The following is a 72,089-nucleotide window of genomic DNA, read 5'->3' on the forward strand; positions in this document are numbered from 1 at the left end:
TATGTAGCACCAGTCTACCCCAGGAATTACTGGGAAATCGCGGGATTGAGCTTGGAGGCACTAGTCTTGTGTGCCGGGAGATTCCAGTTACCTCTCCCAACACTTCGGTGAAGCAGCGAGCCTAAGCCTTTTGGAAGCAAAAGGTAGCTGCAGGCAGGAGGTAGGGTTACAGGCCATAAGCTCAACTCTCAGAAGTGGGTATGCATGGGAGGCAGATATCTGCTACCCACTCGGACATGCGAGTGGGAACCTAGCTACACTCTGATGAAGAAGGACTTTGGAAATCGCTGTATTCAACTCAGATACACGTGGGTTCAGGCACAACGATTCCACATGCTTTTCTCACAACCTTTCCCTGCCACTAACATGAGGACGTTAGCAGCTCCTTCTACAGTCAAGCAGGATGCGGGAGGGTTGTGCCCTGTCCTTAGCTCTCACAGGGAAGCATGCCTTGAAGCCAGCTGTCAAGTAGCTGCATTCTTATGGCAGGGTGAAGGTAGCAGTATTCTGAGACAGGAGGTTCCCAGATTACCACTCTACTGAACCTGGAGATACCCTCCAGGTCTGCATTGTTAACTTGCGTCTCAGAAGCCTCTGGCAAAAGTCTCTGGTGAAGACGTGGGAAACTCACTCTGCAGGCAGTGTGGAACTGTGAGGGACTGAGGGTGAGCTCAACTCTCAGCAGTAAGATGATTTTGGACAAGGCGTTCAGCTATCTTCTCACATAAGGAACTTAGTATGTAGCACCAGTCTACCCAAGGAATTACTGGGAAATCGCTGGATTGAGCTTGGAGGCACTAGTCTTGTGTGCCGGGAGATTCCAGTTACCTCTCCCAACACTTGCGTCAAGCAGCGAGCCTAGGCCTTTTGGAAGCGAAAGGTAGCGTTAGGCAGGATGTAGGGTTACAGGCCATAAGCTCAACTCTCAGAAGTGTGTATGCATGGAAGTCAGATTGCTCCCCATTCTGACTTGGGAGTAGGAACCTAGCTACACTCTGATTGAAGAAGGCCATTGCAAATCGCTGTATTCAACTCAGTTACACAGGAGTTCAGGCCCAATGCTTACACATGCTTTTCCCTCAACCTCTCTCAGCCACTCACTTTAGGATGTGAGCAACCACGCCTACAGTCAGGCAGGATGCGGGAGGGTTCTGCCCTGTCCTCAGCACTCCCAGTAAAGCATGCCTAGAAGCCAGCTCTCAACTAGCTGCATTCTTATGGCAGTGTGAAGGTAGCAGTATTCTGAGTCAGGAGGTTCCAAGATTACCACACTACTGCACCTGGAGATACCCTCCAGGTCTGCATTGTTAACTTGCGTCTCAGAAGCCTCTGGCAAACGTCTCTGGTGAAGACGTGCGAAACTCACTCTGCAGGCAGTGTGGAACTGTGAGGGACTGAGGGTGAGCTCAACTCTCAGAAGTAAGATGTTTTTGGACAAGGCGCTCAACTACCTACTCACGTATGGAACTTAGTATGTAGCACCAGTCTACCCCAGGAATTACTAGGAAATCGCTGGATTGAGCTTGGAGGCACTCGTCTTGTGTGCCGGGAGATTCCAGTTACCTCTCCCAACACTTGCGTCAAGCAGCGAGCCTAGGCCTTTTGGAAGCGAAAGGTAGCGGCAGGCACGATGTAGGGTTACAGGCCATGAGCTCAACTCTCAGAAGTGTGTATGCATGGGAGGCAGATGTCTGCTACCCACTCGGACATGGGAGTTGGAACCTAGCTACACTCCTATTGAAGAAGGATGTTGGAAATCGCTGTATTCAACTCAGATACACGGGAGTTCAGGCCCAATGCTTACACATGCTTTTCCCTCAACCTCTCTCAGCCACTCACTTTAGGATGTGAGCAACCACGCCTACAGTCAGGCAGGATGCGGGAGGGTTCTGCCCTGTCCTCAGCACTCCCAGTAAGGCATGCCTAGAAGCCAGCTCTCAACTAGCTGCATTCTTATGACAGTGTGAAGGTAGCAGTATTCTGAGTAAGGAGGTTCCCAGATTACCACTCTACTGCACCTGGAGATACCGTCCACGTCTGCATTGTTAACTTGCGTCTCAGAGGACTCTGGCAAATGTCTCTGGTGAAGACGTGGGAAACTCACTCTGCACGCAGTGTGGAACTGTGAGGGACTGAGGGTGAGCTCAACTCTCAGCAGTAAGATGATTTTGGACAAGGCGTTCAGCTACCTTCTCACATATGGAACTTAGTATGTAGCACCAGTCTACCCCAGGAATTACTAGGAAATCGCTGGATTGAGCTTGGAGGCACTAGTCTTGTGTGCCGGCAGATTCCAGTTACCTCTCCCAACACTTCGGTGAAGCAGCGAGCCTAGGCCTTTTGGAAGCGAAAGGTAGCTGCAGGCAGGAGGTAGGGTTACAGGCCATAAGCTCAACTCTCAGAAGTGGGTATGCATGGGAGGCAGATGTCTGCTACCCACTCGTACATGCGAGTGGGAACCTAGCTACACTCTGATGAAGAAGGACTTTGGAAATCGCTGTATTCAACTCAGATACACGTGGGTTCAGGCACAACGATTCCACATGCTTTTCTCACAACCTTTCCTAGCCACTAACATGAGGACGTTAGCAGCTCCTTCTACAGTCAAGCAGGATGCGGGAGGGTTGTGCCTTGTCCTTAGCTCTCACAGGGAAGCATGCCTTGAAGCCAGCTGTCAACTAGCTGCATTCTTATGGCAGGGTGAAGGTAGCAGTATTCTGAGACAGGAGGTTCCCAGATTACCACTCTACTGCACCTGGAGATACCCTCCAGGTCTGCATTGTTAACTTGCGTCTCATAGCCTCTGGCAAACGTCTCTGGTGAAGACGTGCGAAACTCACTCTGCAGGCAGTGTGAAACTGTGAGGGACTGAGGGTGAACTCAACTCTCAGAAGTAAGATGATTTTGGACAAGGCGTTCAGCTACCTTCTCACATATGGAACTTAATATGTAGCACCAGTCTACCCCAGGAATTACTGGGAAATCGCTGGATTGAGCTTGGAGGCACTAGTCTTGTGTGCCGGGAGATTCCAGTTACCTCTCCCAACACTTCGGTGAAGCATCGAGCCTAGGCCTTTTGGAAGCCAAAGGTAGCTGCAGGCAGGAGGTAGGGTTACAGGCCATAAGCTCAACTCTCAGAAGTGGGTATGCATGGGAGGCAGATGTCTGCTACCCACTCGTACATGCGAGTGGGAACCTAGCTACACTCTGATGAAGAAGGACTTTGGAAATCGCTGTATTCAACTCAGATACACGTGGGTTCAGGCACGTTTCCACATGCTTTTCTCACAACCTTTCCTTGCCACTAACATGAGGACGTTAGCAGCTACTTCTACAGTCAAGCAGGATGCGGGAGGGTTGTGCCTTGTCCTTAGCTCTCACAGGGAAGCATGCCTTGAAGCCAGCTGTCAAGTAGCTGCATTCTTATGGCAGGGTGAAGGTAGCAGTATTCTGAGACAGGAGGTTCCCAGATTACCACTCTACTGAACCTGGAGATACCCTCCAGGTCTGCATTGTTAACTTGCGTCTCAGAAGCCTCTGGCAAAAGTCTCTGGTGAAGACGTGGGAAACTCACTCTGCAGGCAGTGTGGAACTGTGAGGGACTGAGGGTGAGCTCAACTCTCAGCAGTAAGATGATTTTGGACAAGGCGTTCAGCTATCTTCTCACATAAGGAACTTAGTATGTAGCACCAGTCTACCCAAGGAATTACTGGGAAATCGCTGGATTGAGCTTGGAGGCACTAGTCTTGTGTGCCGGGAGATTCCAGTTACCTCTCCCAACACTTGCGTCAAGCAGCGAGCCTAGGCCTTTTGGAAGCGAAAGGTAGCGTTAGGCAGGATGTAGGGTTACAGGCCATAAGCTCAACTCTCAGAAGTGTGTATGCATGGAAGTCAGATTGCTCCCCATTCTGACTTGGGAGTAGGAACCTAGCTACACTCTGATTGAAGAAGGCCATTGCAAATCGCTGTATTCAACTCAGTTACACAGGAGTTCAGGCCCAATGCTTACACATGCTTTTCCCTCAACCTCTCTCAGCCACTCACTTTAGGATGTGAGCAACCACGCCTACAGTCAGGCAGGATGCGGGAGGGTTCTGCCCTGTCCTCAGCACTCCCAGTAAAGCATGCCTAGAAGCCAGCTCTCAACTAGCTGCATTCTTATGGCAGTGTGAAGGTAGCAGTATTCTGAGTCAGGAGGTTCCAAGATTACCACACTACTGCACCTGGAGATACCCTCCAGGTCTGCATTGTTAACTTGCGTCTCAGAAGCCTCTGGCAAACGTCTCTGGTGAAGACGTGCGAAACTCACTCTGCAGGCAGTGTGGAACTGTGAGGGACTGAGGGTGAGCTCAACTCTCAGAAGTAAGATGTTTTTGGACAAGGCGCTCAACTACCTACTCACGTATGGAACTTAGTATGTAGCACCAGTCTACCCCAGGAATTACTAGGAAATCGCTTGATTGAGCTTGGAGGCACTCGTCTTGTGTGCCGGGAGATTCCAGTTACCTCTCCCAACACTTGCGTCAAGCAGCGAGCCTAGGCCTTTTGGAAGCGAAAGGTAGCGGCAGGCACGATGTAGGGTTACAGGCCATGAGCTCAACTCTCAGAAGTGTGTATGCATGGGAGGCAGATGTCTGCTACCCACTCGGACATGGGAGTTGGAACCTAGCTACACTCCTATTGAAGAAGGATGTTGGAAATCGCTGTATTCAACTCAGATACACGGGAGTTCAGGCCCAATGCTTACACATGCTTTTCCCTCAACCTCTCTCAGCCACTCACTTTAGGATGTGAGCAACCACGCCTACAGTCAGGCAGGATGCGGGAGGGTTCTGCCCTGTCCTCAGCACTCCCAGTAAGGCATGCCTAGAAGCCAGCTCTCAACTAGCTGCATTCTTATGACAGTGTGAAGGTAGCAGTATTCTGAGTAAGGAGGTTCCCAGATTACCACTCTACTGCACCTGGAGATACCGTCCACGTCAGCATTGTTAACTTGCGACTCAGAGGACTCTGGCAAATGTCTCTGGTGAAGACGTGGGAAACTCACTCTGCACGCAGTGTGGAACTGTGAGGGACTGAGGGTGAGCTCAACTCTCAGCAGTAAGATGATTTTGGACAAGGCGTTCAGCTACCTTCTCACATATGGAACTTAGTATGTAGCACCAGTCTACCCCAGGAATTACTAGGAAATCGCTGGATTGAGCTTGGAGGCACTAGTCTTGTGTGCCGGCAGATTCCAGTTACCTCTCCCAACACTTCGGTGAAGCAGCGAGCCTAGGCCTTTTGGAAGCGAAAGGTAGCTGCAGGCAGGAGGTAGGGTTACAGGCCATAAGCTCAACTCTCAGAAGTGGGTATGCATGGGAGGCAGATGTCTGCTACCCACTCGTACATGCGAGTGGGAACCTAGCTACACTCTGATGAAGAAGGACTTTGGAAATCGCTGTATTCAACTCAGATACACGTGGGTTCAGGCACAACGATTCCACATGCTTTTCTCACAACCTTTCCTAGCCACTAACATGAGGACGTTAGCAGCTCCTTCTACAGTCAAGCAGGATGCGGGAGGGTTGTGCCTTGTCCTTAGCTCTCACAGGGAAGCATGCCTTGAAGCCAGCTGTCAACTACTGCATTCTTAGGGCAGGGTGAAGGTAGCAGTATTCTGAGACAGGAGGTTCCCAGATTACCACTCTACTGCACCTGGAGATACCCTCCAGGTCTGCATTGTTAACTTGCGTCTCATAGCCTCTGGCAAACGTCTCTGGTGAAGACGTGCGAAACTCACTCTGCAGGCAGTGTGAAACTGTGAGGGACTGAGGGTGAGCTCAACTCTCAGAAGTAAGATGATTTTGGACAAGGCGTTCAGCTACCTTCTCACATATGGAACTTAATATGTAGCACCAGTCTACCCCAGGAATTACTGGGAAATCGCTGGATTGAGCTTGGAGGCACTAGTCTTGTGTGCCGGGAGATTCCATTTACCTCTCCCAACACTTCGGTGAAGCATCGAGCCTAGGCCTTTTGGAAGCCAAAGGTAGCTGCAGGCAGGAGGTAGGGTTACAGGCCATAAGCTCAACTCTCAGAAGTGGGTATGCATGGGAGGCAGATGTCTGCTACCCACTCGTACATGCGAGTGGGAACCTAGCTACACTCTGATGAAGAAGGACTTTGGAAATCGCTGTATTCAACTCAGATACACGTGGGTTCAGGCACGTTTCCACATGCTTTTCTCACAACCTTTCCTTGCCACTAACATGAGGACGTTAGCAGCTACTTCTACAGTCAAGCAGGATGCGGGAGGGTTGTGCCTTGTCCTTAGCTCTCACAGGGAAGCATGCCTTGAAGCCAGCTGTCAACTAGCTGCATTCTTATGGCAGGGTGAAGGTAGCAGTATTCTGAGACAGGAGGTTCCCAGATTACCACTCTACTGAACCTGGAGATACCCTCCAGGTCTGCATTGTTAACTTGCGTCTCAGAAGCCTCTGGCAAAAGTCTCTGGTGAAGACGTGGGAAACTCACTCTGCAGGCAGTGTGGAACTGTGAGGGACTGAGGGTGAGCTCAACTCTCAGCAGTAAGATGATTTTGGACAAGGCGTTCAGCTATCTTCTCACATAAGGAACTTAGTATGTAGCACCAGTCTACCCAAGGAATTACTGGGAAATCGCTGGATTGAGCTTGGAGGCACTAGTCTTGTGTGCCGGGAGATTCCAGTTACCTCTCCCAACACTTGCGTCAAGCAGCGAGCCTAGGCCTTTTGGAAGCGAAAGGTAGCGTTAGGCAGGATGTAGGGTTACAGGCCATAAGCTCAACTCTCAGAAGTGTGTATGCATGGAAGTCAGATTGCTCCCCATTCTGACTTGGGAGTAGGAACCTAGCTACACTCTGATTGAAGAAGGCCATTGCAAATCGCTGTATTCAACTCAGTTACACAGGAGTTCAGGCCCAATGCTTACACATGCTTTTCCCTCAACCTCTCTCAGCCACTCACTTTAGGATGTGAGCAACCACGCCTACAGTCAGGCAGGATGCGGGAGGGTTCTGCCCTGTCCTCAGCACTCCCAGTAAAGCATGCCTAGAAGCCAGCTCTCAACTAGCTGCATTCTTATGGCAGTGTGAAGGTAGCAGTATTCTGAGTCAGGAGGTTCCAAGATTACCACACTACTGCACCTGGAGATACCCTCCAGGTCTGCATTGTTAACTTGCGTCTCAGAAGCCTCTGGCAAACGTCTCTGGTGAAGACGTGCGAAACTCACTCTGCAGGCAGTGTGGAACTGTGAGGGACTGAGGGTGAGCTCAACTCTCAGAAGTAAGATGTTTTTGGACAAGGCGCTCAACTACCTACTCACGTATGGAACTTAGTATGTAGCACCAGTCTACCCCAGGAATTACTAGGAAATCGCTGGATTGAGCTTGGAGGCACTCGTCTTGTGTGCCGGGAGATTCCAGTTACCTCTCCCAACACTTGCGTCAAGCAGCGAGCCTAGGCCTTTTGGAAGCGAAAGGTAGCGGCAGGCACGATGTAGGGTTACAGGCCATGAGCTCAACTCTCAGAAGTGTGTATGCATGGGAGGCAGATGTCTGCTACCCACTCGGACATGGGAGTTGGAACCTAGCTACACTCCTATTGAAGAAGGATGTTGGAAATCGCTGTATTCAACTCAGATACACGGGAGTTCAGGCCCAATGCTTACACATGCTTTTCCCTCAACCTCTCTCAGCCACTCACTTTAGGATGTGAGCAACCACGCCTACAGTCAGGCAGGATGCGGGAGGGTTCTGCCCTGTCCTCAGCACTCCCAATAAGGCATGCCTAGAAGCCAGCTCTCAACTAGCTGCATTCTTATGACAGTGTGAAGGTAGCAGTATTCTGAGTAAGGAGGTTCCCAGATTACCACTCTACTGCACCTGGAGATACCGTCCACGTCAGCATTGTTAACTTGCGTCTCAGAGGACTCTGGCAAATGTCTCTGGTGAAGACGTGGGAAACTCACTCTGCAGGCAGTGTGGAACTGTGAGGGACTGAGGGTGAGCTCAACTCTCAGCAGTAAGATGATTTTGGACAAGGCGTTCAGCTACCTTCTCACATATGGAACTTAGTATGTAGCACCAGTCTACCCCAGGAATTACTAGGAAATCGCTGGATTGAGCTTGGAGGCACTAGTCTTGTGTGCCGGCAGATTCCAGTTACCTCTCCCAACACTTCGGTGAAGCAGCGAGCCTAGGCCTTTTGGAAGCGAAAGGTAGCTGCAGGCAGGAGGTAGGGTTACAGGCCATAAGCTCAACTCTCAGAAGTGGGTATGCATGGGAGGCAGATGTCTGCTACCCACTCGTACATGCGAGTGGGAACCTAGCTACACTCTGATGAAGAAGGACTTTGGAAATCGCTGTATTCAACTCAGATACACGTGGGTTCAGGCACAACGATTCCACATGCTTTTCTCACAACCTTTCCTAGCCACTAACATGAGGACGTTAGCAGCTCCTTCTACAGTCAAGCAGGATGCGGGAGGGTTGTGCCTTGTCCTTAGCTCTCACAGGGAAGCATGCCTTGAAGCCAGCTGTCAACTAGCTGCATTCTTATGGTAGGGTGAAGGTAGCAGTATTCTGAGACAGGAGGTTCCCAGATTACCACTCTACTGCACCTGGAGATACCCTCCAGGTCTGCATTGTTAACTTGCGTCTCATAGCCTCTGGCAAACGTCTCTGGTGAAGACGTGCGAAACTCACTCTGCAGGCAGTGTGAAACTGTGAGGGACTGAGGGTGAGCTCAACTCTCAGAAGTAAGATGATTTTGGACAAGGCGTTCAGCTACCTTCTCACATATGGAACTTAATATGTAGCACCAGTCTACCCCAGGAATTACTGGGAAATCGCTGGATTGAGCTTGGAGGCACTAGTCTTGTGTGCCGGGAGATTCCAGTTACCTCTCCCAACACTTCGGTGAAGCATCGAGCCTAGGCCTTTTGGAAGCCAAAGGTAGCTGCAGGCAGGAGGTAGGGTTACAGGCCATAAGCTCAACTCTCAGAAGTGGGTATGCATGGGAGGCAGATGTCTGCTACCCACTCGTACATGCGAGTGGGAACCTAGCTACACTCTGATGAAGAAGGACTTTGGAAATCGCTGTATTCAACTCAGATACACGTGGGTTCAGGCACAACGATTCCACATGCTTTTCTCACAACCTTTCCTAGCCACTAACATGAGGACGTTAGCAGCTCCTTCTACAGTCAAGCAGGATGCGGGAGGGTTGTGCCTTGTCCTTAGCTCTCACAGGGAAGCATGCCTTGAAGCCAGCTGTCAACTAGCTGCATTCTTATGGCAGGGTGAAGGTAGCAGTATTCTGAGACAGGAGGTTCCCAGATTACCACTCTACTGCACCTGGAGATACCCTCCAGGTCTGCATTGTTAACTTGCGTCTCATAGCCTCTGGCAAAAGTCTCTGGTGAAGACGTGGGAAACTCACTCTGCAGGCAGTGTGGAACTGTGAGGGACTGAGGGTGAGCTCAACTCTCAGCAGTAAGATGATTTTGGACAAGGCGTTCAGCTATCTTCTCACATAAGGAACTTAGTATGTAGCACCAGTCTACCCAAGGAATTACTGGGAAATCGCTGGATTGAGCTTGGAGGCACTAGTCTTGTGTGCCGGGAGATTCCAGTTACCTCTCCCAACACTTGCGTCAAGCAGCGAGCCTAGGCCTTTTGGAAGCGAAAGGTAGCGTTAGGCAGGATGTAGGGTTACAGGCCATAAGCTCAACTCTCAGAAGTGTGTATGCATGGAAGTCAGATTGCTCCCCGTTCTGACATGGGAGTAGGAACCTAGCTACACTCTGATTGAAGAAGGCCATTGGAAATCACTGTATTCAACTCAGTTACACAGGAGTTCAGGCCCAATGCTTACACATTCTTTTCCCGCAACCTCTCTCAGCCAGTCACTTTAGGATGTGAGCAACCACGCCTACAGTCAGGCAGGATGCGGGAGGGTTCTGCCCTGTTCTCAGCACTCCCAGTAAAGCATGCCTAGAAGCCAGCTCTCTACTAGCTGCATTCTTATGGCAGTGTGAGGGTAGCAGTATTCTGAGTCAGGAGGTTCCAAGATTGCCACTCTACTGCACCTGGAGATACCCTCCAGGTCTGCATTGTTAACTTGCGTCTCAGAAGCCTGTGGCAAACGTCTCTGGTGAAGACCTGCGAAACTCACTCTGCAGGCAGTGTGGAACTGTGAGGGACTGAGGGTGAGCTCAACTCTCAGAAGTAAGATGTTTTTGGACAAGGCGTTCAACTACCTACTCACGTATGGAACTTAGTATGTAGCACCAGTCTACCCCAGGAATTACTAGGAAATCGCTTGATTGAGCTTGGAGGCACTCGTCTTGTGTGCCGGGAGATTCCAGTTACCTCTCCCAACACTTGCGTCAAGCAGCGAGCCTAGGCCTTTCGGAAGCGAAAGGTAGCGGCAGGCACGATGTAGGGTTACAGGCCATGAGCTCAACCCTCAGAAGTGTGTATGCATGGGAGGCAGATGTCTGCTACCCACTCGGACATGGGAGTTGGAACCTAGCTACACTCCTATTGAAGAAGGATGTTGGAAATCGCTGTATTCAACTCAGATACACGGGAGTTCAGGCCCAATGCTTACACATGCTTTTCCCTCAACCTCTCTCAGCCACTCACTTTAGGATGTGAGCAACCACGCCTACAGTCAGGCAGGATGCGGGAGGGTTCTGCCCTGTCCTCAGCACTCCCAGTAAGGCATGCCTAGAAGCCAGCTCTCAACTAGCTGCATTCTTATGACAGTGTGAAGGTAGCAGTATTCTGAGTAAGGAGGTTCCCAGATTACCACTCTACTGCACCTGGAGATACCGTCCACGTCTGCATTGTTAACTTGCGTCTCAGAGGACTCTGGCAAATGTCTCTGGTGAAGACGTGGGAAACTCACTCTGCAGGCAGTGTGGAACTGTGAGGGACTGAGGGTGAGCTCAACTCTCAGCAGTAAGATGATTTTGGACAAGGCGTTCAGCTACCTTCTCACATATGGAACTTAGTATGTAGCACCAGTCTACCCCAGGAATTACTAGGAAATCGCTGGATTGAGCTTGGAGGCACTAGTCTTGTGTGCCGGCAGATAACAGTTACCTCTCCCAACACTTCGGTGAAGCAGCGAGCCTAGGCCTTTTGGAAGCGAAAGGTAGCTGCAGGCAGGAGGTAGGGTTACAGGCCATAAGCTCAACTCTCAGAAGTGGGTATGCATGGGAGGCAGATGTCTGCTACCCACTCGGACATGCGAGTGGGAACCTAGCTACACTCTGATGAAGAAGGACTTTGGAAATCGCTGTATTCAACTCAGATACACGTGGGTTCAGGCACAACGATTCCACATGCTTTTCTCACAACCTTTCCCTGCCACTAACATGAGGACGTTAGCAGCTCCTTCTACAGTCAAGCAGGATGCGGGAGGGTTGTGCCCTGTCCTTAGCTCTCACAGGGAAGCATGCCTTGAATCCAGCTGTCAACTAGCTGCATTCTTATGGCAGGGTGAAGGTAGCAGTATTCTGAGACACAAGGTTCCCAGATTACCACTCTACTGCACCTGGAGATACCGTCCAGGTCTGCATTGTTAACTTGCGTCTCATAGCCTCTGGCAAACGTCTCTGGTGAAGACGTGCGAAACTCACTCTGCAGGCAGTGTGGAACTGTGAGGGACTGAGGGTGAGCTCAACTCTCAGAAGTAAGATGATTTTGGACAAGGCGTTCAGCTACCTTCTCACATATGGAACTTAGTATGTAGCACCAGTCTACCCCAGGAATTACTGGGAAATCGCTGGATTGAGCTTGGAGGCACTAGTCTTGTGTGCCGGGAGATTCCAGTTACCTCTCCCAACACTTCGGTGAAGCATCGAGCCTAGGCCTTTTGGAAGCGAAAGGTAGCGTTAGGCAGGATGTAGGGTTACAGGCCATAAGCTCAACTCTCAGAAGTGTGTATGCATGGAAGTCAGATTGCTCCCCGTTCTGACATGGGAGTAGGAACCTAGCTACACTCTGATTGAAGAAGGCCATTGGAAATCGCTGTATTCAACTCAGTTACACAGGAGTTCAGGCCCAATGCTTACACATTCTTTTCCCGCAACCTCTCTCAGCCAGTCACTTTAGGATGTGAGCAACCACGCCTACAGTCAGGCAGGATGCGGGAGGGTTCTGCCCTGTTCTCAGCACTCCCAGTAAAGCATGCCTAGAAGCCAGCTATCTACTAGCTGCATTCTTATGGCAGTGTGAGGGTAGCAGTATTCTGAGTCAGGAGGTTCCAAGATTACCACTCTACTGCACCTGGAGATACCCTCCAGGTCTGCATTGTTAACTTGCGTCTCAGAAGCCTCTGGCAAACCTCTCTGGTGAAGACCTGCGAAACTCACTCTGCAGGCAGTGTGGAACTGTGAGGGACTGAGGGTGAGCTCAACTCTCAGAAGTAAGATGTTTTTGGACAAGGCGTTCAACTACCTACTCACGTATGGAACTTAGTATGTAGCACCAGTCTACCCCAGGAATTACTGGGAAATCGCTGGATTGAGCTTGGAGGCACTAGTCTTGTGTGCCGGGAGATTCCAGTTACCTCTCCCAACACTTGCGTCAAGCAGCGAGCCTAGGCCTTTTGGAAGCGAAAGGTAGCGGCAGGCACGATGTAGGGTTACAGGCCATGAGCTCAACTCTCAGAAGTGTGTATGCATGGGAGGCAGATGTCTGCTTCCCACTCAGACATAGGAGTTGGAACCTAGCTACACTCCTATTGAAGAAGGATGTTGGAAATCGCTGTATTCAACTCAGATACACGGGAGTTCAGGCCCAATGCTTACACATGCTTTTCCCACAACCTATCCCAGCCACTAACATAAGGAGGTTAGCAGGTACGTCTACAGTCAGGCAGGATGCGGGAGGGTTCTGCCCTGTCCTCAACTCTCACAGGGAAGCATGCCTAGAAGCCAGCTCTCAACTAGCTGCATTCTTATGACAGTGTGAAGGTAGCAGTATTCTGAGTAAGGAGGTTCCCAGATTGCCACTCTCCGGCACCTGGAGATACCGTCCAGGTCTGCATTGTTAACTTGCGTCTCAGAGGCCTCTGGCAAAAGTCTCTGGTGAAGACGTGGGAAACTCACTCTGCAGGCAGTGTGGAACTGTGAGGACTGAGGGTGAGCTCAACTCTCAGCAGTAAGATGATTTTGGACAAGGCGTTCAGCTACCTTCTCACATATGGAACTTAGTATGTAGCACCAGTCTACCCCAGGAATTACTGGGAAATCGCTGGATTGAGCTTGGAGGCACTAGTCTTGTGTGCCGGGAGATTCCAGTTACCTCTCCCAACACTTCGGTGAAGCAGCGAGCCTAGGCCTTTTGGAAGCGAAAGGTAGCTGCAGGCAGGAGGTAGGGTTACAGGCCAAAAGCTCAACAATCAGAAGTGAGTATGCATGGGAGGCAGATGTCTGCTACCCACTCGGACATGCGAGTGGGAACCTAGCTACACTCTGATGAAGAAGGACTTTGGAAATCGCTGTATTCAACTCAGATACACGTGGGTTCAGGCACAACGATTCCACATGCTTTTCTCACAACCTTTCCCTGCCACTAACATGAGGACGTTAGCAGCTCCTTCTACAGTCAAGCAGGATGCGGGAGGGTTGTGCCCTGTCCTTAGCTCTCACAGGGAAGCATGCCTTGAAGCCAGCTGTCAACTAGCTGCATTCTTATGGCAGGGTGAAGGTAGCAGTATTCTGAGACAGGAGGTTCCCAGATTACCACTGTACTGCACCTGGATATACACTCCAGGTCTGCATTGTTAACTTGCGTCTCATAGCCTCTGGCAAACGTCTCTGGTGAAGACGTGCGAAACTCACTATGCAGGCAGTGTGGAACTGTGAGGGACTGAGGGTGAGCTCAACTCTCAGAAGTAAGATGATTTTGGACAAGGCGTTCAGCTACCTTCTCACATATGGAACTTAGTATGTAGCACCAGTCTACCCAGGAATTACTGGGAAATCGCTGGATTGAGCTTGGAGGCACTCGTCTTGTGTGCCGGGAGATTCCAGTTACCTCTCCCAACACTTCGGTGAAGCATCGAGCCTAGGCCTTTTGGAAGCGAAAGGTAGCTGCAGGCAGGTGGTAGGGTTACAGGCCATAAGCTCAACTCTCAGAAGTGGGTATGCATGGGAGGCAGATGTCTGCTACCCACTCGTACATGCGAGTGGGAACCTAGCTACACTCTGATGAAGAAGGACTTTGGAAATCGCTGTATTCAACTCAGATACACGTGGGTTCAGGCACAACGATTCCACATGCTTTTCTCACAACCTTTCCTTGCCACTAACATGAGGACGTTAGCAGCTCCTTCTACAGTCAAGCAGGATGCGGGAGGGTTCTGCCTTGTCCTTAGCTCTCACAGGGAAGCATGCCTTGAAGCCAGCTGTCAAGTAGCTGCATTCTTATGGCAGGGTGAAGGTAGCAGTATTCTGAGACAGGAGGTTCCCAGATTACCACTCTACTGCACCTGGAGATACCCTCCAGGTCTGCATTGTTAACTTGCGTCTCAGAAGCCTCTGGCAAAAGTCTCTGGTGAAGACGTGGGAAACTCACTCTGCAGGCAGTGTGGAACTGTGAGGGACTGAGGGTGAGCTCAACTCTCAGCAGTAAGATGACTTTGGACAAGGCGTTCAGCTATCTTCTCACATAAGGAACTTAGTATGTAGCACCAGTCTACCCAAGGAATTACTGGGAAATCGCTGGATTGAGCTTGGAGGCACTAGTCTTGTGTGCCGGGAGATTCCAGTTACCTCTCCCAACACTTGCGTCAAGCAGCGAGCCTAGGCCTTTTGGAAGCGAAAGGTAGCTGCAGGCAGGATGTAGGGTTACAGGCCATAAGCTCAACTCTCAGAAGTGTGTATGCATGGAAGTCAGATTGCTCCCCATTCTGACATGGGAGTAGGAAACTAGCTACACTCTGATTGAAGAAGGCCATTGGAAATCGCTGTATTCAACTCAGTTACACAGGAGTTCAGGCCCAATGCTTACACATGCTTTTCCCTCAACCTCTCTCAGCCACTCACTTTAGGATGTGAGCAACCACGCCTACAGTCAGGCAGGATGCGGGAGGGTTCTGCCCTGTCCTCAGCACTCCCAGTAAAGCATGCCTAGAAGCCAGCTCTCAACTAGCTGCATTCTTATGGCAGTGTGAAGGTAGCAGTATTCTGAGTCAGGAGGTTCCAAGATTACCACTCTACTGCACCTGGAGATACCCTCCAGGTCTGCATTGTTAACTTGCGTCTCAGAAGCCTGTGGCAAACGTCTCTGGTGAAGACCTGCGAAACTCACTCTGCAGGCAGTGTGGAACTGTGAGGGACTGAGGGTGAGCTCAACTCTCAGAAGTAAGATGTTTTTGGACAAGGCGCTCAACTACCTACTCACGTATGGAACTTAGTATGTAGCACCAGTCTACCCCAGGAATTACTAGGAAATCGCTGGATTGAGCTTGGAGGCACTCGTCTTGTGTGCCGGGAGATTCCAGTTACCTCTCCCAACACTTGCGTCAAGCAGCGAGCCTAGGCCTTTTGGAAGCGAAAGGTAGCGGCAGGCACGATGTAGGGTTACAGGCCATGAGCTCAACTCTCAGAAGTGTGTATGCATGGGAGGCAGATGTCTGCTACCCACTCGGACATGGGAGTTGGAACCTAGCTACACTCCTATTGAAGAAGGATGTTGGAAATCGCTGTATTCAACTCAGATACACGGGAGTTCAGGCCCAATGCTTACACATGCTTTTCCCTCAACCTCTCTCAGCCACTCACTTTAGGATGTGAGCAACCACGCCTACAGTCAGGCAGGATGCGGGAGGGTTCTGCCCTGTCCTCAGCACTCCCAGTAAGGCATGCCTAGAAGCCAGCTCTCAACTAGCTGCATTCTTATGACAGTGTGAAGGTAGCAGTATTCTGAGTAAGGAGGTTCCCAGATTACCACTCTACTGCACCTGGAGATACCGTCCACGTCTGCATTGTTAACTTGCGTCTCAGAGGACTCTGGCAAATGTCTCTGGTGAAGACGTGGGAAACTCACTCTGCACGCAGTGTGGAACTGTGAGGGACTGAGGGTGAGCTCAACTCTCAGCAGTAAGATGATTTTGGACAAGGCGTTCAGCTACCTTCTCACATATGGAACTTAGTATGTAGCACCAGTCTACCCCAGGAATTACTAGGAAATCGCTGGATTGAGCTTGGAGGCACTAGTCTTGTGTGCCGGCAGATTCCAGTTACCTCTCCCAACACTTCGGTGAAGCAGCGAGCCTAGGCCTTTTGGAAGCGAAAGGTAGCTGCAGGCAGGAGGTAGGGTTACAGGCCATCAGCTCAACTCTCAGAAGTGGGTATGCATGGGAGGCAGATGTCTGCTACCCACTCGTACATGCGAGTGGGAACCTAGCTACACTCTGATGAAGAAGGACTTTGGAAATCGCTGTATTCAACTCAGATACACGTGGGTTCAGGCACAACGATTCCACATGCTTTTCTCACAACCTTTCCTAGCCACTAACATGAGGACGTTAGCAGCTCCTTCTACAGTCAAGCAGGATGCGGGAGGGTTGTGCCTTGTCCTTAGCTCTCACAGGGAAGCATGCCTTGAAGCCAGCTGTCAACTAGCTGCATTCTTATGGCAGGGTGAAGGTAGCAGTATTCTGAGACAGGAGGTTCCCAGATTACCACTCTACTGCACCTGGAGATACCCTCCAGGTCTGCATTGTTAACTTGCGTCTCAGAAGCCTCTGGCAAAAGTCTCTGGTGAAGACGTGGGAAACTCACTCTGCAGGCAGTGTGGAACTGTGAGGGACTGAGGGTGAGCTCAACTCTCAGCAGTAAGATGATTTTGGACAAGGCGTTCAGCTATCTTCTCACATAAGGAACTTAGTATGTAGCACCAGTCTACCCAAGGAATTACTGGGAAATCGCTGGATTGAGCTTGGAGGCACTAGTCTTGTGTGCCGGGAGATTCCAGTTACCTCTCCCAACACTTGCGTCAAGCAGCGAGCCTAGGCCTTTTGGAAGCGAAAGGTAGCGTTAGGCAGGATGTAGGGTTACAGGCCATAAGCTCAACTCTCAGAAGTGTGTATGCATGGAAGTCAGATTGCTCCCCGTTCTGACATGGGAGTAGGAACCTAGCTACACTCTGATTGAAGAAGGCCATTGGAAATCGCTGTATTCAACTCAGTTACACAGGAGTTCAGGCCCAATGCTTACACATTCTTTTCCCGCAACCTCTCTCAGCCAGTCACTTTAGGATGTGAGCAACCACGCCTACAGTCAGGCAGGATGCGGGAGGGTTCTGCCCTGTTCTCAGCACTCCCAGTAAAGCATGCCTAGAAGCCAGCTCTCTACTAGCTGCATTCTTATGGCAGTGTGAGGGTAGCAGTATTCTGAGTCAGGAGGTTCCAAGATTGCCACTCTACTGCACCTGGAGATACCCTCCAGGTCTGCATTGTTAACTTGCGTCTCAGAAGCCTGTGGCAAACGTCTCTGGTGAAGACCTGCGAAACTCACTCTGCAGGCAGTGTGGAACTGTGAGGGACTGAGGGTGAGCTCAACTCTCAGAAGTAAGATGTTTTTGGACAAGGCGTTCAACTACCTACTCACGTATGGAACTTAGTATGTAGCACCAGTCTACCCCAGGAATTACTAGGAAATCGCTTGATTGAGCTTGGAGGCACTCGTCTTGTGTGCCGGGAGATTCCAGTTACCTCTCCCAACACTTGCGTCAAGCAGCGAGCCTAGGCCTTTCGGAAGCGAAAGGTAGCGGCAGGCACGATGTAGGGTTACAGGCCATGAGCTCAACCCTCAGAAGTGTGTATGCATGGGAGGCAGATGTCTGCTACCCACTCGGACATGGGAGTTGGAACCTAGCTACACTCCTATTGAAGAAGGATGTTGGAAATCGCTGTATTCAACTCAGATACACGGGAGTTCAGGCCCAATGCTTACACATGCTTTTCCCTCAACCTCTCTCAGCCACTCACTTTAGGATGTGAGCAACCACGCCTACAGTCAGGCAGGATGCGGGAGGGTTCTGCCCTGTCCTCAGCACTCCCAGTAAGGCATGCCTAGAAGCCAGCTCTCAACTAGCTGCATTCTTATGACAGTGTGAAGGTAGCAGTATTCTGAGTAAGGAGGTTCCCAGATTACCACTCTACTGCACCTGGAGATACCGTCCACGTCTGCATTGTTAACTTGCGTCTCAGAGGACTCTGGCAAAAGTCTCTGGTGAAGACGTGGGAAACTCACTCTGCACGCAGTGTGGAACTGTGAGGGACTGAGGGTGAGCTCAACTCTCAGCAGTAAGATGATTTTGGACAAGGCGTTCAGCTACCTTCTCACATATGGAACTTAGTATGTAGCACCAGTCTACCCCAGGAATTACTAGGAAATCGCTGGATTGAGCTTGGAGGCACTAGTCTTGTGTGCCGGCAGATAACAGTTACCTCTCCCAACACTTCGGTGAAGCAGCGAGCCTAGGCCTTTTGGAAGCGAAAGGTAGCTGCAGGCAGGAGGTAGGGTTACAGGCCATAAGCTCAACTCTCAGAAGTGGGTATGCATGGGAGGCAGATGTCTGCTACCCACTCGGACATGCGAGTGGGAACCTAGCTACACTCTGATGAAGAAGGACTTTGGAAATCGCTGTATTCAACTCAGATACACGTGGGTTCAGGCACAACGATTCCACATGCTTTTCTCACAACCTTTCCCTGCCACTAACATGAGGACGTTAGCAGCTCCTTCTACAGTCAAGCAGGATGCGGGAGGGTTGTGCCCTGTCCTTAGCTCTCACAGGGAAGCATGCCTTGAATCCAGCTGTCAACTAGCTGCATTCTTATGGCAGGGTGAAGGTAGCAGTATTCTGAGACACAAGGTTCCCAGATTACCACTCTACTGCACCTGGAGATACCGTCCAGGTCTGCATTGTTAACTTGCGTCTCATAGCCTCTGGCAAACGTCTCTGGTGAAGACGTGCGAAACTCACTCTGCAGGCAGTGTGGAACTGTGAGGGACTGAGGGTGAGCTCAACTCTCAGAAGTAAGATGATTTTGGACAAGGCGTTCAGCTGCCTTCTCACATATGGAACTTAGTATGTAGCACCAGTCTACCCCAGGAATTACTGGGAAATCGCTGGATTGAGCTTGGAGGCACTAGTCTTGTGTGCCGGGAGATTCCAGTTACCTCTCCCAACACTTCGGTGAAGCATCGAGCCTAGGCCTTTTGGAAGCGAAAGGTAGCGTTAGGCAGGATGTAGGGTTACAGGCCATAAGCTCAACTCTCAGAAGTGTGTATGCATGGAAGTCAGATTGCTCCCCGTTCTGACATGGGAGTAGGAACCTAGCTACACTCTGATTGAAGAAGGCCATTGGAAATCGCTGTATTCAACTCAGTTACACAGGAGTTCAGGCCCAATGCTTACACATTCTTTTCCCGCAACCTCTCTCAGCCAGTCACTTTAGGATGTGAGCAACCACGCCTACAGTCAGGCAGGATGCGGGAGGGTTCTGCCCTGTTCTCAGCACTCCCAGTAAAGCATGCCTAGAAGCCAGCTATCTACTAGCTGCATTCTTATGGCAGTGTGAGGGTAGCAGTATTCTGAGTCAGGAGGTTCCAAGATTACCACTCTACTGCACCTGGAGATACCCTCCAGGTCTGCATTGTTAACTTGCGTCTCAGAAGCCTCTGGCAAACCTCTCTGGTGAAGACCTGCGAAACTCACTCTGCAGGCAGTGTGGAACTGTGAGGGACTGAGGGTGAGCTCAACTCTCAGAAGTAAGATGTTTTTGGACAAGGCGTTCAACTACCTACTCACGTATGGAACTTAGTATGTAGCACCAGTCTACCCCAGGAATTACTGGGAAATCGCTGGATTGAGCTTGGAGGCACTAGTCTTGTGTGCCGGGAGATTCCAGTTACCTCTCCCAACACTTGCGTCAAGCAGCGAGCCTAGGCCTTTTGGAAGCGAAAGGTAGCGGCAGGCACGATGTAGGGTTACAGGCCATGAGCTCAACTCTCAGAAGTGTGTATGCATGGGAGGCAGATGTCTGCTTCCCACTCAGACATAGGAGTTGGAACCTAGCTACACTCCTATTGAAGAAGGATGTTGGAAATCGCTGTATTCAACTCAGATACACGGGAGTTCAGGCCCAATGCTTACACATGCTTTTCCCACAACCTATCCCAGCCACTAACATAAGGAGGTTAGCAGGTACGTCTACAGTCAGGCAGGATGCGGGAGGGTTCTGCCCTGTCCTCAACTCTCACAGGGAAGCATGCCTAGAAGCCAGCTCTCAACTAGCTGCATTCTTATGACAGTGTGAAGGTAGCAGTATTCTGAGTAAGGAGGTTCCCAGATTGCCACTCTCCGGCACCTGGAGATACCGTCCAGGTCTGCATTGTTAACTTGCGTCTCAGAGGCCTCTGGCAAAAGTCTCTGGTGAAGACGTGGGAAACTCACTCTGCAGGCAGTGTGGAACTGTGAGGACTGAGGGTGAGCTCAACTCTCAGCAGTAAGATGATTTTGGACAAGGCGTTCAGCTACCTTCTCACATATGGAACTTAGTATGTAGCACCAGTCTACCCCAGGAATTACTGGGAAATCGCTGGATTGAGCTTGGAGGCACTAGTCTTGTGTGCCGGGAGATTCCAGTTACCTCTCCCAACACTTCGGTGAAGCATCGAGCCTAGGCCTTTTGGAAGCGAAAGGTAGCTGCAGGCAGGAGGTAGGGTTACAGGCCAAAAGCTCAACAATCAGAAGTGAGTATGCATGGGAGGCAGATGTCTGCTACCCACTCGGACATGCGAGTGGGAACCTAGCTACACTCTGATGAAGAAGGACTTTGGAAATCGCTGTATTCAACTCAGATACACGTGGGTTCAGGCACAACGATTCCACATGCTTTTCTCACAACCTTTCCCTGCCACTAACATGAGGACGTTAGCAGCTCCTTCTACAGTCAAGCAGGATGCGGGAGGGTTGTGCCCTGTCCTTAGCTCTCACAGGGAAGCATGCCTTGAAGCCAGCTGTCAACTAGCTGCATTCTTATGGCAGGGTGAAGGTAGCAGTATTCTGAGACAGGAGGTTCCCAGATTACCACTGTACTGCACCTGGAGATACACTCCAGGTCTGCATTGTTAACTTGCGTCTCATAGCCTCTGGCAAACGTCTCTGGTGAAGACGTGCGAAACTCACTATGCAGGCAGTGTGGAACTGTGAGGGACTGAGGGTGAGCTCAACTCTCAGAAGTAAGATGATTTTGGACAAGGCGTTCAGCTACCTTCTCACATATGGAACTTAGTATGTAGCACCAGTCTACCCAGGAATTACTGGGAAATCGCTGGATTGAGCTTGGAGGCACTCGTCTTGTGTGCCGGGAGATTCCAGTTACCTCTCCCAACACTTCGGTGAAGCATCGAGCCTAGGCCTTTTGGAAGCGAAAGGTAGCTGCAGGCAGGTGGTAGGGTTACAGGCCATAAGCTCAACTCTCAGAAGTGGGTATGCATGGGAGGCAGATGTCTGCTACCCACTCGTACATGCGAGTGGGAACCTAGCTACACTCTGATGAAGAAGGACTTTGGAAATCGCTGTATTCAACTCAGATACACGTGGGTTCAGGCACAACGATTCCACATGCTTTTCTCACAACCTTTCCTTGCCACTAACATGAGGACGTTAGCAGCTCCTTCTACAGTCAAGCAGGATGCGGGAGGGTTCTGCCTTGTCCTTAGCTCTCACAGGGAAGCATGCCTTGAAGCCAGCTGTCAAGTAGCTGCATTCTTATGGCAGGGTGAAGGTAGCAGTATTCTGAGACAGGAGGTTCCCAGATTACCACTCTACTGCACCTGGAGATACCCTCCAGGTCTGCATTGTTAACTTGCGTCTCAGAAGCCTCTGGCAAAAGTCTCTGGTGAAGACGTGGGAAACTCACTCTGCAGGCAGTGTGGAACTGTGAGGGACTGAGGGTGAGCTCAACTCTCAGCAGTAAGATGACTTTGGACAAGGCGTTCAGCTATCTTCTCACATAAGGAACTTAGTATGTAGCACCAGTCTACCCAAGGAATTACTGGGAAATCGCTGGATTGAGCTTGGAGGCACTAGTCTTGTGTGCCGGGAGATTCCAGTTACCTCTCCCAACACTTGCGTCAAGCAGCGAGCCTAGGCCTTTTGGAAGCGAAAGGTAGCTGCAGGCAGGATGTAGGGTTACAGGCCATAAGCTCAACTCTCAGAAGTGTGTATGCATGGAAGTCAGATTGCTCCCCATTCTGACATGGGAGTAGGAAACTAGCTACACTCTGATTGAAGAAGGCCATTGGAAATCGCTGTATTCAACTCAGTTACACAGGAGTTCAGGCCCAATGCTTACACATGCTTTTCCCTCAACCTCTCTCAGCCACTCACTTTAGGATGTGAGCAACCACGCCTACAGTCAGGCAGGATGCGGGAGGGTTCTGCCCTGTCCTCAGCACTCCCAGTAAAGCATGCCTAGAAGCCAGCTCTCAACTAGCTGCATTCTTATGGCAGTGTGAAGGTAGCAGTATTCTGAGTCAGGAGGTTCCAAGATTACCACTCTACTGCACCTGGAGATACCCTCCAGGTCTGCATTGTTAACTTGCGTCTCAGAAGCCTGTGGCAAACGTCTCTGGTGAAGACCTGCGAAACTCACTCTGCAGGCAGTGTGGAACTGTGAGGGACTTAGGGTGAGCTCAACTCTCAGAAGTAAGATGCTTTTGGACGAGGTGTTCAGCTACCTTCTGACGTATGGAACTTAGTATGTAGCACCAGCCTACCACAGGAATTACTGGGAAATCGCTGGATTGAGCTTGGAGGCACTCGTCTTGTGTGCCGGGAGATTCCAGTTACCTCTCCCAACACTTGCGTCAAGCAGCGAGCCTAGGCCTTTTGGAAGCGAAAGGTAGTGGCAGGCACGATGTAGGGTTACAGGCCATGAGCTCAACTCTCAGAAGTGTGTATGCATGGGAGGCAGATGTCTGCTACCCACTCGGACATGGGAGTTGGAACCTAGCTACACTCCTATTGAAGAAGGATGTTGGAAATCGCTGTATTCAACTCAGATACACGGGAGTTCAGGCCCAATGCTTACACATGCTTTTCCCACAACCTATCCCAGCCACTAACATAAGGAGGTTAGCAGGTACGTCTACAGTCAGGCAGGATGCGGGAGGGTTCTGCCCTGTCCTCAGCTCTCACAGGGAAGCATGCCTAGAAGCCAGCTCTCAACTAGCTGCATTCTTATGACAGTGTGAAGGTAGCAGTATTCTGAGTAAGGAGGTTCCCAGATTACCACTCTACTGCACCTGGAGATACCGTCCAGGTCTGCATTGTTAACTTGCGTCTCAGAGGACTCTGGCAAATGTCTCTGGTGAAGACGTGGGAAACTCACTCTGCAGGCAGTGTGGAACTGTGAGGGACTGAGGGTGAGCTCAACTCTCAGCAGTAAGATGATTTTGGACAAGGCGTTCAGCTACCTTCTCACATATGGAACTTAGTATGTAGCACCAGTCTACCCCAGGAATTACTAGGAAATCGCTGGATTGAGCTTGGAGGCACTAGTCTTGTGTGCCGGCAGATTCCAGTTACCTCTCCCAACACTTCGGTGAAGCAGCGAGCCTAGGCCTTTTGGAAGCGAAAGGTAGCTGCAGGCAGGAGGTAGGGTTACAGGCCATAAGCTCAACTCTCAGAAGTGGGTATGCATGGGAGGCAGATGTCTGCTACCCACTCGGACATGCGAGTGGGAACCTAGCTACACTCTGATGAAGAAGGACTTTGGAAATCGCTGTATTCAACTCAGATACACGTGGGTTCAGGCACAACGATTCCACATGCTTTTCTCACAACCTTTTCCTGCCATTAACATGAGGACGTTAGCAGCTCCTTCTACAGTCAAGCAGGATGCGGGAGGGTTGTGCCCTGTCCTTAGCTCTCACAGGGAAGCATGCCTTGAAGCCAGCTGTCAACTAGCTGCATTCTTATGGCAGGGTGAAGGTAGCAGTATTCTGAGACAGGAGGTTCCCAGATTACCACTCTACTGCACCTGGAGATACACTCCAGGTCTGCATTGTTAACTTGCGTCTCATAGCCTCTGGCAAACGTCTCTGGTGAAGACGTGCGAAACTCACTCTGCAGGCAGTGTGGAACTGTGAGGGACTGAGGGTGAGCTCAACTCTCAGAAGTAAGATGATTTTGGACAAGGCGTTCAGCTACCTTCTCACATATGGAACTTAGTATGTAGCACCAGTCTACCCCAGGAATTACTGGGAAATCGCTGGATTGAGCTTGGAGGCACTCGTCTTGTGTGCCGGGAGATTCCAGTTACCTCTCCCAACACTTCGGTGAAGCTACGAGCCTAGGCCTTTTGGAAGCGAAAGGTAGCTGCAGGCAGGTGGTAGGGTTACAGGCCATCAGCTCAACTCTCAGAAGTGGGTATGCATGGGAGGCAGATGTCTGCTACCCACTCGTACATGCGAGTGGGAACCTAGCTACACTCTGATGAAGAAGGACTTTGGAAATCGCTGTATTCAACTCAGATACACGTGGGTTCAGGCACAACGATTCCACATGCTTTTCTCACAACCTTTCCTTGCCACTAACATGAGGACGTTAGCAGCTCCTTCTACAGTCAAGCAGGATGCGGGAGGGTTGTGCCCTGTCCTTAGCTCTCACAGGGAAGCATGCCTTGAATCCAGCTGTCAACTAGCTGCATTCTTATGGCAGGGTGAAGGTAGCAGTATTCTGAGACAGGAGGTTCCCAGATTACCACTCTACTGCACCTGGAGATACCCTCCAGGTCTGCATTGTTAACTTGCGTCTCAGAAGCCTCTGGCAAAAGTCTCTGTTGAAGACGTGGGAAACTCACTCTGCAGGCAGTGTGGAACTGTGAGGGACTGAGGGTGAGCTCAACTCTCAGCAGTAAGATGATTTTGGACAAGGCGTTCAGCTATCTTCTCACATAAGGAACTTAGTATGTAGCACCAGTCTACCCAAGGAATTACTGGGAAATCGCTGGATTGAGCTTGGAGGCACTAGTCTTGTGTGCCGGGAGATTCCAGTTACCTCTCCCAACACTTGCGTCAAGCAGCGAGCCTAGGCCTTTTGGAAGCGAAAGGTAGCTGCAGGCAGGATGTAGGGTTACAGGCCATAAGCTCAACTCTCAGAAGTGTGTATGCATGGAAGTCAGATTGCTCCCCATTCTGACATGGGAGTAGGAACCCAGCTACACTCTGATTGAAGAAGGCCATTGGAAATCGCTGTATTCAACTCAGTTACACAGGAGTTCAGGCCCAATGCTTACACATGCTTTTCCCTCAACCTCTCTCAGCCACTCACTTTAGGATGTGAGCAACCACGCCTACAGTCAGGCAGGATGCGGGAGGGTTCTGCCCTGTCCTCAGCACTCCCAGTAAAGCATGCCTAGAAGCCAGCTCTCAACTAGCTGCATTCTTATGGCAGTGTGAAGGTAGCAGTATTCTGAGTCAGGAGGTTCCAAGATTACCACTCTACTGCACCTGGAGATACCCTCCAGGTCTGCATTGTTAACTTGCGTCTCAGAAGCCTGTGGCAAACGTCTCTGGTGAAGACCTGCGAAACTCACTCTGCAGGCAGTGTGGAACTGTGAGGGACTTAGGGTGAGCTCAACTCTCAGAAGTAAGATGCTTTTGGACGAGGTGTTCAGCTACCTTCTGACGTATGGAACTTAGTATGTAGCACCAGCCTACCACAGGAATTACTGGGAAATCGCTGGATTGAGCTTGGAGGCACTCGTCTTGTGTGCCGGGAGATTCCAGTTACCTCTCCCAACACTTGCGTCAAGCAGCGAGCCTAGGCCTTTTGGAAGCGAAAGGTAGCGGCAGGCACGATGTAGGGTTACAGGCCATGAGCTCAACTCTCAGAAGTGTGTATGCATGGGAGGCAGATGTCTGCTACCCACTCGGACATGGGAGTTGGAACCTAGCTACACTCCTATTGAAGAAGGATGTTGGAAATCGCTGTATTCATCTCAGATACACGGGAGTTCAGGCCCAATGCTTACACATGCTTTTCCCACAACCTATCCCAGCCACTAACATAAGGAGGTTAGCAGGTACGTCTACAGTCAGGCAGGATGCGGGAGGGTTCTGCCCTGTCCTCAGCTCTCACAGGGAAGCATGCCTAGAAGCCAGCTCTCAACTAGCTGCATTCTTATGACAGTGTGAAGGTAGCAGTATTCTGAGTAAGGAGGTTCCCAGATTACCACTCTACTGCACCTGGAGATACCGTCCAGGTCTGCATTGTTAACTTGCGTCTCAGAGGACTCTGGCAAATGTCTCTGGTGAAGACGTGGGAAACTCACTCTGCAGGCAGTGTGGAACTGTGAGGGACTGAGGGTGAGCTCAACTCTCAGCAGTAAGATGATTTTGGACAAGGCGTTCAGCTACCTTCTCACATATGGAACTTAGTATGTAGCACCAGTCTACCCCAGGAATTACTAGGAAATCGCTGGATTGAGCTTGGAGGCACTAGTCTTGTGTGCCGGCAGATTCCAGTTACATCTCCCAACACTTCGGTGAAGCAGCGAGCCTAGGCCTTTTGGAAGCGAAAGGTAGCTGCAGGCAGGAGGTAGGGTTACAGGCCATAAGCTCAACTCTCAGAAGTGGGTATGCATGGGAGGCAGATGTCTGCTACCCACTCGGACATGCGAGTGGGAACCTAGCTACACTCTGATGAAGAAGGCCATTGGAAATCGCTGTATTCAACTCAGTTACACAGGAGTTCAGGCCCAATGCTTACATATTCTTTTCCCGCAACCTCTCTCAGCCAGTCACTTTAGGATGTGAGCAACCACGCCTACAGTCAGGCAGGATGCGGGAGGGTTCTGCCCTGTTCTCAGCACTCCCAGTAAAGCATGCCTAGAAGCCAGCTCTCTACTAGCTGCATTCTTATGGCAGTGTGAGGGTAGCAGTATTCTGAGTCAGGAGGTTCCAAGATTACCACTCTACTGCACCTGGAGATACCCTCCACGTCTGCATTGTTAACTTGCGTCTCAGAAGCCTGTGGCAAACGTCTCTGGTGAAGACCTGCGAAACTCACTCTGCAGGCAGTGTGGAACTGTGAGGGACTGAGGGTGAGCTCAACTCTCAGAAGTAAGATGTTTTTGGACAAGGCGTTCAACTACCTACTCACGTATGGAACTTAGTATGTAGCACCAGTCTACTCCAGGAATTACTAGGAAATCGCTTGATTGAGCTTGGAGGCACTCGTCTTGTGTGCCGGGAGATTCCAGTTACCTCTCCCAACACTTGCGTCAAGCAGCGAGCCTAGGCCTTTTGGAAGCGAAAGGTAGCGGCAGGCACGATGTAGGGTTACAGGCCATGAGCTCAACTCTCAGAAGTGTGTATGCATGGGAGGCAGATGTCTGCTTCCCACTCGGACATGGGAGTTGGAACCTAGCTACACTCCTATTGAAGAAGGATGTTGGAAATCGCTGTATTCAACTCAGATACACGGGAGTTCAGGCCCAATGCTTACACATTCTTTTCCCACGACCTATCCCAGCCACTAACATAAGGAGGTTAGCAGGTACGTCTACAGTCAGGCAGGATGCGGGAGGGTTCTGCCCTGTCCTCAACTCTCACAGGGAAGCATGCCTAGAAGCCAGCTCTCAACTAGCTGCATTCTTATGACAGTGTGAAGGTAGCAGTATTCTGAGTAAGGAGGTTCCCAGATTGCCACTCTCCGGCACCTGGAGATACCGTCCAGGTCTGCATTGTTAACTTGCGTCTCAGAGGCCTCTGGCAAAAGTCTCTGGTGAAGACGTGGGAAACTCACTCTGCAGGCAGTGTGGAACTGTGAGGACTGAGGGTGAGCTCAACTCTCAGCAGTAAGATGATTTTGGACAAGGCGTTCAGCTACCTTCTCACATATGGAACTTAGTATGTAGCACCAGTCTACCCCAGGAATTACTGGGAAATCGCTGGATTGAGCTTGGAGGCACTAGTCTTGTGTGCCGGGAGATTCCAGTTACCTCTCCCAACACTTCGGTGAAGCAGCGAGCCTAGGCCTTTTGGAAGTGAAAGGTAGCTGCAGGCAGGAGGTAGGGTTACAGGCCAAAAGCTCAACAATCAGAAGTGAGTATGCATCGGAGGCAGATGTCTGCTACCCACTCGTACATGCGAGTGGGAACCTAGCTACACTCTGATGAAGAAGGACTTTGGAAATCGCTGTATTCAACTCAGATACACGTGGGTTCAGGCACAACGATTCCACATGCTTTTCTCACAACCTTTCCCTGCCACTAACATGAGGACGTTAGCAGCTCCTTCTACAGTCAAGCAGGATGCGGGAGGGTTGTGTCCTGTCCTTAGCTCTCACAGGGAAGCATGCCTTGAAGCCAGCTGTCAACTAGCTGCATTCTTATGGCAGGGTGAGGGTAGCAGTATTCTGAGACACAAGGTTCCCAGATTACCACTCTACTGCACCTGGAGATACCCTCCAGGTCTGCATTGTTAACTTGCGTCTCAGAGGCCACTGGCAAACGTCTCTGGTGAAGACGTGCGAAACTCACTCTGCAGGCAGTGTGGAACTGTGAGGGACTGAGGGTGAGCTCAACTCTCAGAAGTAAGATGATTTTGGACAAGGCGTTCAACTACCTACTCACGTACGGAACTTAGTGTGTAGCACCAGTCTACCCCAGGAATTACTAGGAAATCGCTGGATTGAGCTTGGAGGCACTAGTCTTGTGTGCCGGCAGATTCCAGTTACCTCTCCCAACACTTCGGTGAAGCAGCGAGCCTAGGCCTTTTGGAAGCGAAAGGTAGCTGCAGGCAGGAGGTAGGGTTACAGGCCCTAAGCTCAACTCTCAGAAGTAGGTATGCATGGGAGGCAGATGTCTGCTACCCACTCGGACATGCGAGTGGGAACCTAGCTACACTCTGATGAAGAAGGACTTTGGAAATCGCTGTATTCAACTCAGATACACGTGGGTTCAGGCACAACGATTCCACATGCTTTTCTCACAACCTTTCCCTGCCACTAACATGAGGACGTTAGCAGCTCCTTCTACAGTCAAGCAGGATGCGGGAGGGTTGTGTCCTGTCCTTAGCTCTCACAGGGAAGCATGCCTTGAAGCCAGCTGTCAACTAGCTGCATTCTTATGGCAGGGTGAAGGTAGCAGTATTCTGAGACAGGAGGTTCCCAGATTACCACTCTACTGCACCTGGAGATACCCTCCAGGTCTGCATTGTTAACTTGCGTCTCATAGCCTCTGGCAAACGTCTCTGGTGAAGACGTGCGAAACTCACTCTGCAGGCAGTGTGGAACTGTGAGGGACTGAGGGTGAGCTCAACTCTCAGAAGTAAGATGATTTTGGACAAGGCGTTCAGCTACCTTCTCACATATGGAACTTAGTATGTAGCACCAGTCTACCCCAGGAATTACTGGGAAATCGCTGGATTGAGCTTGGAGGCACTAGTCTTGTGTGCCGGGAGATTCCAGTTACCTCTCCCAACACTTCGGTGAAGCAGCGAGCCTAGGCCTTTTGGAAGCGAAAGGTAGCTGCAGGCAGGAGGTAGGGTTACAGGCCATCAGCTCAACTCTCAGAAGTGGGTATGCATGGGAGGCAGATGTCTGCTACCCACTCGTACATGCGAGTGGGAACCTAGCTACACTCTGATGAAGAAGGACTTTGGAAATCGCTGTATTCAACTCAGATACACGTGGGTTCAGGCACAACGATTCCACATGCTTTTCTCACAACCTTTCCTTGCCACTAACATGAGGACGTTAGCAGCTCCTTCTACAGTCAAGCAGGATGCGGGAGGGTTGTGCCTTGTCCTTAGCTCTCACAGGGAAGCATGCCTTGAAGCCAGCTGTCAAGTAGCTGCATTCTTATGGCAGGGTGAAGGTAGCAGTATTCTGAGACAGGAGGTTCCCAGATTACCACTCTACTGCACCTGGAGATACCCTCCAGGTCTGCATTGTTAACTTGCGTCTCAGAAGCCTCTGGCAAAAGTCGCTGGTGAAGACGTGGGAAACTCACTCTGCAGGCAGTGTGGAACTGTGAGGGACTGAGGGTGAGCTCAACTCTCAGCAGTAAGATGATTTTGGACAAGGCGTTCAGCTATCTTCTCACATAAGGAACTTAGTATGTAGCACCAGTCTCCCCAAGGAATTACTGGGAAATCGCTGGATTGAGCTTGGATGCACTATTCTTGTGTGCCGGGAGATTCCAGTTACCTCTCCCAACACTTGCGTCAAGCAGCGAGCCTAGGCCTTTTGGAAGCGAAAGGTAGCGGCAGGCACGATGTAGGGTTACAGGCCATAAGCTCAACTCTCAGAAGTGTGTATGCATGGAAGTCAGATTGCTCCCCATTCTGACATGGGAGTAGGAACCTAGCTACAATCTGATTGAAGAAGGCCATTGGAAATCCCTGTATTCAACTCAGTTACACAGGAGTTCAGGCCCAATGCTTACACATGCTTTTCCCTCAACCTCTCTCAGCCACTCACTTTAGGATGTGAGCAACCACGCCTACAGTCAGGCAGGATGCGGGAGGATTCTGCCCTGTCCTCAGCACTCCCAGTAAAGCATGCCTAGAAGCCAGCTCTCAACTAGCTGCATTCTTATGGCAGTGTGAAGGTAGCAGTATTCTGAGTCAGGAGGTTCCAAGATTACCACTCTACTGCACCTGGAGATACCCTCCAGGTCTGCATTGTTAACTTGCGTCTCAGAAGCCTGTGGCAAACGTCTCTGGTGAAGACCTGCGAAACTCACTCTGCAGGCAGTGTGGAACTGTGAGGGACTTAGGGTGAGCTCAACTCTCAGAAGTAAGATGCTTTTGGACGAGGTGTTCAGCTACCTTCTGACGTATGGAACTTAGTATGTAGCACCAGCCTACCACAGGAATTACTGGGAAATCGCTGGATTGAGCTTGGAGGCACTCGTCTTGTGTGCCGGGAGATTCCAGTTACCTGTCCCAACACTTGCGTCAAGCAGCGAGCCTAGGCCTTTTGGAAGCGAAAGGTAGCGGCAGGCACGATGTAGGGTTACAGGCCATGAGCTCAACTCTCAGAAGTGTGTATGCATGGGAGGCAGATGTCTGCTACCCACTCGGACATGGGAGTTGGAACCTAGCTACACTCCTATTGAAGAAGGATGTTGGAAATCGCTGTATTCAACTCAGATACACGGGAGTTCAGGCCCAATGCTTACACATGATTTTCCCACAACCTATCCCAGCCACTAACATAAGGAGGTTAGCAGGTACGTCTACAGTCAGGCAGGATGCGGGAGGGTTCTGCCCTGTCCTCAACTCTCACAGGGAAGCATGCCTTGAAGCCAGCTGTCAACTAGCTGCATTCTTATGGCAGGGTGAAGGTAGCAGTATTCTGAGACAGGAGGTTCCCAGATTACCACTCTACTGCACCTGGAGATACCCTCCAGGTCTGCATTGTTAACTTGCGTCTCATAGCCTCTGGCAAACGTCTCTGGTGAAGACGTGCGAAACTCACTCTGCAGGCAGTGTGGAACTGTGAGGGACTGAGGGTGAGCTCAACTCTCAGAAGTAAGATGATTTTGGACAAGGCGTTCAGCTACCTTCTCACATATGGAACTTAGTATGTAGCACCAGTATACCCCAGGAATTACTGGGAAATCGCTGGATTGAGCTTGGAGGCACTAGTCTTGTGTGCCGGGAGATTCCAGTTACCTCTCCCAACACTTCGGTGAAGCATCGAGCCTAGGCCTTTTGGAAGCGAAAGGTAGCTGCAGGCAGGAGGTAGGGTTACAGGCCATCAGCTCAACTCTCAGAAGTGGGTATGCATGGGAGGCAGATGTCTGCTACCCACTCGTACATGCGAGTGGGAACCTAGCTACACTCTGATGAAGAAGGACTTTGGAAATCGCTGTATTCAACTCAGATACACGTGGGTTCAGGCACAACGATTCCACATGCTTTTCTCACAACCTTTCCTTGCCACTAACATGAGGACGTTAGCAGCTCCTTCTACAGTCAAGCAGGATGCTGGAGGGTTGTGCCCTGTCCTTAGCTCTCACAGGGAAGCATGCCTTGAAGCCAGCTGTCAAGTAGCTGCATTCTTATGGCAGGGTGAAGGTAGCAGTATTCTGAGACAGGAGGTTCCCAGATTACCACTCTACTGCACCTGGAGATACCCTCCAGGTCTGCATTGTTAACTTGCGTCTCAGAAGCCTCTGGCAAAAGTCTCTGGTGAAGACGTGGGAAACTCACTCTGCAGGCAGTGTGGAACTGTGAGGGACTGAGGGTGAGCTCAACTCTCAGCAGTAAGATGATTTTGGACAAGGCGTTCAGCTATCTTCTCACATAAGGAACTTACTATGTAGCACCAGTCTACCCAAGTAATTACTGGGAAATCGCTGGATTGAGCTTGGAGGCACTAGTCTTGTGTGCCGGGAGATTCCAGTTACCTCTCCCAACACTTGCGTCAAGCAGCGAGCCTAGGCCTTTTGGAAGCGAAAGGTAGCGTTAGGCAGGATGTAGGGTTACAGGCCATAAGCTCAACTCTCAGAAGTGTGTATGCATGGAAGTCAGATTGCTCCCCATTCTGACTTGGGAGTAGGAACCTAGCTACACTCTGATTGAAGAAGGCCATTGGAAATCGCTGTATTCAACTCAGTTACACAGGAGTTCAGGCCCAATGCTTACACATGCTTTTCCCTCAACCTCTCTCAGCCACTCACTTTAGGATGTGAGCAACCACGCCTACAGTCAGGCAGGATGCGGGAGGGTTCTGCCCTGTCCTCAGCACTCCCAGTAAAGCATGCCTAGAAGCCAGCTCTCAACTAGCTGCATTCTTATGGCAGTGTGAAGGTAGCAGTATTCTGAGTCAGGAGGTTCCAAGATTACCACTCTACTGCACCTGGAGATACCCTCCAGGTCTGCATTGTTAACTTGCGTCTCAGAAGCCTGTGGCAAACGTCTCTGGTGAAGACCTGCGAAACTCACTCTGCAGGCAGTGTGGAACTGTGAGGGACTTAGGGTGAGCTCAACTCTCAGAAGTAAGATGCTTTTGGACGAGGTGTTCAGCTACCTTCTGACGTATGGAACTTAGTATGTAGCACCAGCCTACCACAGGAATTACTGGGAAATCGCTGGATTGAGCTTGGAGGCACTCGTCTTGTGTGCCGGGAGATTCCAGTTACCTGTCCCAACACTTGCGTCAAGCAGCGAGCCTAGGCCTTTTGGAAGCGAAAGGTAGCGGCAGGCACGATGTAGGGTTACAGGCCATGAGCTCAACTCTCAGAAGTGTGTATGCATGGGAGGCAGATGTCTGCTACCCACTCGGACATGGGAGTTGGAACCTAGCTACACTCCTATTGAAGAAGGATGTTGGAAATCGCTGTATTCAACTCAGATACACGGGAGTTCAGGCCCAATGCTTACACATGCTTTTCCCACAACCTATCCCAGCCACTAACATAAGGAGGTTAGCAGGTACGTCTACAGTCAGGCAGGATGCGGGAGGGTTCTGCCCTGTCCTCAACTCTCACAGGGAAGCATGCCTAGAAGCCAGCTCTCAACTAGCTGCATTCTTATGACAGTGTGAAGGTAGCAGTATTCTGAGTAAGGAGGTTCCCAGATTGCCACTCTCCGGCACCTGGAGATACCGTCCAGGTCTGCATTGTTAACTTGCGTCTCAGAGGCCTCTGGCAAAAGTCTCTGGTGAAGACGTGGGAAACTCACTCTGCAGGCAGTGTGGAACTGTGAGGGACTGAGGGTGAGCTCAACTCTCAGCAGTAAGATGATTTTGGACAAGGCGTTCAGCTACCTTCTCACATATGGAACTTAGTATGTAGCACCAGTCTACCCCAGGAATTACTGGGAAATCGCTGGATTGAGCTTGGAGGCACTAGTCTTGTGTGCCGGGAGATTCCAGTTACCTCTCCCAACACTTCGGTGAAGCAGCGAGCCTAGGCCTTTTGGAAGCGAAAGGTAGCTGCAGGAAGGAGGTAGGGTTACAGGCCATAAGCTCAACTCTCAGAAGTGGGTATGCATGGGAGGCAGATGTCTGCTACCCACTCGGACATGCGAGTGGGAACCTAGCTACACTATGATGAAGAAGGACTTTGGAAATCGCTGTATTCAACTCAGATACACGTGGGTTCAGGCACAACGTTTCCACATGCTTTTCTCACAACTTTTCCCTGCCACTAACATGAGGACGTTAGCAGCTCCTTCTACAGTCAAGCAGGATGCGGGAGGGTTGTGCCCTGTCCTTAGCTCTCACAGGGAAGCATGCCTTGAAGCCAGCTGTCAAGTAGCTGCATTCTTATGGCAGGGTGAAGGTAGCAGTATTCTGAGACAGGAGGTTCCCAGATTACCACTCTACTGCACCTGGAGATACCCTGCAGGTCTGCATTGTTAACTTGCGTCTCATAGCCTCTGGCAAACGTCTCTGGTGAAGACGTGCGAAACTCACTCTGCAGGCAGTGTGGAACTGTGAGGGACTGAGGGTGAGCTCAACTCTCAGAAGTAAGATGATTTTGGACAAGGCGTTCAGCTACCTTCTCACATATGGAACTTAGTATGTAGCACCAGTCTACCCCAGGAATTACTGGGAAATCGCTGGATTGAGCTTGGAGGCACTAGTCTTGTGTGCCGGGAGATTCCAGTTACCTCTCCCAACACTTCGGTGAAGCATCGAGCCTAGGCCTTTTGGAAGCCAAAGGTAGCTGCAGGCAGGAGGTAGGGTTACAGGCCATCAGCTCAACTCTCAGAAGTGGGTATGCATGGGAGGCAGATGTCTGCTACCCACTCGTACATGCGAGTGGGAAACTAGCTACACTCTGATGAAGAAGGACTTTGGAAATCGCTGTTTTCAACTCAGATACACGTGGGTTCAGGCACAACGATTCCTCATGCTTTTCTCACAACCTTTCCTTGCCACTAACATGAGGACGTTAGCAGCTCCTTCTACAGTCAAGCAGGATGCGGGAGGGTTGTGCCTTGTCCTTAGCTCTCACAGGGAAGCATGCCTTGAAGCCAGCTGTCAAGTAGCTGCATTCTTATGGCAGGGTGAAGGTAGCAGTATTCTGAGACAGGAGGTTCCCAGATTACCACTCTACTGCACCTGGAGATACCCTCCAGGTCTGCATTGTTAACTTGCGTCTCAGAAGCCTCTGGCAAAAGTCTCTGGTGAAGACGTGGGAAACTCACTCTGCAGGCAGTGTGGAACTGTGAGGGACTGAGGGTGAGCTCAACTCTCAGCAGTAAGATGATTTTGGACAAGGCGTTCAGCTATCTTCTCACATAAGGAACTTAGTATGTAGCACCAGTCTACCCAAGGAATTACTGGGAAATCGCTGGATTGAGCTTGGAGGCACTAGTCTTGTGTGCCGGGAGATTCCAGTTACCTCTCCCAACACTTGCGTCAATAAGCGAGCCTAGGCCTTTTGGAAGCGAAAGGTAGCTGCAGGCAGGATGTAGGGTTACAGGCCATAAGCTCAACTCTCAGAAGTGTGTATGCATGGAAGTCAGATTGCTCCCCATTCTGACTTGGGAGTAGGAACCTAGCTACACTCTGATTGAAGAAGGCCATTGGAAATCGCTGTATTCAACTCAGTTACACAGGAGTTCAGGCCCAATGCTTACACATGCTTTTCCCTCAACCTCTCTCAGCCACTCACTTTAGGATGTGAGCAACCACGCCTACAGTCAGGCAGGATGCGGGAGGGTTCTGCCCTGTCCTCAGCAATCCCAGTAAAGCATGCCTAGAAGCCAGCTCTCAACTAGCTGCATTCTTATGGCAGTGTGAAGGTAGCAGTATTCTGAGTCAGGAGGTTCCAAGATTACCACACTACTGCACCTGGAGATACCCTCCAGGTCTGCATTGTTAACTTGCGTCTCAGAAGCCTCTGGCAAACGTCTCTGGTGAAGACGTGCGAAACTCACTCTGCAGGCAGTGTGGAACTGTGAGGGACTGAGGGTGAGCTCAACTCTCAGAAGTAAGATGTTTTTGGACAAGGCGCTCAACTACCTACTCACGTATGGAACTTAGTATGTAGCACCAGTCTACCCCAGGAATTACTAGGAAATCGCTTGATTGAGCTTGGAGGCACTCGTCTTGTGTGCCGGGAGATTCCAGTTACCTCTCCCAACACTTGCGTCAAGCAGCGAGCCTAGGCCTTTTGGAAGCGAAAGGTAGCGGCAGGCACGATGTAGGGTTACAGGCCATGAGCTCAACTCTCAGAAGTGTGTATGCATGGGAGGCAGATGTCTGCTACCCACTCGGACATGCGAGTGGGAACCTAGCTACACTCTGATGAAGAAGGACTTTGGAAATCGCTGTATTCAACTCAGATACACGTGGGTTCAGGCACAACGATTCCACATGCTTTTCTCACAACCTTTCCCTGCCACTAACATGAGGACGTTAGCAGCTCCTTCTACAGTCAAGCAGGATGCGGGAGGGTTGTGCCCTGTCCTTAGCTCTCACAGGGAAGCATGCCTTGAAGCCAGCTGTCAACTAGCTGCATTCTTATGGCAGGGTGAAGGTAGCAGTATTCTGAGACAGGAGGTTCCCAGATTACCACTCTACTGCACCTGGAGATACCCTCCAGGTCTGCATTGTTAACTTGCGTCTCATAGCCTCTGGCAAACGTCTCTGGTGAAGACGTGCGAAACTCACTCTGCAGGCAGTGTGGAACTGTGAGGGACTGAGGGTGAGCTCAACTCTCAGAAGTAAGATGATTTTGGACAAGGCGTTCAGCTACCTTCTCACATATGGAACTTAGTATGTAGCACCAGTCTACCCCAGGAATTACTGGGAAATCGCTGGATTGAGCTTGGAGGCACTAGTCTTGTGTGCCGGGAGATTCCAGTTACCTCTCCCAACACTTCGGTGAAGCATCGAGCCTAGGCCTTTTGGAAGCCAAAGGTAGCTGCAGGCAGGAGGTAGGGTTACAGGCCATCAGCTCAACTCTCAGAAGTGGGTATGCATGGGAGGCAGATGTCTGCTACCCACTCGTACATGCGAGTGGGAACCTAGCTACACTCTGATGAAGAAGGACTTTGGAAATCGCTGTATTCAACTCAGATACACGTGGGTTCAGGCACAACGATTCCACATGCTTTTCTCACAACCTTTCCTTGCCACTAACATGAGGACGTTAGCAGCTCCTTCTACAGTCAAGCAGGATGCTGGAGGGTTGTGCCTTGTCCTTAGCTCTCACAGGGAAGCATGCCTTGAAGCCAGCTGTCAAGTAGCTGCATTCTTATGGCAGGGTGAAGGTAGCAGTATTCTGAGACAGGAGGTTCCCAGATTACCACTCTACTGCACCTGGAGATACCCTCCAGGTCTGCATTGTTAACTTGCGTCTCAGAAGCCTCTGGCAAAAGTCTCTGGTGAAGACGTGGGAAACTCACTCTGCAGGCAGTGTGGAACTGTGAGGGACTGAGGGTGAGCTCAACTCTCAGCAGTAAGATGATTTTGGACAAGGCGTTCAGCTATCTTCTCACATAAGGAACTTAGTATGTAGCACCAGTCTACCCAAGGAATTACTGGGAAATCGCTGGATTGAGCTTGGAGGCACTAGTCTTGTGTGCCGGGAGATTCCAGTTACCTCTCCCAACACTTGCGTCAAGCAGCGAGCCTAGGCCTTTTGGAAGCGAAAGGTAGCGTTAGGCAGGATGTAGGGTTACAGGCCATAAGCTCAACTCTCAGAAGTGTGTATGCATGGAAGTCAGATTGCTCCCCATTCTGACTTGGGAGTAGGAACCTAGCTACACTCTGATTGAAGAAGGCCATTGGAAATCGCTGTATTCAACTCAGTTACACAGGAGTTCAGGCCCAATGCTTACACATGCTTTTCCCTCAACCTCTCTCAGCCACTCACTTTAGGATGTGAGCAACCACGCCTACAGTCAGGCAGGATGCGGGAGGGTTCTGCCCTGTCCTCAGCACTCCCAGTAAAGCATGCCTAGAAGCCAGCTCTCAACTAGCTGCATTCTTATGGCAGTGTGAAGGTAGCAGTATTCTGAGTCAGGAGGTTCCAAGATTACCACTCTACTGCACCTGGAGATACCCTCCAGGTCTGCATTGTTAACTTGCGTCTCAGAAGCCTGTGGCAAACGTCTCTGGTGAAGACCTGCGAAACTCACTCTGCAGGCAGTGTGGAACTGTGAGGGACTTAGGGTGAGCTCAACTCTCAGAAGTAAGATGCTTTTGGACGAGGTGTTCAGCTACCTTCTGACGTATGGAACTTAGTATGTAGCACCAGCCTACCACAGGAATTACTGGGAAATCGCTGGATTGAGCTTGGAGGCACTCGTCTTGTGTGCCGGGAGATTCCAGTTACCTCTCCCAACACTTGCGTCAAGCAGCGAGCCTAGGCCTTTTGGAAGCGAAAGGTAGCGGCAGGCACGATGTAGGGTTACAGGCCATGAGCTCAACTCTCAGAAGTGTGTATGCATGGGAGGCAGATGTCTGCTACCCACTCGGACATGGGAGTTGGAACCTAGCTACACTCCTATTGAAGAAGGATGTTGGAAATCGCTGTATTCAACTCAGATACATGGGAGTTCAGGCCCAATGCTTACACATGCTTTTCCCACAACCTATCCCAGCCACTAACATAAGGAGGTTAGCAGGTACGTCTACAGTCAGGCAGGATGCGGGAGGGTTCTGCCCTGTCCTCAACTCTCACAGGGAAGCATGCCTAGAAGCCAGCTCTCAACTAGCTGCATTCTTATGACAGTGTGAAGGTAGCAGTATTCTGAGTAAGGAGGTTCCCAGATTGCCACTCTCCGGCACCTGGAGATACCGTCCAGGTCTGCATTGTTAACTTGCGTCTCAGAGGCCTCTGGCAAAAGTCTCTGGTGAAGACGTGGGAAACTCACTCTGCAGGCAGTGTGGAACTGTGAGGGACTGAGGGTGAGCTCAACTCTCAGCAGTAAGATGATTTTGGACAAGGCGTTCAGCTACCTTCTCACATATGGAACTTAGTATGTAGCACCAGTCTACCCCAGGAATTACTGGGAAATCGCTGGATTGAGCTTGGAGGCACTAGTCTTGTGTGCCGGGAGATTCCAGTTACCTCTCCCAACACTTCGGTGAAGCAGCGAGCCTAAGCCTTTTGGAAGCGAAAGGTAGCTGCAGGCAGGAGGTAGGGTTACAGGCCATAAGCTCAACTCTCAGAAGTGGGTATGCATGGGAGGCAGATGTCTGCTACCCACTCGGACATGCGAGTGGGAACCTAGCTACACTCTGATGAAGAAGGACTTTGGAAATCGCTGTATTCAACTCAGATACACGTGGGTTCAGGCACAACGATTCCACATGCTTTTCTCACAACCTTTCCCTGCCACTAACATGAGGACGTTAGCAGCTCCTTCTACAGTCAAGCAGGATGCGGGAGGGTTGTGCCCTGTCCTTAGCTCTCACAGGGAAGCATGCCTTGAAGCCAGCTGTCAACTAGCTGCATTCTTATGGCAGGGTGAAGGTAGCAGTATTCTGAGACAGGAGGTTCCCAGATTACCACTCTACTGCACCTGGAGATACCCTCCAGGTCTGCATTGTTAACTTGCATCTCATAGCCTCTGGCAAACGTCTCTGGTGAAGACGTGCGAAACTCACTCTGCAGGCAGTGTGGAACTGTGAGGGACTGAGGGTGAGCTCAACTCTCAGAAGTAAGATGATTTTGGACAAGGCGTTCAGCTACCTTCTCACATATGGAACTTAGTATGTAGCACCAGTCTACCCCAGGAATTACTGGGAAATCGCTGGATTGAGCTTGGAGGCACTAGTCTTGTGTGCCGGGAGATTCCAGTTACCTCTCCCAACACTTCGGTGAAGCATCGAGCCTAGGCCTTTTGGAAGCGAAAGGTAGCTGCAGGCAGGAGGTAGGGTTACAGGCCATAAGCTCAACTCTCAGAAGTGGGTATGCATGGGAGGCAGATGTCTGCTACCCACTCGGACATGCGAGTGGGAACCTAGCTACACTCTGATGAAGAAGGACTTTGGAAATCGCTGTATTCAACTCAGATACACGTGGGTTCAGGCACAACGATTCCACATGCTTTTCTCACAACCTTTCCTTGCCACTAACATGAGGACTTTAGCAGCTCCTTCTACAGTCAAGCAGGATGCGGGAGGGTTGTGCCTTGTCCTTAGCTCTCACAGGGAAGCATGCCTTGAAGCCAGCTGTCAAGTAGCTGCATTCTTATGGCAGGGTGAAGGTAGCAGTATTCTGAGACAGGAGGTTCCCAGATTACCACTCTACTGCACCTGGAGATACCCTCCAGGTCTGCATTGTTAACTTGCGTCTCAGAAGCCTCTGGCAAAAGTCTCTGGTGAAGACGTGGGAAACTCACTCTGCAGGCAGTGTGGAACTGTGAGGGACTGAGGGTGAGCTCAACTCTCAGCAGTAAGATGATTTTGGACAAGGCGTTCAGCTATCTTCTCACATAAGGAACTTAGTATGTAGCACCAGTCTACCCCAGGAATTACTGGGAAATCGCTGGATTGAGCTTGGAGGCACTAGTCTTGTGTGCCGGGAGATTCCAGTTACCTCTCCCAACACTTGCGTCAAGCAGCGAGCCTAGGCCTTTTGGAAGCGAAAGGTAGCGTTAGGCAGGATGTAGGGTTACAGGCCATAAGCTCAACTCTCAGAAGTGTGTATGCATGGAAGTCAGATTGCTCCCCATTCTGACATGGGAGTAGGAACCTAGCTACACTCTGATTGAAGAAGGCCATTGGAAATCGCTGTATTCAACTCAGTTACACAGGAGTTCAGGCCCAATGCTTACACATGCTTTTCCCTCAACCTCTCTCAGCCACTCACTTTAGGATGTGAGCAACCACGCCTACAGTCAGGCAGGATGCGGGAGGGTTCTGCCCTGTCCTCAGCACTCCCAGTAAAGCATGCCTAGAAGCCAGCTCTCAACTAGCTGCATTCTTATGGCAGTGTGAAGGTAGCAGTATTCTGAGTCAGGAGGTTCCAAGATTACCACTCTACTGCACCTGGAGATACCCTCCAGGTCTGCATTGTTAACTTGCGTCTCAGAAGCCTCTGGCAAACGTCTCTGGTGAAGACGTGCGAAACTCACTCTGCAGGCAGTGTGGAACTGTGAGGGACTGAGGGTGAGATCAACTCTCAGAAGTAAGATGTTTTTGGACAAGGCGCTCAACTACCTACTCACGTATGGAACTTAGTATGTAGCACCAGTCTACCCCAGGAATTACTAGGAAATCGCTTGATTGAGCTTGGAGGCACTCGTCTTGTGTGCCGGGAGATTCCAGTTACCTCTCCCAACACTTGCGTCAAGCAGCGAGCCTAGGCCTTTTGGAAGCGAAAGGTAGCGGCAGGCAGGATGTAGGGTTACAGGCCATGAGCTCAACTCTCAGAAGTGTGTATGCATGGGAGGCAGATGTCTGCTACCCACTCGGACATCGGAGTTGGAACCTAGCTACACTCCTATTGAAGAAGGATGTTGGAAATCGCTGTATTCAACTCAGATACACCGGAGTTCAGGCCCAATGCTTACACATGCTTTTCCACAACCTATCCCAGCCACTAACATAAGGAGGTTAGCAGGTACGTCTACAGTCAGGCAGGATGCGGGAGGGTTCTGCCCTGTCCTCAACTCTCACAGGGAAGCATGCCTAGAAGCCAGCTCTCAACTAGCTGCATTCTTATGACAGTGTGAAGGTAGCAGTATTCTGAGTAAGGAGGTTCCCAGATTGCCACTCTCCGGCACCTGGAGATACCGTCCAGGTCTGCATTGTTAACTTGCGTCTCAGAGGCCTCTGGCAAAAGTCTCTGGTGAAGACGTGGGAAACTCACTCTGCAGGCAGTGTGGAACTGTTAGGACTGAGGGTGAGCTCAACTCTCAGCAGTAAGATGATTTTGGACAAGGCGTTCAGCTACCTTCTCACATATGGAACTTAGTATGTAGCACCAGTCTACCCCAGGAATTACTGGGAAATCGCTGGATTGAGCTTGGAGGCACTAGTCTTGTGTGCCGGGAGATTCCAGTTACCTCTCCCAACACTTCGGTGAAGCAGCGAGCCTAGGCCTTTTGGAAGCGAAAGGTAGCTGCAGGCAGGAGGTAGGGTTACAGGCCAAAAGCTCAACAATCAGAAGTGAGTATGCATGGGAGGCAGATGTCTGCTACCCACTCGGACATGCGAGTGGGAACCTAGCTACACTCTGATGAAGAAGGACTTTGGAAATCGCTGTATTCAACTCAGATACACGTGGGTTCAGGCACAACGATTCCACATGCTTTTCTCACAACCTTTCCCTGCCACTAACATGAGGACGTTAGCAGCTCCTTCTACAGTCAAGCAGGATGCGGGAGGGTTGTGCCCTGTCCTTAGCTCTCACAGGGAAGCATGCCTTGAAGCCAGCTGTCAACTAGCTGCATTCTTATGGCAGGGTGAAGGTAGCAGTATTCTGAGACAGGAGGTTCCCAGATTACCACTCTACTGCACCTGGAGATACCCTCCAGGTCTGCATTGTTAACTTGCGTCTCATAGCCTCTGGCAAACGTCTCTGGTGAAGACGTGGGAAACTCACTCTGCAGGCAGTGTGGAACTGTGAGGGACTGAGGGTGAGCTCAACTCTCAGCAGTAAGATGATTTTGGACAAGGCGTTCAGCTACCTTCTCACATATGGAACTTAGTATGTAGCACCAGTCTACCCCAGGAATTACTGGGAAATCGCTGGATTGAGCTTGGAGGCACTAGTCTTGTGTGCCGGGAGATTCCAGTTACCTCTCCCAACACTTCGGTGAAGCATCGAGCCTAGGCCTTTTGGAAGCGAAAGGTAGCTGCAGGCAGGAGGTAGGGTTACAGGCCATCAGCTCAACTCTCAGAAGTGGGTATGCATGGGAGGCAGATGTCTGCTACCCACTCGTACATGCGAGTGGGAACCTAGCTACACTCTGATGAAGAAGGACTTTGGAAATCGCTGTATTCAACTCAGATACACGTGGGTTCAGGCACAACGATTCCACATGCTTTTCTCACAACCTTTCCTTGCCACTAACATGAGGACGTTAGCAGCTCCTTCTGCAGTCAAGCAGGATGCGGGAGGGTTGTGCCTTGTCCTTAGCTCTCACAGGGAAGCATGCCTTGAAGCCAGCTGTCAAGTAGCTGCATTCTTATGGCAGGGTGAAGGTAGCAGTATTCTGAGACAGGAGGTTCCCAGATTACCACTCTACTGCACCTGGAGATACCCTCCAGGTCTGCATTGTTAACTTGCGTCTCAGAAGCCTCTGGCAAAAGTCTCTGGTGAAGACGTGGGAAACTCACTCTGCAGGCAGTGTGGAACTGTGAGGGACTGAGGGTGAGCTCAACTCTCAGCAGTAAGATGATTTTGGACAAGGCGTTCAGCTATCTTCTCACATAAGGAACTTAGTATGTAGCACCAGTCTACCCCAGGAATTACTGGGAAATCGCTGGATTGAGCTTGGAGGCACTAGTCTTGTGTGCCGGGAGATTCCAGTTACCTCTCCCAACACTTGCGTCAAGCAGCGAGCCTAGGCCTTTTGGAAGCGAAAGGTAGCGTTAGGCAGGATGTAGGGTTACAGCCCTAAGCTCAACTCTCAGAAGTGTGTATGCATGGAAGTCAGATTGCTCCCCATTCTGACATGGGAGTAGGAACCTAGCTACACTCTGATTGAAGAAGGCCATTGGAAATCGCTGTATTCAACTCAGTTACACAGGAGTTCAGGCCCAATGCTTACACATGCTTTTCCCTCAACCTCTCTCAGCCACTCACTTTAGGATGTGAGCAACCACGCCTACAGTCAGGCAGGATGCGGGAGGGTTCTGCCCTGTCCTCAGCACTCCCAGTAAAGCATGCCTAGAAGCCAGCTCTCAACTAGCTGCATTCTTATGGCAGTGTGAAGGTAGCAGTATTCTGAGTCAGGAGGTTCCAAGATTACCACTCTACTGCACCTGGAGATACCCTCCAGGTCTGCATTGTTAACTTGCGTCTCAGAAGCCTCTGGCAAACGTCTCTGGTGAAGACGTGCGAAACTCACTCTGCAGGCAGTGTGGAACTGTGAGGGACTGAGGGTGAGCTCAACTCTCAGAAGTAAGATGTTTTTGGACAAGGCGCTCAACTACCTACTCACGTATGGAACTTAGTATGTAGCACCAGTCTACCCCAGGAATTACTAGGAAATCGCTTGATTGAGCTTGGAGGCACTCGTCTTGTGTGCCGGGAGATTCCAGTTACCTCTCCCAACACTTGCGTCAAGCAGCGAGCCTAGGCCTTTTGGAAGCGAAAGGTAGCGGCAGGCAGGATGTAGGGTTACAGGCCATGAGCTCAACTCTCAGAAGTGTGTATGCATGGGAGCAGATGTCTGCTACCCACTCGGACATGGGAGTTGGAACCTAGCTACACTCCTATTGAAGAAGGATGTTGGAAATCGCTGTATTCAACTCAGATACACGGGAGTTCAGGCCCAATGCTTACACATGCTTTTCCACAACCTATCCCAGCCACTAACATAAGGAGGTTAGCAGGTACGTCTACAGTCAGGCAGGATGCGGGAGGGTTCTGCCCTGTCCTCAACTCTCACAGGGAAGCATGCCTAGAAGCCAGCTCTCAACTAGCTGCATTCTTATGACAGTGTGAAGGTAGCAGTATTCTGGGTAAGGAGGTTCCCAGATTGCCACTCTCCGGCACCTGGAGATACCGTCCAGGTCTGCATTGTTAACTTGCGTCTCAGAGGCCTCTGGCAAAAGTCTCTGGTGAAGACGTGGGAAACTCACTCTGCAGGCAGTGTGGAACTGTGAGGACTGAGGGTGAGCTCAACTCTCAGCAGTAAGATGATTTTGGACAAGGCGTTCAGCTACCTTCTCACATATGGAACTTAGTATGTAGCACCAGTCTACCCCAGGAATTACTGGGAAATCGCTGGATTGAGCTTGGAGGCACTAGTCTTGTGTGCCGGGAGATTCCAGTTACCTATCCCAACACTTCGGTGAAGCAGCGAGCCTAGGCCTTTTGGAAGCGAAAGGTAGCTGCAGGCAGGAGGTAGGGTTACAGGCCATAAGCTCAACTCTCAGAAGTGGGTATGCATGGGAGGCAGATGTCTGCTACCCACTCGGACATGCGAGTGGGAACCTAGCTACACTCTGATGAAGAAGGACTTTGGAAATCGCTGTATTCAACTCAGATACACGTGGGTTCAGGCACAACGATTCCACATGCTTTTCTCACAACCTTTCCCTGCCACTAACATGAGGACGTTAGCAGCTCCTTCTACAGTCAAGCAGGATGCGGGAGGGTTGTGCCCTGTCCTTAGCTCTCACAGGGAAGCATGCCTTGAAGCCAGCTGTCAACTAGCTGCATTCTTATGGCAGGGTGAAGGTAGCAGTATTCTGAGACAGGAGGTTCCCAGATTACCACTCTACTGCACCTGGAGATACCCTCCAGGTCTGCATTGTTAACTTGCGTCTCAGAAGCCTCTGGCAAAAGTCTCTGGTGAAGACGTGGGAAACTCACTCTGCAGGCAGTGTGGAACTGTGAGGGACTGAGGGTGAGCTCAACTCTCAGCAGTAAGATGATTTTGGACAAGGCGTTCAGCTATCTTCTCACATAAGGAACTTAGTATGTAGCACCAGTCTACCCAAGGAATTACTGGGAAATCGCTGGATTGAGCTTGGAGGCACTAGTCTTGTGTGCCGGGAGATTCCAGTTACCTCTCCCAACACTTGCGTCAAGCAGCGAGCCTAGGCCTTTTGGAAGCGAAAGGTAGCGTTAGGCAGGATGTAGGGTTACAGGCCATAAGCTCAACTCTCAGAAGTGTGTATGCATGGAAGTCAGATTGCTCCCCATTCTGACATGGGAGTAGGAACCTAGCTACACTCTGATTGAAGAAGGCCATTGGAAATCGCTGTATTCAACTCAGTTACACAGGAGTTCAGGCCCAATGCTTACACATGCTTTTCCCTCAACCTCTCTCAGCCACTCACTTTAGGATGTGAGCAACCACGCCTACAGTCAGGCAGGATGCGGGAGGGTTCTGCCCTGTCCTCAGCACTCCCAGTAAAGCATGCCTAGAAGCCAGCTCTCAACTAGCTGCATTCTTATGGCAGTGTGAAGGTAGCAGTATTCTGAGTCAGGAGGTTCCAAGATTACCACTCTACTGCACCTGGAGATACCCTCCAGGTCTGCATTGTTAACTTGCGTCTCAGAAGCCTGTGGCAAACGTCTCTGGTGAAGACCTGCGAAACTCACTCTGCAGGCAGTGTGGAACTGTGAGGGACTTAGGGTGAGCTCAACTCTCAGAAGTAAGATGCTTTTGGACGAGGTGTTCAGCTACCTTCTGACGTATGGAACTTAGTATGTAGCACCAGCCTACCACAGGAATTACTGGGAAATCGCTGGATTGAGCTTGGAGGCACTCGTCTTGTGTGCCGGGAGATTCCAGTTACCTCTCCCAACACTTGCGTCAAGCAGCGAGCCTAGGCCTTTTGGAAGCGAAAGGTAGCGGCAGGCACGATGTAGGGTTACAGGCCATGAGCTCAACTCTCAGAAGTGTGTATGCATGGGAGGCAGATGTCTGCTACCCACTCGGACATGCGAGTGGGAACCTAGCTACACTCCTATTGAAGAAGGATGTTGGAAATCGCTGTATTCAACTCAGATACACGGGAGTTCAGGCCCAATGCTTACACATGCTTTTCCCACAACCTATCCCAGCCACTAACATAAGGAGGTTAGCAGGTACGTCTACAGTCAGGCAGGATGCGGGAGGGTTCTGCCCTGTCCTCAACTCTCACAGGGAAGCATGCCTAGAAGCCAGCTCTCAACTAGCTGCATTCTTATGACAGTGTGAAGGTAGCAGTATTCTGAGTAAGGAGGTTCCCAGATTGCCAATCTCCGGCACCTGGAGATACCGTCCAGGTCTGCATTGTTAACTTGCGTCTCAGAGGCCTCTGGCAAAAGTCTCTGGTGAAGACGTGGGAAACTCACTCTGCAGGCAGTGTGGAACTGTGAGGGACTGAGGGTGAGCTCAACTCTCAGCAGTAAGATGATTTTGGACAAGGCGTTCAGCTACCTTCTCACATATGGAACTTAGTATGTAGCACCAGTCTACCCCAGGAATTACTGGGAAATCGCTGGATTGAGCTTGGAGGCACTAGTCTTGTGTGCCGGGAGATTCCAGTTACCTCTCCCAACACTTCGGTGAAGCAGCGAGCCTAGGCCTTTTGGAAGCGAAAGGTAGCTGCAGGAAGGAGGTAGGGTTACAGGCCATAAGCTCAACTCTCAGAAGTGGGTATGCATGGGAGGCAGATGTCTGCTACCCACTCGGACATGCGAGTGGGAACCTAGCTACACTATGATGAAGAAGGACTTTGGAAATCGCTGTATTCAACTCAGATACACGTGGGTTCAGGCACAACGTTTCCACATGCTTTTCTCACAACTTTTCCCTGCCACTAACATGAGGACGTTAGCAGCTCCTTCTACAGTCAAGCAGGATGCGGGAGGGTTGTGCCCTGTCCTTAGCTCTCACAGGGAAGCATGCCTTGAAGCCAGCTGTCAAGTAGCTGCATTCTTATGGCAGGGTGAAGGTAGCAGTATTCTGAGACAGGAGGTTCCCAGATTACCACTCTACTGCACCTGGAGATACCCTGCAGGTCTGCATTGTTAACTTGCGTCTCATAGCCTCTGGCAAACGTCTCTGGTGAAGACGTGCGAAACTCACTCTGCAGGCAGTGTGGAACTGTGAGGGACTGAGGGTGAGCTCAACTCTCAGAAGTAAGATGATTTTGGACAAGGCGTTCAGCTACCTTCTCACATATGGAACTTAGTATGTAGCACCAGTCTACCCCAGGAATTACTGGGAAATCGCTGGATTGAGCTTGGAGGCACTAGTCTTGTGTGCCGGGAGATTCCAGTTACCTCTCCCAACACTTCGGTGAAGCATCGAGCCTAGGCCTTTTGGAAGCCAAAGGTAGCTGCAGGCAGGAGGTAGGGTTACAGGCCATCAGCTCAACTCTCAGAAGTGGGTATGCATGGGAGGCAGATGTCTGCTACCCACTCGTACATGCGAGTGGGAACCTAGCTACACTCTGATGAAGAAGGACTTTGGAAATCGCTGTATTCAACTCAGATACACGTGGGTTCAGGCACAACGATTCCACATGCTTTTCTCACAACCTTTCCTTGCCACTAACATGAGGACGTTAGCAGCTCCTTCTGCAGTCAAGCAGGATGCGGGAGGGTTGTGCCTTGTCCTTACCTCTCACAGGGAAGTATGCCTTGAATCCAGCTGTCAAGTAGCTGCATTCTTATGGCAGGGTGAAGGTAGCAGTATTCTGAGACAGGAGGTTCCCAGATTACCACTCTACTGCACCTGGAGATACCCTCCAGGTCTGCATTGTTAACTTGCGTCTCAGAAGCCTCTGGCAAAAGTCTCTGGTGAAGACGTGGGAAACTCACTCTGCAGGCAGTGTGGAACTGTGAGGGACTGAGGGTGAGCTCAACTCTCAGCAGTAAGATGATTTTGGACAAGGCGTTCAGCTATCTTCTCACATAAGGAACTTAGTATGTAGCACCAGTCTACCCAAGGAATTACTGGGAAATCGCTGGATTGAGCTTGGAGGCACTAGTCTTGTGTGCCGGGAGATTCCAGTTACCTCTCCCAACACTTGCGTCAAGCAGCGAGCCTAGGCCTTTTGGAAGCGAAAGGTAGCGTTAGGCAGGATGTAGGGTTACAGGCCATAAGCTCAACTCTCAGAAGTGTGTATGCATGGAAGTCAGATTGCTCCCCATTCTGACATGGGAGTAGGAACCTAGCTACACTCTGATTGAAGAAGGCCATTGGAAATCGCTGTATTCAACTCAGTTACACAGGAGTTCAGGCCCAATGCTTACACATGCTTTTCCCTCAACCTCTCTCAGCCACTCACTTTAGGATGTGAGCAACCACGCCTACAGTCAGGCAGGATGCGGGAGGGTTCTGCCCTGTCCTCAGCACTCCCAGTAAAGCATGCCTAGAAGCCAGCTCTCAACTAGCTGCATTCTTATGGCAGTGTGAAGGTAGCAGTATTCTGAGTCAGGAGGTTCCAAGATTACCACTCTACTGCACCTGGAGATACCCTCCAGGTCTGCATTGTTAACTTGCGTCTCAGAAGCCTGTGGCAAACGTCTCTGGTGAAGACCTGCGAAACTCACTCTGCAGGCAGTGTGGAACTGTGAGGGACTTAGGGTGAGCTCAACTCTCAGAAGTAAGATGCTTTTGGACGAGGTGTTCAGCTACCTTCTGACGTATGGAACTTAGTATGTAGCACCAGCCTACCACAGGAATTACTGGGAAATCGCTGGATTGAGCTTGGAGGCACTCGTCTTGTGTGCCGGGAGATTCCAGTTACCTCTCCCAACACTTGCGTCAAGCAGCGAGCCTAGGCCTTTTGGAAGCGAAAGGTAGCGGCAGGCACGATGTAGGGTTACAGGCCATGAGCTCAACTCTCAGAAGTGTGTATGCATGGGAGGCAGATGTCTGCTACCCACTCGGACATGGGAGTTGGAACCTAGCTACACTCCTATTGAAGAAGGATGTTGGAAATCGCTGTATTCAACTCAGATACACGGGAGTTCAGGCCCAATGCTTACACATGCTTTTCCCACAACCTATCCCAGCCACTAACATAAGGAGGTTAGCAGGTACGTCTACAGTCAGGCAGGATGCGGGAGGGTTCTGCCCTGTCCTCAACTCTCACAGGGAAGCATGCCTAGAAGCCAGCTCTCAACTAGCTGCATTCTTATGACAGTGTGAAGGTAGCAGTATTCTGAGTAAGGAGGTTCCCAGATTGCCACTCTCCGGCACCTGGAGATACCGTCCAGGTCTGCATTGTTAACTTGCGTCTCAGAGGCCTCTGGCAAAAGTCTCTGGTGAAGACGTGGGAAACTCACTCTGCAGGCAGTGTGGAACTGTGAGGGACTGAGGGTGAGCTCAACTCTCAGCAGTAAGATGATTTTGGACAAGGCGTTCAGCTACCTTCTCACATATGGAACTTAGTATGTAGCACCAGTCTACCCCAGGAATTACTGGGAAATCGCTGGATTGAGCTTGGAGGCACTAGTCTTGTGTGCCGGGAGATTCCAGTTACCTCTCCCAACACTTCGGTGAAGCAGCGAGCCTAAGCCTTTTGGAAGCGAAAGGTAGCTGCAGGCAGGAGGTATGGTTACAGGCCATAAGCTCAACTCTCAGAAGTGGGTATGCATGGGAGGCAGATGTCTGCTACCCACTCGGACATGCGAGTGGGAACCTAGCTACACTCTGATGAAGAAGGACTTTGGAAATCGCTGTATTCAACTCAGATACACGTGGGTTCAGGCACAACGATTCCACATGCTTTTCTCACAACCTTTCCCTGCCACTAACATGAGGACGTTAGCAGCTCCTTCTACAGTCAAGCAGGATGCGGGAGGGTTGTGCCCTGTCCTTAGCTCTCACAGGGAAGCATGCCTTGAAGCCAGCTGTCAACTAGCTGCATTCTTATGGCAGGGTGAAGGTAGCAGTATTCTGAGACAGGAGGTTCCCAGATTACCACTCTACTGCACCTGGAGATACCCTCCAGGTCTGCATTGTTAACTTGCATCTCATAGCCTCTGGCAAACGTCTCTGGTGAAGACGTGCGAAACTCACTCTGCAGGCAGTGTGGAACTGTGAGGGACTGAGGGTGAGCTCAACTCTCAGAAGTAAGATGATTTTGGACAAGGCGTTCAGCTACCTTCTCACATATGGAACTTAGTATGTAGCACCAGTCTACCCCAGGAATTACTGGGAAATCGCTGGATTGAGCTTGGAGGCACTAGTCTTGTGTGCCGGGAGATTCCAGTTACCTCTCCCAACACTTCGGTGAAGCAGCGAGCCTAGGCCTTTTGGAAGCCAAAGGTAGCTGCAGGCAGGAGGTAGGGTTACAGGCCATCAGCTCAACTCTCAGAAGTGGGTATGCATGGGAGGCAGATGTCTGCTACCCACTCGTACATGCGAGTGGGAACCTAGCTACACTCTGATGAAGAAGGACTTTGGAAATCGCTGTATTCAACTCAGATACACGTGGGTTCAGGCACAACGATTCCACATGCTTTTCTCACAACCTTTCCTTGCCACTAACATGAGGACGTTAGCAGCTCCTTCTACAGTCAAGCAGGATGCGGGAGGGTTGTGCCTTGTCCTTAGCTCTCACAGGGAAGCATGCCTTGAAGCCAGCTGTCAAGTAGCTGCATTCTTATGGCAGGGTGAAGGTAGCAGTATTCTGAGACAGGAGGTTCCCAGATTACCACTCTACTGCACCTGGAGATACCCTCCAGGTCTGCATTGTTAACTTGCGTCTCAGAAGCCTCTGGCAAAAGTCTCTGGTGAAGACGTGGGAAACTCACTCTGCAGGCAGTGTGGAACTGTGAGGGACTGAGGGTGAGCTCAACTCTCAGCAGTAAGATGATTTTGGACAAGGCGTTCAGCTATCTTCTCACATAAGGAACTTAGTATGTAGCACCAGTCTACCCAAGGAATTACTGGGAAATCGCTGGATTGAGCTTGGAGGCACTAGTCTTGTGTGCCGGGAGATTCCAGTTACCTCTCCCAACACTTGCGTCAAGCAGCGAGCCTAGGCCTTTTGGAAGCGAAAGGTAGCGTTAGGCAGGATGTAGGGTTACAGGCCATAAGCTCAACTCTCAGAAGTGTGTATGCATGGAAGTCAGATTGCTCCCCATTCTGACATGGGAGTAGGAACCTAGCTACACTCTGATTGAAGAAGGCCATTGGAAATCGCTGTATTCAACTCAGTTACACAGGAGTTCAGGCCCAATGCTTACACATGCTTTTCCCTCAACCTCTCTCAGCCACTCACTTTAGGATGTGAGCAACCACGCCTACAGTCAGGCAGGATGCGGGAGGGTTCTGCCCTGTCCTCAGCACTCCCAGTAAAGCATGCCTAGAAGCCAGCTCTCAACTAGCTGCATTCTTATGGCAGTGTGAAGGTAGCAGTATTCTGAGTCAGGAGGTTCCAAGATTACCACTCTACTGCACCTGGAGATACCCTCCAGGTCTGCATTGTTAACTTGCGTCTCAGAAGCCTGTGGCAAACGTCTCTGGTGAAGACCTGCGAAACTCACTCTGCAGGCAGTGTGGAACTGTGAGGGACTTAGGGTGAGCTCAACTCTCAGAAGTAAGATGCTTTTGGACGAGGTGTTCAGCTACCTTCTGACGTATGGAACTTAGTATGTAGCACCAGCCTACCACAGGAATTACTGGGAAATCGCTGGATTGAGCTTGGAGGCACTCGTCTTGTGTGCCGGGAGATTCCAGTTACCTCTCCCAACACTTGCGTCAAGCAGCGAGCCTAGGCCTTTTGGAAGCGAAAGGTAGCGGCAGGCACGATGTAGGGTTACAGGCCATGAGCTCAACTCTCAGAAGTGTGTATGCATGGGAGGCAGATGTCTGCTACCCACTCGGACATGGGAGTTGGAACCTAGCTACACTCCTATTGAAGAAGGATGTTGGAAATCGCTGTATTCAACTCAGATACACGGGAGTTCAGGCCCAATGCTTACACATGCTTTTCCCACAACCTATCCCAGCCACTAACATAAGGAGGTTAGCAGGTACGTCTACAGTCAGGCAGGATGCGGGAGGGTTCTGCCCTGTCCTCAACTCTCACAAGGAAGCATGCCTAGAAGCCAGCTCTCAACTAGCTGCATTCTTATGACAGTGTGAAGGTAGCAGTATTCTGAGTAAGGAGGTTCCCAGATTGCCACGCTCCGGCACCTGGAGATACCGTCCAGGTCTGCATTGTTAACTTGCGTCTCAGAGGCCTCTGGCAAAAGTCTCTGGTGAAGACGTGGGAAACTCACTCTGCAGGCAGTGTGGAACTGTGAGGGACTGAGGGTGAGCTCAACTGTCAGCAGTAAGATGATTTTGGACAAGGCGTTCAGCTACCTTCTCACATATGGAACTTAGTATATAGCACCAGTCTACCCCAGGAATTACTGGGAAATCGCTGGATTGAGCTTGGAGGCACTAGTCTTCTGTGCCGGGAGATTCCAGTTACCTCTCCCAACACTTCGGTGAAGCAGCGAACCTAAGCCTTTTGGAAGCGAAAGGTAGCTGCAGGCAGGAGGTAGGGTTACAGGCCATAAGCTCAACTCTCAGAAGTGGGTATGCATGGGAGGCAGATGTCTGCTACCCACTCGGACATGCGAGTGGGAACCTAGCTACACTCTGATGAAGAAGGACTTTGGAAATCGCTGTATTCAACTCAGATACACGTGGGTTCAGGCACAACGTTTCCACATGCTTTTCTCACAACCTTTCCCTGCCACTAACATGAGGACGTTAGCAGCTCCTTCTACAGTCAAGCAGGATGCGGGAGGGTTGTGCCCTGTCCTTAGCTCTCACAGGGAAGCATGCCTTGAAGCCAGCTGTCAACTAGCTGCATTCTTATGGCAGGGTGAAGGTAGCAGTATTCTGAGACAGGAGGTTCCCAGATTACCACTCTACTGCACCTGGAGATACCCTCCAGGTCTGCATTGTTAACTTGCGTCTCATAGCCTCTGGCAAACGTCTCTGGTGAAGACGTGCGAAACTCACTCTGCAGGCAGTGTGGAACTGTGAGGGACTGAGGGTGAGCTCAACTCTCAGAAGTAAGATGATTTTGGACAAGGCATTCAGCTACCTTCTCACATATGGAACTTAGTATGTAGCACCAGTCTACCCCAGGAATTACTGGGAAATCGCTGGATTGAGCTTGGAGGCACTAGTCTTGTGTGCCGGGAGATTCCAGTTACCTCTCCCAACACTTCGGTGAAGCATCGAGCCTAGGCCTTTTGGAAGCCAAAGGTAGCTGCAGGCAGGAGGTAGGTTACAGGCCATCAGCTCAACTCTCAAAAGTGGGTATGCATGGGAGGCAGATGGCTGCTACCCACTCGTACATGCGAGTGGGAACCTAGCTACACTCTGATGAAGAAGGACTTTGGAAATCGCTGTATTAAACTCAGATATACGTGGGTTCAGGCAAAACGTTTCCACATGCTTTTCTCACAACCTTTCCTTGCCACTAACATGAGGACCTTAGCAGCTCCTTCTACAGTCAAGCAGGATGCGGGAGGGTTGTGCCTTGTCCTTAGCTCTCACAGGGAAGCATGCCTTGAAGCCAGCTGTCAACTAGCTGCATTCTTATGGCAGGGTGAAGGTAGCAGTATTCTGAGACAGGAGGTTCCCAGATTACCACTCTACTGCACCTGGAGATACCCTCCAGGTCTGCATTGTTAACTTGCGTCTCAGAAGCCTCTGGCAAAAGTCTCTGGTGAAGACGTGGGAAACTCACTCTGCAGGCAGTGTGGAACTGTGAGGGACTGAGGGTGAGCTCAACTCTCAGCAGTAAGATGATTTTGGACAAGGCGTTCAGCTATCTTCTCACATAAGGAACTTAGTATGTAGCACCAGTCTACCCAAGGAATTACTGGGAAATCGCTGGATTGAGCTTGGAGGCACTAGTCTTGTGTGCCGGGAGATTCCAGTTACCTCTCCCAACACTTGCGTCAAGCAGCGAGCCTAGGCCTTTTGGAAGCGAAAGGTAGCGTTAGGCAGGATGTAGGGTTACAGGCCATAAGCTCAACTCTCAGAAGTGTGTATGCATGGAAGTCAGATTGCTCCCCATTCTGACATGGGAGTAGGAACCTAGCTACACTCTGATTGAAGAAGGCCATTGGAAATCGCTGTATTCAACTCAGTTACACAGGAGTTCAGGCCCAATGCTTACACATGCTTTTCCCTCAACCTCTCTCAGCCACTCACTTTAGGATGTGAGCAACCACGCCTACAGTCAGGCAGGATGCGGGAGGGTTCTGCCCTGTCCTCAGCACTCCCAGTAAAGCATGCCTAGAAGCCAGCTCTCAACTAGCTGCATTCTTATGGCAGTGTGAAGGTAGCAGTATTCTGAGTCAGGAGGTTCCAAGATTACCACTCTACTGCACCTGGAGATACCCTCCAGGTCTGCATTGTTAACTTGCGTCTCAGAAGCCTGTGGCAAACGTCTCTGGTGAAGACCTGCGAAACTCACTCTGCAGGCAGTGTGGAACTGTGAGGGACTTAGGGTGAGCTCAACTCTCAGAAGTAAGATGCTTTTGGACGAGGTGTTCAGCTACCTTCTGACGTATGGAACTTAGTATGTAGCACCAGCCTACCACAGGAATTACTGGGAAATCGCTGGATTGAGCTTGGAGGCACTCGTCTTGTGTGCCGGGAGATTCCAGTTACCTCTCCCAACACTTGCGTCAAGCAGCGAGCCTAGGCCTTTTGGAAGCGAAAGGTAGCGGCAGGCACGATGTAGGGTTACAGGCCATGAGCTCAACTCTCAGAAGTGTGTATGCATGGGAGGCAGATGTCTGCTACCCACTCGGACATGGGAGTTGGAACCTAGCTACACTCCTATTGAAGAAGGATGTTGGAAATCGCTGTATTCAACTCAGATACACGGGAGTTCAGGCCCAATGCTTACACATGCTTTTCCCACAACCTATCCCAGCCACTAACATAAGGAGGTTAGCAGGTACGTCTACAGTCAGGCAGGATGCGGGAGGGTTCTGCCCTGTCCTCAACTCTCACAGGGAAGCATGCCTAGAAGCCAGCTCTCAACTAGCTGCATTCTTATGACAGTGTGAAGGTAGCAGTATTCTGAGTAAGGAGGTTCCCAGATTGCCACGCTCCGGCACCTGGAGATACCGTCCAGGTCTGCATTGTTAACTTGCGTCTCAGAGGCCTCTGGCAAAAGTCTCTGGTGAAGACGTGGGAAACTCACTCTGCAGGCAGTGTGGAACTGTGAGGGACTGAGGGTGAGCTCAACTCTCAGCAGTAAGATGATTTTGGACAAGGCGTTCAGCTACCTTCTCACATATGGAACTTAGTATGTAGCACCAGTCTACCCCAGGAATTACTGGGAAATCGCTGGATTGAGCTTGGAGGCACTAGTCTTGTGTGCCGGGAGATTCCAGTTACCTCTCCCAACACTTCGGTGAAGCAGCGAGCCTAAGCCTTTTGGAAGCGAAAGGTAGCTGCAGGCAGGAGGTAGGGTTACAGGCCATAAGCTCAACTCTCAGAAGTGGGTATGCATGGGAGGCAGATGTCTGCTACCCACTCGGACATGCGAGTGGGAACCTAGCTACACTCTGATGAAGAAGGACTTTGGAAATCGCTGTATTCAACTCAGATACACGTGGGTTCAGGCACAACGTTTCCACATGCTTTTCTCACAACCTTTCCCTGCCACTAACATGAGGACGTTAGCAGCTCCTTCTACAGTCAAGCAGGATGCGGGAGGGTTGTGCCCTGTCCTTAGCTCTCACAGGGAAGCATGCCTTGAAGCCAGCTGTCAACTAGCTGCATTCTTATGGCAGGGTGAAGGTAGCAGTATTCTGAGACAGGAGGTTCCCAGATTACCACTCTACTGCACCTGGAGATACCCTCCAGGTCTGCATTGTTAACTTGCGTCTCATAGCCTCTGGCAAACGTCTCTGGTGAAGACGTGCGAAACTCACTCTGCAGGCAGTGTGGAACTGTGAGGGACTGAGGGTGAGCTCAACTCTCAGAAGTAAGATGATTTTGGACAAGGCGTTCAGCTACCTTCTCACATATGGAACTTAGTATGTAGCACCAGTCTACCCCAGGAATTACTGGGAAATCGCTGGATTGAGCTTGGAGGCACTAGTCTTGTGTGCCGGGAGATTCCAGTTACCTCTCCCAACACTTCGGTGAAGCATCGAGCCTAGGGCTTTTGGAAGCCAAAGGTAGCTGCAGGCAGGAGGTAGGTTACAGGCCATCAGCTCAACTCTCAAAAGTGGGTATGCATGGGAGGCAGATGGCTGCTACCCACTCGGACATGCGAGTGGGAACCTAGCTACACTCTGATGAAGAAGGACTTTGGAAATCGCTGTATTAAACTCAGATATACGTGGGTTCAGGCACAACGTTTCCACATGCTTTTCTCACAACCTTTCCTTGCCACTAACATGAGGACCTTAGCAGCTCCTTCTACAGTCAAGCAGGATGCGGGAGGGTTGTGCCTTGTCCTTAGCTCTCACAGGGAAGCATGCCTTGAAGCCAGCTGTCAAGTAGCTGCATTCTTATGGCAGGGTGAAGGTAGCAGTATTCTGAGACAGGAGGTTCCCAGATTACCACTCTACTGCACCTGGAGATACCCTCCAGGTCTGCATTGTTAACTTGCGTCTCAGAAGCCTCTGGCAAAAGTCTCTGGTGAAGACGTGGGAAACTCACTCTGCAGGCAGTGTGGAACTGTGAGGGACTGAGGGTGAGCTCAACTCTCAGCAGTAAGATGATTTTGGACAAGGCGTTCAGCTATCTTCTCACATAAGGAACTTAGTATGTAGCACCAGTCTACCCAAGGAATTACTGGGAAATCGCTGGATTGAGCTTGGAGGCACTAGTCTTGTGTGCCGGGAGATTCCAGTTACCTCTCCCAACACTTGCGTCAAGCAGCGAGCCTAGGCCTTTTGGAAGCGAAAGGTAGCGTTAGGCAGGATGTAGGGTTACAGGCCATAAGCTCAACTCTCAGAAGTGTGTATGCATGGAAGTCAGATTGCTCCCCATTCTGACATGGGAGTAGGAACCTAGCTACACTCTGATTGAAGAAGGCCATTGGAAATCGCTGTATTCAACTCAGTTACACAGGAGTTCAGGCCCAATGCTTACACATGCTTTTCCCTCAACCTCTCTCAGCCACTCACTTTAGGATGTGAGCAACCACGCCTACAGTCAGGCAGGATGCGGGAGGGTTCTGCCCTGTCCTCAGCACTCCCAGTAAAGCATGCCTAGAAGCCAGCTCTCAACTAGCTGCATTCTTATGGCAGTGTGAAGGTAGCAGTATTCTGAGTCAGGAGGTTCCAAGATTACCACTCTACTGCACCTGGAGATACCCTCCAGGTCTGCATTGTTAACTTGCGTCTCAGAAGCCTGTGGCAAACGTCTCTGGTGAAGACCTGCGAAACTCACTCTGCAGGCAGTGTGGAACTGTGAGGGACTTAGGGTGAGCTCAACTTTCAGAAGTAAGATGCTTTTGGACGACGTGTTCAGCTACCTTCTGACGTATGGAACTTAGTATGTAGCACCAGCCTACCACAGGAATTACTGGGAAATCGCTGGATTGAGCTTGGAGGCACTCGTCTTGTGTGCCGGGAGATTCCAGTTACCTCTCCCAACACTTGCGTCAAGCAGCGAGCCTAGGCCTTTTGGAAGCGAAAGGTAGCGGCAGGCACGATGTAGGGTTACAGGCCATGAGCTCAACTCTCAGAAGTGTGTATGCATGGGAGGCAGATGTCTGCTACCCACTCGGACATGGGAGTTGGAACCTAGCTACACTCCTATTGAAGAAGGATGTTGGAAATCGCTGTATTCAACTCAGATACACGGGAGTTCAGGCCCAATGCTTACACATGCTTTTCCCACAACCTATCCCAGCCACTAACATAAGGAGGTTAGCAGGTACGTCTACAGTCAGGCAGGATGCGGGAGGGTTCTGCCCTGTCCTCAACTCTCACAGGGAAGCATGCCTAGAAGCCAGCTCTCAACTAGCTGCATTCTTATGACAGTGTGAAGGTAGCAGTATTCTGAGTAAGGAGGTTCCCAGATTGCCACGCTCCGGCACCTGGAGATACCGTCCAGGTCTGCATTGTTAACTTGCGTCTCAGAGGCCTCTGGCAAAAGTCTCTGGTGAAGACGTGGGAAACTCACTCTGCAGGCAGTGTGGAACTGTGAGGGACTGAGGGTGAGCTCAACTGTCAGCAGTAAGATGATTTTGGACAAGGCGTTCAGCTACCTTCTCACATATGGAACTTAGTATGTAGCACCAGTCTACCCCAGGAATTACTGGGAAATCGCTGGATTGAGCTTGGAGGCACTAGTCTTGTGTGCCGGGAGATTCCAGTTACCTCTCCCAACACTTCGGTGAAGCAGCGAGCCTAAGCCTTTTGGAAGCGAAAGGTAGCTGCAGGCAGGAGGTAGGGTTACAGGCCATAAGCTCAACTCTCAGAAGTGGGTATGCATGGGAGGCAGATGTCTGCTACCCACTCGGACATGCGAGTGGGAACCTAGCTACACTCTGATGAAGAAGGACTTTGGAAATCGCTGTATTCAACTCAGATACACGTGGGTTCAGGCACAACGTTTCCACATGCTTTTCTCACAACCTTTCTCTGCCACTAACATGAGGACGTTAGCAGCTCCTTCTACAGTCAAGCAGGATGCGGGAGGGTTGTGCCCTGTCCTTAGCTCTCACAGGGAAGCATGCCTTGAAGCCAGCTGTCAACTAGCTGCATTCTTATGGCAGGGTGAAGGTAGCAGTATTCTGAGACAGGAGGTTCCCAGATTACCACTCTACTGCACCTGGAGATACCCTCCAGGTCTGCATTGTTAACTTGCGTCTCATAGCCTCTGGCAAACGTCTCTGGTGAAGACGTGCGAAACTCACTCTGCAGGCAGTGTGGAACTGTGAGGGACTGAGGGTGAGCTCAACTCTCAGAAGTAAGATGATTTTGGACAAGGCGTTCAGCTACCTTCTCACATATGGAACTTAGTATGTAGCACCAGTCTACCCCAGGAATTACTGGGAAATCGCTGGATTGAGCTTGGAGGCACTAGTCTTGTGTGCCGGGAGATTCCAGTTACCTCTCCCAACACTTCGGTGAAGCATCGAGCCTAGGGCTTTTGGAAGCCAAAGGTAGCTGCAGGCAGGAGGTAGGTTACAGGCCATCAGCTCAACTCTCAAAAGTGGGTATGCATGGGAGGCAGATGGCTGCTACCCACTCGGACATGCGAGTGGGAACCTAGCTACACTCTGATGAAGAAGGACTTTGGAAATCGCTGTATTAAACTCAGATATACGTGGGTTCAGGCACAACGTTTCCACATGCTTTTCTCACAACCTTTCCTTGCCACTAACATGAGGACGTTAGCAGCTCCTTCTGCAGTCAAGCAGGATGCGGGAGGGTTGTGCCTTGTCCTTAGCTCTCACAGGGAAGCATGCCTTGAAGCCAGCTGTCAAGTAGCTGCATTCTTATGGCAGGGTGAAGGTAGCAGTATTCTGAGACAGGAGGTTCCCAGATTACCACTCTACTGCACCTGGAGATACCCTCCAGGTCTGCATTGTTAACTTGCGTCTCAGAAGCCTCTGGCAAAAGTCTCTGGTGAAGACGTGGGAAACTCACTCTGCAGGCAGTGTGGAACTGTGAGGGACTGAGGGTGAGCTCAACTCTCAGCAGTAAGATGATTTTGGACAAGGCGTTCAGCTATCTTCTCACATAAGGAACTTAGTATGTAGCACCAGTCTACCCCAGGAATTACTGGGAAATCGCTGGATTGAGCTTGGAGGCACTAGTCTTGTGTGCCGGGAGATTCCAGTTACCTCTCCCAACACTTGCGTCAAGCAGCGAGCCTAGGCCTTTTGGAAGCGAAAGGTAGCGTTAGGCAGGATGTAGGGTTACAGGCCATAAGCTCAACTCTCAGAAGTGTGTATGCATGGAAGTCAGATTGCTCCCCATTCTGACATGGGAGTAGGAACCTAGCTACACTCTGATTGAAGAAGGCCATTGGAAATCGCTGTATTCAACTCAGTTACACAGGAGTTCAGGCCCAATGCTTACACATGCTTTTCCCTCAACCTCTCTCAGCCACTCACTTTAGGATGTGAGCAACCACGCCTACAGTCAGGCAGGATGCGGGAGGGTTCTGCCCTGTCCTCAGCACTCCCAGTAAAGCATGCCTAGAAGCCAGCTCTCAACTAGCTGCATTCTTATGGCAGTGTGAAGGTAGCAGTATTCTGAGTCAGGAGGTTCCAAGATTACCACTCTACTGCACCTGGAGATACCCTCCAGGTCTGCATTGTTAACTTGCGTCTCAGAAGCCTCTGGCAAACGTCTCTGGTGAAGACGTGCGAAACTCACTCTGCAGGCAGTGTGGAACTGTGAGGGACTGAGGGTGAGCTCAACTCTCAGAAGTAAGATGTTTTTGGACAAGGCGCTCAACTACCTACTCACGTATGGAACTTAGTATGTAGCACCAGTCTACCCCAGGAATTACTAGGAAATCGCTTGATTGAGCTTGGAGGCACTCGTCTTGTGTGCCGGGAGATTCCAGTTACCTCTCCCAACACTTGCGTCAAGCAGCGAGCCTAGGCCTTTTGGAAGCGAAAGGTAGCGGCAGGCAGGATGTAGGGTTACAGGCCATGAGCTCAACTCTCAGAAGTGTGTATGCATGGGAGGCAGATGTCTGCTACCCACTCGGACATGGGAGTTGGAACCTAGCTACACTCCTATTGAAGAAGGATGTTGGAAATCGCTGTATTCAACTCAGATACACGGGAGTTCAGGCCCAATGCTTACACATGCTTTTCCACAACCTATCCCAGCCACTAACATAAGGAGGTTAGCAGGTACGTCTACAGTCAGGCAGGATGCGGGAGGGTTCTGCCCTGTCCTCAACTCTCACAGGGAAGCATGCCTAGAAGCCAGCTCTCAACTAGCTGCATTCTTATGACAGTGTGAAGGTAGCAGTATTCTGAGTAAGGAGGTTCCCAGATTGCCACTCTCCGGCACCTGGAGATACCGTCCAGGTCTGCATTGTTAACTTGCGTCTCAGAGGCCTCTGGCAAAAGTCTCTGGTGAAGACGTGGGAAACTCACTCTGCAGGCAGTGTGGAACTGTGAGGACTGAGGGTGAGCTCAACTCTCAGCAGTAAGATGATTTTGGACAAGGCGTTCAGCTACCTTCTCACATATGGAACTTAGTATGTAGCACCAGTCTACCCCAGGAATTACTGGGAAATCGCTGGATTGAGCTTGGAGGCACTAGTCTTGTGTGCCGGGAGATTCCAGTTACCTCTCCCAACACTTCGGTGAAGCAGCGAGCCTAGGCCTTTTGGAAGCGAAAGGTAGCTGCAGGCAGGAGGTAGGGTTACAGGCCAAAAGCTCAACAATCAGAAGTGAGTATGCATGGGAGGCAGATGTCTGCTACCCACTCGGACATGCGAGTGGGAACCTAGCTACACTCTGATGAAGAAGGACTTTGGAAATCGCTGTATTCAACTCAGATACACGTGGGTTCAGGCACAACGATTCCACATGCTTTTCTCACAACCTTTCCCTGCCACTAACATGAGGACGTTAGCAGCTCCTTCTACAGTCAAGCAGGATGCGGGAGGGTTGTGCCCTGTCCTTAGCTCTCACAGGGAAGCATGCCTTGAAGCCAGCTGTCAACTAGCTGCATTCTTATGGCAGGGTGAAGGTAGCAGTATTCTGAGACAGGAGGTTCCCAGATTACCACTCTACTGCACCTGGAGATACCCTCGAGGTCTGCATTGTTAACTTGCGTCTCATAGCCTCTGGCAAACGTCTCTGGTGAAGACATGCGAAACTCACTCTGCAGGCAGTGTGGAACTGTGAGGGACTGAGGGTGAGCTCAACTCTCAGAAGTAAGATGATTTTGGACAAGGCATTCAGCTACCTTTTCACATATGGAACTTAGTATGTAGCACCAGTCTACCCCAGGAATTACTGGGAAATCGCTGGATTGAGCTTGGAGGCACTAGTCTTGTGTGCCGGGAGATTCCAGTTACCTCTCCCAACACTTCGGTGAAGCATCGAGCCTAGGCCTTTTGGAAGCGAAAGGTAGCTGCAGGCAGGAGGTAGGGTTACAGGCCATCAGCTCAACTCTCAGAAGTGGGTATGCATGGGAGGCAGATGTCTGCTACCCACTCGTACATGCGAGTGGGAACCTAGCTACACTCTGATGAAGAAGGACTTTGGAAATCGCTGTATTCAACTCAGATACACGTGGGTTCAGGCACAACGATTCCACATGCTTTTCTCACAACCTTTCCTTGCCACTAACATGAGGACGTTAGCAGCTCCTTCTGCAGTCAAGCAGGATGCGGGAGGGTTGTGCCTTGTCCTTAGCTCTCACAGGGAAGCATGCCTTGAAGCCAGCTGTCAAGTAGCTGCATTCTTATGGCAGGGTGAAGGTAGCAGTATTCTGAGACAAGAGGTTCCCAGATTACCACTCTACTGCACCTGGAGATACCCTCCAGGTCTGCATTGTTAACTTGCGTCTCAGAAGCCTCTGGCAAAAGTCTCTGGTGAAGACGTGGGAAACTCACTCTGCAGGCAGTGTGGAACTGTGAGGGACTGAGGGTGAGCTCAACTCTCAGCAGTAAGATGATTTTGGACAAGGCGTTCAGCTATCTTCTCACATAAGGAACTTAGTATGTAGCACCAGTCTACCCAAGGAATTACTGGGAAATCGCTGGATTGAGCTTGGAGGCACTAGTCTTGTGTGCCGGGAGATTCCAGTTACCTCTCCCAACACTTGCGTCAAGCAGCGAGCCTAGGCCTTTTGGAAGCGAAAGGTAGCGTTAGGCAGGATGTAGGGTTACAGGCCATAAGCTCAACTCTCAGAAGTGTGTATGCATGGAAGTCAGATTGCTCCCCATTCTGACTTGGGAGTAGGAACCTAGCTACACTCTGATTGAAGAAGGCCATTGGAAATCGCTGTATTCAACTCAGTTACACAGGAGTTCAGGCCCAATGCTTACACATGCTTTTCCCTCAACCTCTCTCAGCCACTCACTTTAGGATGTGAGCAACCACGCCTACAGTCAGGCAGGATGCGGGAGGGTTCTGCCCTGTCCTCAGCACTCCCAGTAAAGCATGCCTAGAAGCCAGCTCTCAACTAGCTGCATTCTTATGGCAGTGTGAAGGTAGCAGTATTCTGAGTCAGGAGGTTCCAAGATTACCACTCTACTGCACCTGGAGATACCCTCCAGGTCTGCATTGTTAACTTGCGTCTCAGAAGCCTCTGGCAAACGTCTCTGGTGAAGACGTGCGAAACTCACTCTGCAGGCAGTGTGGAACTGTGAGGGACTGAGGGTGAGATCAACTCTCAGAAGTAAGATGTTTTTGGACAAGGCGCTCAACTACCTACTCACGTATGGAACTTAGTATGTAGCACCAGTCTACCCAAGGAATTACTGGGAAATCGCTGGATTGAGCTTGGAGGCACTAGTCTTGTGTGCCGGGAGATTCCAGTTACCTCTCCCAACACTTGCGTCAAGCAGCGAGCCTAGGCCTTTTGGAAGCGAAAGGTAGCGTTAGGCAGGATGTAGGGTTACAGGCCATAAGCTCAACTCTCAGAAGTGTGTATGCATGGAAGTCAGATTGCTCCCCATTCTGACTTGGGAGTAGGAACCTAGCTACACTCTGATTGAAGAAGGCCATTGGAAATCGCTGTATTCAACTCAGTTACACAGGAGTTCAGGCCCAATGCTTACACATGCTTTTCCCTCAACCTCTCTCAGCCACTCACTTTAGGATGTGAGCAACCACGCCTACAGTCAGGCAGGATGCGGGAGGGTTCTGCCCTGTCCTCAGCACTCCCAGTAAAGCATGCCTAGAAGCCAGCTCTCAACTAGCTGCATTCTTATGGCAGTGTGAAGGTAGCAGTATTCTGAGTCAGGAGGTTCCAAGATTACCACTCTACTGCACCTGGAGATACCCTCCAGGTCTGCATTGTTAACTTGCGTCTCAGAAGCCTCTGGCAAACGTCTCTGGTGAAGACCTGCGAAACTCACTCTGCAGGCAGTGTGGAACTGTGAGGGACTTAGGGTGAGCTCAACTCTCAGAAGTAAGATGCTTTTGGACGAGGTGTTCAGCTACGTTCTGACGTATGGAACTTAGTATGTAGCACCAGCCTACCACAGGAATTACTGGGAAATCGCTGGATTGAGCTTGGAGGCACTCGTCTTGTGTGCCGGGAGATTCCAGTTACCTCTCCCAACACTTGCGTCAAGCAGCGAGCCTAGGCCTTTTGGAAGCGAAAGGTAGCGGCAGGCACGATGTAGGGTTACAGGCCATGAGCTCAACTCTCAGAAGTGTGTATGCATGGGAGGCAGATGTCTGCTACCCACTCGGACATGGGAGTTGGAACCTAGCTACACTCCTATTGAAGAAGGATGTTGGAAATCGCTGTATTCAACTCAGATACACGGGAGTTCAGGCCCAATGCTTACACATGCTTTTCCCACAACCTATCCCAGCCACTAACATAAGGAGGTTAGCAGGTACGTCTACAGTCAGGCAGGATGCGGGAGGGTTCTGCCCTGTCCTCAACTCTCACAGGGAAGCATGCCTAGAAGCCAGCTCTCAACTAGCTGCATTCTTATGACAGTGTGAAGGTAGCAGTATTCTGAGTAAGGAGGTTCCCAGATTGCCACTCTCCGGCACCTGGAGATACCGTCCAGGTCTGCATTGTTAACTTGCGTCTCAGAGGCCTCTGGCAAAAGTCTCTGGTGAAGACGTGGGAAACTCACTCTGCAGGCAGTGTGGAACTGTGAGGGACTGAGGGTGAGCTCAACTCTCAGCAGTAAGATGATTTTGGACAAGGCGTTCAGCTACCTTCTCACATATGGAACTTAGTATGTAGCACCAGTCTACCCCAGGAATTACTCGGAAATCGCTGGATTGAGCTTGGAGGCACTAGTCTTGTGTGCCGGGAGATTCCAGTTACCTCTCCCAACACTTCGGTGAAGCAGCGAGCCTAGGCCTTTTGGAAGCGAAAGGTAGCTGCAGGAAGGAGGTAGGGTTACAGGCCATAAGCTCAACTCTCAGAAGTGGGTATGCATGGGAGGCAGATGTCTGCTACCCACTCGGACATGCGAGTGGGAACCTAGCTACACTCTGATGAAGAAGGACTTTGGAAATCGCTGTATTCAACTCAGATACACGTGGGTTCAGGCACAACGTTTCCACATGCTTTTCTCACAACCTTTCCCTGCCACTAACATGAGGACGTTAGCAGCTCCTTCTACAGTCAAGCAGGATGTGGGAGGGTTGTGCCCTCTCCTTAGCTCTCACAGGGAAGCATGCCTTGAAGCCAGCTGTCAAGTAGCTGCATTCTTATGGCAGGGTGAAGGTAGCAGTATTCTGAGACAGGAGGTTCCCAGATTACCACTCTACTGCACCTGGAGATACCCTCCAGGTCTGCATTGTTAACTTGCGTCTCATAGCCTCTGGCAAACGTCTCTGGTGAAGACGTGCGAAACTCACTCTGCAGGCAGTGTGGAACTGTGAGGGACTGAGGGTGAGCTCAACTCTCAGAAGTAAGATGATTTTGGACAAGGCGTTCAGCTACCTTCTCACATATGGAACTTAGTATGTAGCACCAGTCTACCCCAGGAATTACTGGGAAATCGCTGGATTGAGCTTGGAGGCACTAGTCTTGTGTGCCGGGATATTCCAGTTACCTCTCCCAACACTTCGGTGAAGCATCGAGCCTAGGCCTTTTGGAAGCGAAAGGTAGCTGCAGGCAGGAGGTAGGGTTACAGGCCATCAGCTCAACTCTCAGAAGTGGGTGTGCATGGGAGGCTGATGTCTGCTACCCACTCGTACATGCGAGTGGGAACCTAGCTACACTCTGATGAAGAAGGACTTTGGAAATCGCTGTATTCAACTCAGATACACGTGGGTTCAGGCACAACGATTCCACATGCTTTTCTCACAACCTTTCCTTGACACTAACATGAGGACGTTAGCAGCTCCTTCTGCAGTCAAGCAGGATGCGGGAGGGTTGTGCCTTGTCCTTAGCTCTCACAGGGAAGCATGCCTTGAAGCCAGCTGTCAAGTAGCTGCATTCTTATGGCAGGGTGAAGGTAGCAGTATTCTGAGACAGGAGGTTCCCAGATTACCACTCTACTGCACCTGGAGATACCCTCCAGGTCTGCATTGTTAACTTGCGTCTCAGAAGCCTCTGGCAAAAGTCTCTGGTGAAGACGTGGGAAACTCACTCTGCAGGCAGTGTGGAACTGTGAGGGACTGAGGGTGAGCTCAACTCTCAGCAGTAAGATGATTTTGGACAAGGCGTTCAGCTATCTTCTCACATAAGGAACTTAGTATGTAGCACCAGTCTACCCAAGGAATTACTGGGAAATCGCTGGATTGAGCTTGGAGGCACTAGTCTTGTGTGCCGGGAGATTCCAGTTACCTCTCCCAACACTTGCGTCAAGCAGCGAGCCTAGGCCTTTTGGAAGCGAAAGGTAGCGTTAGGCAGGATGTAGGGTTACAGGCCATAAGCTCAACTCTCAGAAGTGTGTATGCATGGAAGTCAGATTGCTCCCCATTCTGACATGGGAGTAGGAACCTAGCTACACTCTGATTGAAGAAGGCCATTGGAAATCGCTGTATTCAACTCAGTTACACAGGAGTTCAGGCCCAATGCTTACACATGCTTTTCCCTCAACCTCTCTCAGCCACTCACTTTAGGATGTGAGCAACCACGCCTACAGTCAGGCAGGATGCGGGAGGGTTCTGCCCTGTCCTCAGCACTCCCAGTAAAGCATGCCTAGAAGCCAGCTCTCAACTAGCTGCATTCTTATGGCAGTGTGAAGGTAGCAGTATTCTGAGTCAGGAGGTTCCAAGATTACCACTCTACTGCACCTGGAGATACCCTCCAGGTCTGCATTGTTAACTTGCGTCTCAGAAGCCTGTGGCAAACGTCTCTGGTGAAGACCTGCGAAACTCACTCTGCAGGCAGTGTGGAACTGTGAGGGACTGAGGGTGAGCTCAACTCTCAGAAGTAAGATGCTTTTGGACGAGGTGTTCAGCTACCTTCTGACGTATGTTACTTAGTATGTAGCACCAGCCTACCACAGGAATTACTGGGAAATCGCTGGATTGAGCTTGGAGGCACTCGTCTTGTGTGCCGGGAGATTCCAGTTACCTCTCCCAACACTTGCGTCAAGCAGCGAGCCTAGGCCTTTTGGAAGCGAAAGGTAGCGGCAGGCACGATGTAGGGTTACAGGCCATGAGCTCAACTCTCAGAAGTGTGTATGCATGGGAGGCAGATGTCTGCTACCCACTCGGACATGGGAGTTGGAACCTAGCTACACTCCTATTGAAGAAGGATGTTGGAAATCGCTGTATTCAACTCAGATACACGGGAGTTCAGGCCCAATGCTTACACATGCTTTTCCACAACCTATCCCAGCCACTAACATAAGGAGGTTAGCAGGTACGTCTACAGTCAGGCAGGATGCGGGAGGGTTCTGCCCTGTCCTCAACTCTCACAGGGAAGCATGCCTAGAAGCCAGCTCTCAACTAGCTGCATTCTTATGACAGTGTGAAGGTAGCAGTATTCTGAGTAAGGAGGTTCCCAGATTGCCACTCTCCGGCACCTGGAGATACCGTCCAGGTCTGCATTGTTAACTTGCGTCTCAGAGGCCTCTGGCAAAAGTCTCTGGTGAAGACGTGGGAAACTCACTCTGCAGGCAGTGTGGAACTGTGAGGGACTGAGGGTGAGCTCAACTCTCAGCAGTAAGATGATTTTGGACAAGGCGTTCAGCTACCTTCTCACATATGGAACTTAGTATGTAGCACCAGTCTACCCTAGGAAATACTAGGAAATCGCTGGATTGAGCTTGGAGGCACTAGTCTTGTGTGCCGGCAGATTCCAGTTACCTCTCCCAACACTTCGGTGAAGCAGCGAGCCTAGGCCTTTTGGAAGCGAAAGGTAGCTGCAGGCAGGAGGTAGGGTTACAGGCCATAAGCTCAACTCTCAGAAGTGGGTATGCATGGGAGGCAGATGTCTGCTACCCACTCGGACATGCGAGTGGGAACCTAGCTACACTCTGATGAAGAAGGACTTTGGAAATCGCTGTATTCAACTCAGATACACGTGGGTTCAGGCACAACGATTCCACATGCTTTTCTCACAACCTTTCCCTGCCATTAACATGAGGACGTTAGCAGCTCCTTCTACAGTCAAGCAGGATGCGGGAGGGTTGTGCCCTGTCCTTAGCTCTCACAGGGAAGCATGCCTTGAAGCCAGCTGTCAACTAGCTGCATTCTTATGGCAGGGTGAAGGTAGCAGTATTCTGAGACAGGAGGTTCCCAGATTACCACTCTACTGCACCTGGAGATACCCTCCAGGTCTGCATTGTTAACTTGCGTCTCATAGCCTCTGGCAAACGTCTCTGGTGAAGACGTGCGAAACTCACTCTGCAGGCAGTGTGGAACTGTGAGGGACTGAGGGTGAGCTCAACTCTCAGCAGTAAGATGATTTTGGACAAGTCGTTCAGCTACCTTCTCACATATGGAACTTAGTATGTAGCACCAGTCTACCAAGGAATTACTGGGAAATCGCTGGATTGAGCTTGGAGGCACTAGTCTTGTGTGCCGGGAGATTCCAGTTACCTCTCCCAACACTTGCGTGAAGCAGCGAGCCTAGGCCTTTTGGAAGCGAAAGGTAGCGTTAGGCAGGATGTAGGGTTACAGGCCATAAGCTCAACTCTCAGAAGTGTGTATGCATGGAAGTCAGATTGCTCCCCATTCTGACTTGGGAGTAAGAACCTAGCTACACTCTGATTGAAGAAGGCCATTGGAAATCGCTGTATTCAACTCAGTTACACAGGAGTTCAGGCCCAATGCTTACACATGCTTTTCCCTCAACCTCTCTCAGCCACTCACTTTAGGATGTGAGCAACCACGCCTACAGTCAGGCAGGATGCGGGAGGGTTCTGCCCTGTCCTCAGCACTCCCAGTAAAGCATGCCTAGAAGCCAGCTCTCAACTAGCTGCATTCTTATGGCAGTGTGAAGGTAGCAGTATTCTGAGTCAGGAGGTTCCAAGATTACCACTCTACTGCACCTGGAGATACCCTCCAGGTCTGCATTGTTAACTTGCGTCTCAGAAGCCTCTGGCAAACGTCTCTGGTGAAGACGTGCGAAACTCACTCTGCAGGCAGTGTGGAACTGTGAGGGACTGAGGGTGAGCTCAACTCTCAGAAGTAAGATATTTTTGGACAAGGCGTTCAGCTACCTTCTCACATATGGAACTTACTATGTAGCACCAGTCTACCCCAGGAATTACTAGGAAATCGCTTGATTGAGCTTGGAGGCACTCGTCTTGTGTGCCGGGAGATTCCAGTTACCTCTCCCAACACTTGCGTCAAGCAGCGAGCCTAGGCCTTTTGGAAGCGAAAGGTAGCAGCAGGCACGATGTAGGGTTACAGGCCATGAGCTCAACTCTCAGAAGTGTGTATGCATGAGAGGCAGATGTCTGCTACCCACTCGGACATGGGAGTTGGAACCTAGCTACACTCCTATTGAAGAAGGATGTTGGAAATCGCTGTATTCAACTCAGATACACGGGAGTTCAGGCCCAATGCTTACACATGCTTTTCCCACAACCTATCCCAGCCACTAACATAAGGAGGTTAGCAGGTACGTCTACAGTCAGGCAGGATGTGGGAGGGTTCTGCCCTGTCCTCAACTCTCACAGGGAAGCATGCCTAGAAGCCAGCTCTCAACTAGCTGCATTCTTATGACAGTGTGAAGGTAGCAGTATTCTGAGTAAGGAGGTTCCCAGATTGCCACGCTCCGGCACCTGGAGATACCGTCCAGGTCTGCATTGTTAACTTGCGTCTCAGAGGCCTCTGGCAAAAGTCTCTGGTGAAGACGTGGGAAACTCACTCTGCAGGCAGTGTGGAACTGTGAGGGACTGAGGGTGAGCTCAACTGTCAGCAGTAAGATGATTTTGGACAAGGCGTTCAGCTACCTTCTCACATATGGAACTTAGTATGTAGCACCAGTCTACCCCAGGAATTACTGGGAAATCGCTGGATTGAGCTTGGAGGCACTAGTCTTGTGTGCCGGGAGATTCCAGTTACCTCTCCCAACACTTCGGTGAAGCAGCGAGCCTAAGCCTTTTGGAAGCGAAAGGTAGTTGCAGGCAGGAGGTAGGGTTACAGGCCATAAGCTCAACTCTCAGAAGTGGGTATGCATGGGAGGCAGATGTCTGCTACCCACTCGGACATGCGAGTGGGAACCTAGCTACACTCTGATGAAGAAGGACTTTGGAAATCGCTGTATTCAACTCAGATACACGTGGGTTCAGGCACAACGTTTCCACATGCTTTTCTCACAACCTTTCCCTGCCACTAACATGAGGACGTTAGCAGCTCCTTCTACAGTCAAGCAGGATGCGGGAGGGTTGTGCCCTGTCCTTAGCTCTCACAGGGAAGCATGCCTTGAAGCCAGCTGTCAAGTAGCTGCATTCTTATGGCAGGGTGAAGGTAGCAGTATTCTGAGACAGGAGGTTCCCAGATTACCACTCTACTGCACCTGGAGATACCCTCCAGGTCTGCATTGTTAACTTGCGTCTCATAGCCTCTGGCAAACGTCTCTGGTGAAGACGTGCGAAACTCACTCTGCAGGCAGTGTGGAACTGTGAGGGACTGAGGGTGAGCTCAACTCTCAGAAGTAAGATGATTTTGGACAAGGCGTTCAGCTACCTTCTCACATATGGAACTTAGTATGTAGCACCAGTCTACCCCAGGAATTACTGGGAAATCGCTGGATTGAGCTTGGAGGCACTAGTCTTGTGTGCCGGGAGATTCCAGTTACCTCTCCCAACACTTCGGTGAAGCATCGAGCCTAGGCCTTTTGGAAGCCAAAGGTAGCTGCAGGCAGGAGGTAGGGTTACAGGCCATCAGCTCAACTCTCAGAAGTGGGTATGCATGGGAGGCAGATGTCTGCTACCCACTCGTACATGCGAGTGGGAACCTAGCTACACTCTGATGAAGAAGGACTTTGGAAATCGCTGTATTCAACTCAGATACACGTGGGTTCAGGCACAACGATTCCACATGCTTTTCTCACAACCTTTCCTTGCCACTAACATGAGGACGTTAGCAGCTCCTTCTGCAGTCAAGCAGGATGCGGGAGGGTTGTGCCTTGTCCTTAGCTCTCACAGGGAAGCATGCCTTGAAGCCAGCTGTCAAGTAGCTGCATTCTTATGGCAGGGTGAAGGTAGCAGTATTCTGAGACAGGAGGTTCCCAGATTACCACTCTACTGCACCTGGAGATACCCTCCAGGTCTGCATTGTTAACTTGCGTCTCAGAAGCCTCTGGCAAAAGTCTCTGGTGAAGACGTGGGAAACTCACTCTGCAGGCAGTGTGGAACTGTGAGGGACTGAGGGTGAGCTCAAC

This window comes from Canis lupus, chromosome 18 (assembly GCF_048164855.1).
Source record: "Canis lupus baileyi chromosome 18, mCanLup2.hap1, whole genome shotgun sequence".
Lineage (NCBI taxonomy): Eukaryota > Metazoa > Chordata > Mammalia > Carnivora > Canidae > Canis > Canis lupus.